Here is a 72,089-nt window from a genome sequence, read left to right as displayed (position 1 = left end):
TCTATTAGAAGGTTTTTTATCTTATTTATTAAGATTAAACATGTTTTGTCATGTAATTTAAAGAAATTCAAATTTCATCATTTTCATGAATCGATTTTTCAGATTTTTTGTAAAATTGATTGAAATATGAAATTGATGCTTAGTATATGTTTATTTGGACTAGTATTGATGTTTGGAAGTGATTAGGAGGGTTGGAGTGATCGATTTTGTGAGGAATCGAGTTTTCTACATAATGATACAAATCTGGTAAGGTAAATTTGAGTGAGAATTTCGTGTAGCCTAGTTGATGAAAATTTGTGTTTATTATATCTTTTGAAAGGTGGTAATATCTATTTTATCTCTATTGAAGCTTTGAGTCTTGAAGAGGATCGAGCTAATCGAAATTGAAGCTTGGATTTGCTTGTTGAGCACTTGGTTGTGGTTGAGTTGGTTGTGTGGTGAGTGTTATTAAAGGGCGATTTGGTAAATTGACCCTCACTTATGCTTAATTAGATGATTAATTATTGATTGAAAATATTTAATTGAGTTTTGGTTGGTTAATTTTTCAAGATTATTGATATATGTTTAAGTGATGAAATTTTTGTTAAGTGTTGGTAAGTGAGCATCTAGTGATTTTATGTGCTTGATTTGATTAATTATAATGGTGAACTAAGAAAGTATGTTGGATTTTCTTATTCATGGTATGTTGATATTTCAATTGATAAATGAACATTGATAATAGGTAATTGGTATGCTAGATTTAATTTGATGTTAAAATGGCTATGTTACATGATTTACATATGCATTTTCACACTTTAAATTGAGCACATTATTGACTGAAATTATGTTATGATTGATTGATTATATTGGCATTATATCAGGGTGGATCCACTGGATATAGTTGGCATGTCATAGGATTTGTGAGTACTCACCATATTAATATGTTATTTGTGAGCAATGAGGCTCTAGGTGGACTGACTTGGAGTAGATAAGAAAGTTTTGAGCTTGTGCCTCCACTCAGCGGGACTGATTCTGATTCTGATTGGGAGTAAGGAGATCCATTTATTCGGTGTATGATCTCCTGTTTAAAGCATGATTGTGTACACCAGTAGAAATGGATGAAATGTTATATGCTAAATTCATGATTATATGCCATGATTAATTATGATTTTTGATACATGGTTGAGCATATGACATTGAACTATTATGGATTGATATTGTGAATTAAAATTTGTATTTGATTGGTTGCGATTTAAGCATGATTTGGGTGATAATTTACTCGTCGTTTTGTTAACAGCCACTAAGCTTTTTAAGCTCACACCCTCACATTGATGCAGTTAACCGACGGGATTGAGGAGCTGAGGAGCTGAGCAAGAGAGTTCCAAGAGATTAAGGCTCGGTAGAGATTTAGTTACACGTATTAGAGATTTTAATCTTGTAACTTGATAAGTCTAATTAGAGCCTTAAATGATAAGGAAAATTGATAAAATTTTAGTATTAGACTTGTAATTGATAAAAGTTTTTAGAAACACACTCAATTTAATATTTGGATATAGTACTAGTAGTTTTAAATTGTTACGATTTAGTCCTTAGTGATAAAACTTTAATTAGACATAGAAAATAAACTCAAATTAAGTTGAAATTTTTAGGGCTTACATAAATTAACTAAAAGAGGGTTGGTAAATGTATAGATCTAAATTCGTGTTAGCTTAATCGTAGGTGGTAAAATGACAAAAATGCCCTTAGATTAAATTACTTATAAAAAGTTTAGAATTGATTCATAAATTGCTTCCGCATTAAGAAATAACTAATAAATTGATAAGATTAAGGTGTTATAAGGTCGGGGTGTGTCTTGGGAGGTCGTTAGTTGGAGAGTCACTTAGGTGGCTAATGTAACACTTTGAATTCGAGCCGGTCCGTCCCGGTCGAGTTTGGAGTGTCACAATAGTTAGTATCAGTTTTTATTAACATTTACCTTTAGATATAATCACTCAGATTAGTGATTTTGATTCCCACATTAATGGTCTCTCAAGTTGGTGTCGATCGCCCCTTCAATAAACATGACATACGAGATGTTAATACTTGAGAAATAATTCACTAGGACCTTAAAAATATTCAGTCAAGAGAAAATTAGGGAGATTTCTACTCAAGCCTTACACTTACACTAACTTGGTTGAAATGGGAAGATCGTCTTGAACACGAATCGAAGAGGAACATAAGATCTGAAGAGGAGGATTTTTTTTTAAAATAATTCCTTGAAAAAGTTTAGGATTAAGAACTAATTAAAAATAAATAATGTAGAATTTTTTATGACTAAAACGAATAACAAAAGTTGAAAATTGAAGAATAAATTAGGAAGAATCTCAATCGTCGACGGTGGTGCTACGAAGATGGTTCAGCAGGGGAGAAGAAAAGAATATGGGTTTTGTCACTCACTTAGAAGAGGAGAAAGGATAATAGAGAAAAATAAGAAAAAAAAAGGACATGTGCAATGGTGCACGGTGGTGGAGGGTGGTGCTAAGGGGGCAGTGGAACAAAAAGAAGAAGATAAGAAGAGGATGGGTGATGAAGTGTTGGTGTTTAGGTGGTGCAAAAAGTGAGGAGCAAATGAGGGGAATGGCAATGAAAAGATGGAACAAAAGGATGTTTTTCCTCTTGTCTAGGTTTAATGAACATCACACAAGGTAAGGGTGAAGAGAATGGTATGTTGAAGGGACAAAGGAGCAAAAAGGGGATCATGAGTGAAACTAGAGCTTAATGAGGGAAGGTTGACTCACATACAAGGGAAGAATCTTTTCCCATGCATGGTAACTAGGTTGGACGACAAGGAGTGTTCACATTAGCTAAAATTGTCAAAAAATAAATAAATAAAAATTTAAAAATGTGGGGAATTGAACATAGGAGCTTTAGAAAATTATCCAAGCACTTAACCACTTAACCATATTACTTTTTCTGATCATTTTAAGAGAAAATATTTAAAAACATGTGATGGCCTTAACTAAGGGTTTAAAACAAATTTGCACCAAAAAAATTTAATGTGAGGGAAGGTATTCAAACTCAAATCGTGAAGGATAGCTCCACCACTACTCAATCACTATAACTGATATTTATTTATTATCAAATGAGTATAAGATTATCTAAATAAAAATTCATACATGACCACTCTCGGTTCATTAACCCAATTTCTACTAACCTGAATTTTGGGATATGACATATACACTTCAGGCAACTTTGGTAATGACCAATCAATTCTAATTGCCAAAAGTGTGACTTCATTAATTGACCTATGAAAACACGGAAAATTACACATTTTTACATACCCTTTTAAACTTAAAATCATACAGTTTCGATAAAATTCTTGTCGAAAAATAATTAATTTTTAAAAAATAATTAAAGTGCACTTAAAATATGAACAAGTTGAATTTTAGTTAATTTTATAATTAATTTTGATGAATTTTGGTTATTTTCGACAGATTTGTACAAAAGGCGAAAAATGACTCGGCAGACACTACTAGAAGCACAAAACCGAGAAGCAATTTGAAGTATCGAGGTGAACTAAATTTCAGCCTAAGACGACCCAAAATTATATGTATTAATTCATAATATAATTAATTTTAGTTTATATCCAATTTAATTTGGGTTAATAAATTATTATTAATTAATTATTAAAAATTGGTCCAATTGAACTAAACCGAGTGAACCGAACTGACCAAGAAATGGACAGCCCAAAAACCATCCCAAGAGCTGACCCAAATCAGCTTATTAGTTGATTATTTAATCTTTCAAAGAGGCCCTTGAAGACTTGTTCAAGTTGCATTCAAACCCCTCCACAATTGGTGACTTTATAGATTTGCCCCAAGCTTAAATTAGCAAAGTTGAAACTATCAACCTTGCCACATGTGTGGCCGCCCAAGGGAGGGCTCTTTGGCTAATAATTTTCTATTTTTAGCAGCCCTCCTCAGCTATAAAAACCCCCTTAGGCTGGTCACTTTAAAACACACCTCAACCATTCACATCTTTTCTCTCTTCTCTCCACTTTCTCTCTTCTTTTCCATTCCAAAATCCCCTTGCTCTCTTGCTGATTTCTCCTCTTGGGAAAGGGGCATTCATCAGCTATTTGGAGCAGCAATTAAGTTTTCATAGCAGCCTTGGTCGACGAGGACAACGAAGAAGGAAGAATGGAGCAACTAGTCAAGCCACGAAAAAACACCAGATTTGATTCTTGTTCCCTATCTTTTTTATTTTTGTTGTTATACTGAACATATCTATGAATATTTATGTTGTTGAAATGGTTAATTTAATCAATTTAGCTTGAATTTAATTCATGTTAGTTTGACTGCATTTCGTTTGTTAAAATTATTAAAATTGTGTTATGTTGTTATAAGCCTCGGTAAGATGCTTGATTAAATAAAATCATGACTAAGTTATTCTTGTATTACAATTGTTACGTAACTAATGAATTAATTATTTAAACGGATTGAAATTGTAATTAATGGACACAGTACTTAATCAGTGCATGTTTAATCATCTATGGTAGCAGAGGGCTAGATTAGCAACGATATCTAATGATACATTTGCCTTGCATAACTTGCAAGATTATTGTATTAAACTGCTTCAAGGCAAGGATACTTTGTTACCTCACATAGTCTTTTATGTGCTTATTAAATCAAGTTAATTGTTTTAATTGACATAGGGATATGTACAAGAGATTATTTCGATTTAGTAAGTATGTATGTGCAATAACATATTTGCCTATTAATATTTGTTTAATTGGTTGAATTGACATAGATATAGTCAAGAGATAGATGGATTTTGGTAGGTGAGTATGTTCATAAGTTAGCAAATTACTGAGTTTCCGTGAACTTATTCGTAACAGTATAAACATGAGTTTAATAATTCTAAGTTAAGAAATGTAATTAATCTAACACAATAATGTCATCTTGATTAAAATCGTATTTTGAAATCGTGCATTTGAGATTTATTTATTTAGTTCACTTAGTTTAAAATCTTAGTTTTTAATCACCCTCTTCAAATAAAATAGTTTTCTTCACCAAAATGTTTTAAATAACAATCATAAATAATTCATTTCACAGCCCCTGTGGGTACAATAACTCGATATTTACTTGTCACTTTATTACTTGTTGCGATTGTGTACACTTGCACATTTTCGTCGTTCCAACCTACAGTCACCCAAATTGCATTTCTTTTGCTTAACGATGTTGGTGGACCAACTACAAAATCTATTGCAATTCGTTCCCATTTCTATTCTGGAATTGATATGGGCTAAAGCAACCCAGTGGGAACTTGGTGATAAGCTTTTACTCACTGACAGTTCAGGCACTTAGCGACATACTCAACAATCTCTATTTTCATTCCGGGCCACAATTATGATTCTCAAGAGTCACAGTACATTTTCGCACTACCAGGGTGCATAGAAAAAGAACCATCGTGAACCTCACGAAAAATCATTCTTTTCAGAACAACATTATTAGGAACACATATTCGATTGTGAAATCAAAGGCAATCACTTAAATTAATGCTGAAATTTCTACAACACCTTGTTGGGAAATCTTTAATTTCTCCACTGACTTAGCATTGGCTTATTGCGCCTCCCTGATTTGATCAAACAATACAGGCTTAATTTTCAACTGAGCTAATTGGCCTTCCATCATCACCAATACTGAGCTAAGCAAACATCACTCTCAATTCAATTACCAACTTTTGGCTCAAAGCATCTGTCACACTGTTCGCTTTCCTCAGATGTTAATCAATTACACTTTCATAATCTTTCAGTAACTCGATCTGACAATGATGTATCAGGTCAACTCCTTTTAGGAAAGGAGGTATTTGAGACTCTTCTGATCCTTATAAATATGACATATTTCACCATACAAGTAGTGGTTGTAGATCTTTAGAGTTAACACCATAGCGACCAGCTCTAAGTCATACGTCGAGTAATTGCATTCATGCAATTTCAACTATTGGGATGCATACACAATTACTTTACCATCTTGCTTTAGGACACAACCTAATCTACTCAGTGAAGCATCGTTGAATACCATAAATTCCTTTCTTGATTCGAGCAAGGTCAGGATCAGCACTTCTGTAAACATGACTTTCAACTTCTCAAAACTTTCCAAACACTGATTATCCCAAAAAAAACACTTTCCTTTCCAGATTCGGGCAAGGTCAGGATTAGCACTTCTATAAACATGACTTTCAACTTCTCAAAACTTTCCAGACACTGATTATCCCAAAAAAACACGTTCTTTTGTAGGAGCTTCATCAGGAAAAGATATTTTAGAAAATTCATTCACAAACCTCTTGTAATAACTAATCAAACCATAGAAGCTTCGAATCTACGATACATTTTTTGGCAACTTCCACTGAAGAATAGCTTTAATATTTTTGGGATCAACCCGACCTAATCTACTCAGTGAAGCATCGCTAAATACCAAAAATTCCTTTCCTGATTTAGGCAAGGTCAAGATTGGTTTCTTCTATCAACATGACTTTCAACTTCTCGAAAATTTTTTGTCACTAATTATCCCAAAAAACACGTTCTTTTGTGGGAGCTTCGTCAGGAAAAGCTATTTTTGAAAATTTATTCAAAAACCTCTTGTAATAACTAGTCAGGTCATGGAAGCTTCGAATCTCCGATACATTTTTCGTCGACTTCTACTGAAGAATAACTTCAATCTTTCTAGAATAAACCTAAATTCCCTTGGTTGAAATAACATGCCTTAGAAATACCACTTCAGGTTACCAGAAAACACACTTATTGTGCTTTCCAAAAAGTTGCTTCTCACGCAACACTTGCAATACAATTTTCAGATGCTTATCATGTTCAAACTTTGATCTTCAGTATATTAAGATATCATTGATGAACAAAACTACAAACTGGTCCAAATAGGGTTGGAAAATGTTGTTCATGAATGCCGAGGTGCATTCATCAACCCGAATGGCATCATAAGAAATTCGTAGTGACTATACTCTGTATGAAGCACTTTTTTGGTATGTCACTATCCTTCACCTTTAACTGATAATATATCGATCTCAATTTTTTCTTAGAGAATATCGATGCACCTGTCAATTGATAGAATAAATCGTCAATAAGCGACAATGGATATTGTCTCTTAATCGTTAGCTTATTTAACTATCAATAATCAATGCAGAGCTGCATCGACCCATCTTTATTTTGAACGAACAGTATTGGAACTCCCCAAGGAAATATACTAGAACATATAAAGCCGCGGTCTAAGAGATCTTGCAATTGAAATTTGAACTCTTTTAACTCTGTTGGTGCCATACGGTACGGGGCCATTGACACAGGATTTGTACCTAGGTAAACTTTAATTGCAAATTGAACCTCACAATTGGGAGGCAATCCAATCATAATTCCTCAAGAAACACATCTAGAAACTCACGTACTGTCTAAATCTTACTTATCTGGCTTTCATTTGAGTTCGAGCTAATAATATCGACTGAAAATTTTCACAACCTTGACTCAAGAGCTTATGAACTTGAACTGATAAAATGATACAAGTTGACCCACTCGATTTGATGTCATTCACTTCTACAACCTCACTATCCGGACTTTGGACCAAAAACTTCTTTTTCGACACTCAAAAATCAATTCACGCTTGGTTGACCAGTCTATTCCCAAAATCACATTGAAATCGCCAAACGACATAATTAACAAATCAATAGAAAAATAATCTACTTTGAATTTCCAACGGACACCCCTATACACTTGGTTAACGAGCACGGTTTGTCCCGAAGGACTTGATACAACCATTGCTACTTTCAAAAATTTAGATATGAAATTCCTTGATTTCATGAAACAAGAATTAATATGACAATACGATGAACCAGAGTCAATCAAAGAAATATACAGATGCTAAATATAAAAGAAATATACCTGCTACAGTATTAGTAGCGTCATCATTTTCACGGGTCCTAACCATATAGGCTCTAGCATCGAATTGGTGAACGACTGATTCGGTCCCCCTTCTCTGACTTCCCTTCAATACGGAACTACTGTGAGGATTTCCCTGACCCATAACAGCAGGAGCAAACATCTAAGTGGCAACATGAAAAGCATCACCTTTTTCCAGCACTCGCGCCTGTGCTTTCTTCCAAAAGAATCATAATTTAAAACATCAAAATCTCTTACAGGGCATTTAACACTACCTACAGACACTAATGGCTATCGGTCTCAATCTCTCTCTGACCTGATAATCCTTGAAGCTGATCTTTAGGGTCCCCGAGACACTCAAGCCTACTTTAGAACAAGGTGAAAACTAGATGGCCTGACTTGCTTTCTGAAGGCTTGGGAAGGTTTGGTCTTCTTATCAAGGCCCATAGCCTATTCAACCATTTAACTCACTCAATTAGATTGGCGAATTCTTTCAGCTTGTGTGACACTAACTGAACTCTGATCTCATTACACAATCCCCAAAGGAATCGCTTACAACTATCTACCTTGGATGGTATCAATTCTAGAGCAATCTTATTGAGCTGCAAGAATTCCCGCTCAGAATCAACTACTAAAATGTCACCTTGTCTCAATATCATAAACTTCTGCTCTTTGTGTTCTAGATACAACTTCTCGACATACTTCTTCTGGAATTCAGATTGGAAATAGGTCTAAGTGATTCGGTTAGCTCTCATGTGTTGAGTAACCATCGGCCACCATTAGTGCGCTTTTTTTTAGGTGGGGCACAACTCGTCCGAACAGCATTCAAGCTGTTACAGTACTCGATCCGTCGATTCAATCCAAGCCTCAGCTGACGAGGGATCCACACCTTTCAACCCCTTGAATTCAATTTCGCCATATTTACGCAACTCTTTTACCGAAGCTCGTAGCATTGTGATTACCAGTGCAACCTGTAGACCAGCTCATGCGCCTCGATGAAAAATATTCGACCTTCTTAATGAGGTCTATCGACCTTATTCTGTCGAGCACTGATTAGATATATTCTAGTACCTTGATTCTAATTTTGTTCTCATCCATAACAAAATGATTGTTGTTGTAATTATCATTATCAACAATGTTTCTCGATTCCCCAAACATCTTTAGCTACAAAATAAAAGAATTTTATAATCGGCATCCTAATATCGACTCAAAATTGACTCAACTTTGACATGTACCTCTAGACTCAATTCTGAGCTTGATTTAGTTCGAGAATCGGCTAAACCTATAGCTTTAATACACTAAATATAACACCTCATACCCGACCTAATCACCAGTTCCAAGCTACATGATGCCATATTCAGTACCGGAGTAACTATGATCAATTATATTCAATATTTGACAAAAAATCCATATATGAGCCTTTCATGCATAAAACATGTTATATAATCATTTCTAGGTCAAATACGTGTTGAAAAAAATACGGTTCATATTTTTCACAACGAAAAAGTAAAATTTTGAAAATCAAGTCGATTTGTAATATTTATAGCAACAAACTTTTCTTGAAATATACTTGTGCTTTGAATGAGACAGATCCTTGTCGTTTTTGGCTTTCAACCAAATGACCTCGATATTCTTATACCACGACCTGCTTCGAGTGTGGGCTCGAACAATTACGAATCAAAATAGAACTAGAAATAATTTTCTTACTTTAAGTAGGAAAGTAAATCTTTCTATCTTATAGAAACCAGTAGAATTGTTATTCTCGGAAAATAGAATTTATACTTAGAAATAAATTTTGACTATTTTTGGGTAAAATAATAATATCTCAAAAGTTGTAACTTATTGTATTTTTAACACTAATGGTGCCATCTATTTATAGGAAGAGGAAGTGAAACCCTAGTTGAATTAGTAGAAAGCATTTAATGCTTATTTCATAGAAAAAATTAATCCCCTAGTTGAACTAAGAGAGATAGGTTGCTATTGGGTGTGCCTCCCCTCATATGTATTATGATGGGGATTCGGGCCTCTCATGTATTAGGTCCAATTATATGTGCTTCCTGAATTTTTAATCCAACACTTTATAATTTAATCCAACCCAATACATGTTTTTCTATTTTCTCAAAATAGACATTATTTACTAAATTAATTTAAGGGTTAAATAGAAAATTCATACCCGAACTTGTCAACTTCTCCCATATTGGTACTTATGGTTTCTTTTGTCCCAAATTGGTACCTAAACATTTTTCCGTCAACTAAATTGGTATCGGAGTCTAACAGCATTAAATTCAATACACGTGGCACTCTGAAATGAAGACACGTGGCAATGGTAGTGTCATAATGAAATCATCAATTGAAAAAGAATTAAAAAAATTTAAAAATTGGAAAAATATAATAATATAAAAATATATAAAACTAAAAGAACTATTTTTTTCAAAAAAAAATTAAATCCAAAAAAGCCCTACTCATTATGTTCATTCGGATCATCTTCCTCTCACCTTTTCTCATATCTACAGTTGAACTCCCATTCACAAGCTCGATATAAAGGGTTGTTTTAGGAGAATATGAAAACTGCAATGAATCTTTATTTTCCAAAAACATTAAAGATAAAGATGTTTCCTTGGTTGAACTTACCATCATCAACTGGTTACATCTTTTCCCCTTATTAGGTCACTTTATATTTATTGGAGGAATCAAAATATGGGAACAAGACAAATCTTCTAATGGTGCTTTCGTCGAAGAAGATGCCACAATCTAGCCATGATGATAAAAGCGAAAAGTTAGGGGTTTTTTTTTTTTTTGCAGAAAGGAGGAAAATGAAAAAAATTGTCTACTTTTTCAATTTAAATAAATTAAAATTTTGTAAAATATTTATATATTTTCTCTCTTCCCCAATAATAAAAATTCCAATCTCAATAGTCTTTGGATAATAAAAGGTTAGTTTCCTTTTGGTAAAACTTACCTAACCTTGACTAATCAATCGATGTAATATCCCGTTTTTCAGTGATATCAGAAAAGAAAGTTTTGGGACCATTCTGATATGTGGGGTCGCGTTTTATTGTTTGGTTAATGTTTATGGAGTTACATCCAGGTCGTATTAAATTTTGGTAAAGAAATTTTAAGGTTTACTTAGTTAATTTAAGAAAAAGGATTAGATTGGAAAAGATGGAAAACTGTTGTTATAAGTGAATTGTATAGATTAAATGGCTTAAACATCATGAAAGGAAGGATTTAAATGGTAAATATCCATTTGTGTTTACGTGGGATGATTATTAGGTGAATTTCATTGTCTTTATACTGTATAATATTTATTATTAATGATAAATGATATAATAAAATAGAAAAATCATAAAAACAAAAGTGGTGTCATCTTTATTTCTCTTTTGGACAATCGACACCTCCATGGAAGTGGATTTTTGAGCTTCAGTCTTCTCCTTTAGGATTGCATGGTATGATTTTTAAACTCGTTTCTTGTGATTTTTATGTTTTTGAGATCGTTACAACTAGGTCCAACTAACCCATACCTTCGTTTTTGAAACTGTCAAAGATTTTAGATGTTGTCATTGATGAATCCTTGTTATATTGGATGTTAAATGATGAAATGGAGGTTTTAGTTGTTGATTAGAATTTGTTTAATAAGTAATTTTGTTACTTTTTGAGTTAGGATTAATTTGATAAAATATTAAAATTGACATGGTAATCTTGTGAATTTTGAACAGTTCTGGACTGTACAACTTTGGTAATACATTCGGCTCACATGGGTATTTGGCAAATTTTGCTAAATTTGGAGATTTAAGTTTAGGAATAGGGAAAATGTATAATTAATGAAAAATTTAGGGTCATATGCATTCAATTGAGTGTGAAGTGTATGTGATTTTAATAGATTGTATTTAATTATTATTTTAGATCAAGACTTGAATCAGAAAGACAATAATCGTGGAAAATAAAAAATTATGGAGTAGTCCTTGTTGAGAAATTGGGAGTGATCGTAGGTAAGTTCATAGTTATTTATTTTAGAAATTGTACTAACTTCTGTTAGATTACTGATTTCTAGATAATTGATGTATTGAACTGTGAAGTTACTTTGGTTATTTGTATAACAATGTATATTGCAAGTATGTATGTTTACATGAAATGAAGAAAGGATTGTTTTTGTTAGTAGTATTACTTGGATTTGTAATAAATTATATGTGAATGAAATGAGTTCTATCATGTATATGGAAATGAAAAAGTGCTCTTCTTTGAGCAACTGTGCCCCTGACTACACTTCGATGTCCCTGTTTGCACTTTGGTGCCCCTATTCACACATCTGTGCCCCTGTTTGCACTTCGGTGCTCCTGACTGCATGCATGTGCCCCTATTTTGCATCTATGGTGCCCCTAAAAATGGAGTAATGATAGAGTATGTGAACCGAGTATTGGTGAATTAGACTAAATGATATAGAGGGTTACATGGAATTGGTATATTCTTGTTATGATAATTTTTCTAAGGAGTTGTTCATTTGATTTGGTTGATTATGAGAACTTATGTACAATGCATTTGAGGATTTTATTTAGAATGTTATATCTTTAAGTGTTTATGTTAACTAAACAAGTCAAGTAGATATTATACTATGATCTTACTAAGCTATTTAAGCTTATTATTCTTCTCATGTTATTTTGTAGATAACAGTTGTGGACTGATCGAAAGGATGGACCTTAAAGCTCACACTATCTAGCTATTTTGGTAGCTTTTGTATCTCTTTTTAGGTTGTGGCATGTATATAGGTTTTGTTATGAATTTGTTAATGTTAATAGTCATGGATGTCGATGAAGATTAGCTAATTTCTTTTTAGTATGGTTTGTACTGTTGGAGTAGGTGATCTTTATGTATAGATGAATATCTCAATGTGTATTTGGTAAATTTTGTGGTATGTTTAAAATGTGTCAATATGGTTCGTTATAAATTGAGGTACCTATGAATGGTATGTTTGTTAGAAGTTTAGGATAGTTGTTTTGACATGTTTTAAGTATGTGTTTTGAGTGTTTTGGTCATGGGATGGTTTGTGTTATAGGTGCACCTTGTTGGGCAAGTTTTAGCATAGAATTAGCTTCTTTAGGGGGTAATTTAATAGCACACGGCCTGGGACACGGGCTGTCACATGGTCGTGTGCCACACACAATCACCTTACACGACCATGTATGCTTATTTGTTTTAGGTGCAGCTTTTACACGGTTTGAGACACGGCCATGTGTCTCAAATCAGTAGGTTACACGGGCTAGCACACGCCCTACAACATGGTCGTGTGAGCCAAGTTAGTGAGTTACACAGTTTGACACACAAGTTGGGACACGACCGTGTGTACTTACTTTGCATGTATAACACCCACAACCCGTATCTGTCACCGAATTAGGGTTACGAAGCATTACCATACAGATGGAACATTTAAAACTTAATTACATTCAATAACTTAAACATATCATAAGTCAATCATTCACATACATATCATTGCTAAATTGAGCTCCTTGAGGCCCTAGAAACATCATAGAAGAAATTTGGAATCAATTTGAAATCATAAAAATTTGTACCTTACAAGGCTGAGACACACGCCTGTACCTTAAGTCGTGTAACCTTCAAAATAGGGACACATGACCATGTCCCAACCCGTTTCCTCACCCGTGTAACTCTCTGAGTAAGGTCATGCAGCTATGTCACACGCCCGTGTGTCAGGCCTTGTGCTAGGCCATGTAACTCGCTGACTTGCATACAAAGGGACTCTCAGATGACACACAGTCGTGACGCCAAGCCGTGTGGACCCAAATTTACCTAAAATCAAGCCATTTCCAACTCCAATACATGGATAAACATTTGGACCATTTGTACACACTTTCAAGGCACTTAAACATCTTTCAAACATGCATAAATATGCCATTTCAAAGAACCTAATTAACCTAACCAGTATGCCATTCAAACGCACCTCAACCTGTATACAAACATTTCACATGCAATTTAACCATTTCACATTTGCCCAACCTAGTGCATTTTAAGCAACACATGCCAACATAAATGACTAATTCTATCCCATCACAATATCCTAATGGTTCGCTTACACTATTACTTAAAGGTACCAAAATGACATAGTTTAACATGCACTTCCAAGTCTATCAACCAAACATACTCTTCCAAACATAACATACCAAATTACTAAATACATAACTTCCTATACATATTAATAAGGCTATTTCCATCCATAATAACCTAGTTCAAATATGAATTAAAACATATCACAAGTAACCATTTTTATACCATCATCAACATGCCAAGAGAACCATATCAACAACCACTTTAAAGTATCCAAAATCACATAATTTGATAAGGCATCAAGGTGTACCAAACTAACATAGCTTTCCAAAGCTTATACATACCAAAACACCATTAACACATGCATCATAATACCATTACAAATCACCCTATACATGTCATTATAAACCTTAGTCAAATTACTCAAAAACTACCGAATTGTCCACTGGATAGTGTGATAGATCTCCAACGAACTTCCAACCGATCGAGCTTCCGATAATCTGTAAAGTAAAGGAAAATAACTACGTAAGCAATGATTGCTTAGTAAGCTCGTATAAACTTTAAACATAACTTACCACTTCAATATTATAATAAATAGATTAAGCATGATTCAACACCAATACTTTAAACTGGGTATAAGCCTATTGAACACCATTCAACTCACAAATGAGTAAGTTCATCAACATCACATATAATTTCATTCATAACATAATAGGATTTTATAAGACATGTTACATAATCATCAACCTTTTCATAAGATTATGAATCACTCCATTTACTTACCATTCTAATCCAAATGCTTAGAATAAGCCTAAACAACATCATCAATTCACGAGTTAGTGTATTTGTCCATGATATAAATGAATTCATCCATAGCATAAGAAGATTTCTCATATATAAATACATCATTTAACTCATCAATCTTTTTATAACATCATATTACATCCCAATTACGAACTTACCATTTCATTCCCTTTTCTTACCCGTTAAACCATCTAGAATTACATTAGATACTCGGGACAGCTCACACTAAGTGTGCCTTTACATAATTGTAACATTTCCTCTACATCATTGCTCACACAAGCTGTGAAATGGGTCTGCTCACACGAGCTGTGGGTCAGAATGTAAGCTACACGATGCTGCTCACATAAGTTGTGGAGTATCTGCAACAAATGCAAGACCTCAGCCATCGTTAGGACATTCAAGACCAGCACCCGAAACATGAAATCCCTAATGACATGTCATTTGTATCCTACGAATTCCTAAGGTTCAACCGGGACTCGATAAACGTCACAACATTAATTTTCATATACATCATTAAATTACATTATGGATACATAATAAAATACATTTGAATAACATTAATACAACAGCCATTATATGAACTTACCTGGCTACATTGCAGCAATGACTAAATATAGGGGTTCTTTGGTAATTTTCTCTTCTCCTCGATTTTCCACTCGTTCTTGATCTAAATTAATAACTACTTTCAATTCATTAATTCAAACAAAAAAACGCAATTCATTTTATGCAATTAAGTCTTTTTTAACATTTTTTACTAAATTATCCCTAATATTTTACTTTTATGCAATTTAGTCCCTAAGCCCAAAACATGCAAATTAACCATTTTTATTCAATTTTATGATTAGCCAAATTGTTTGGAACCGTACTACAGCCCATATTTTCTATTATTTCACAACAAGTCCTTGTACTTCTACTAATTTCACATTTTATTCCTCAAACACTAAAATCATTAAAAATTACTTAACAAAATACATATATTTAACAATAAAGCTTAATAATCTATCATAAAATCTCAAGAACACCTCAAATTCATCTATGTTAAAATTCTAAACATTTAACAATTTAACAAATTGCCCCGGGTTAGCTAGATTAAGCTAATACGATAACAAAAACATAAAAATCATTAAAAACGGGATCAACATGCTTGCCATGCACCCAAAACCAATTTGGCCAAAAGCTTCCCTAATCTATCCATGGAGGTTTTGATTGTATTTGAGAAAAACCAAAAAGATGATAGCATTTTAGGCCTTTTGTTTCTTTTAATTTCAATTAATTATAAAATAACAATTTTGTCCTTTTAGAAATCAATCAAATTTCAAGCATTTGATTACCCAAAACTATCCACCAACATTTCAATTGGTATAATTGCTATATTAGTCCTTCAATTTAAGATTCCATAGCCATTGGACCCCTTTAACTAATAGAACTCAACTTTTACACCTTTTTCGATTTAGTCCTTTTTACCTAATTAACCATTTAAACATTAAAATTTTTTAACAAAATTTTAATAGAACTTTAATGACACTCCGTAAATATTTAATAAAATATTTACAGCTCGGTTTATAGAAATGAGGTCCCGATACTTCATTTTCTAAAATCACTTAACTTTAGAGTCATACCACTTGAACCTATTTATTCTTTCAAATAACATAAATTACCATATCAAAATTTATTTTAATACCATATTTGACTCGTAAATATTAAATAATAATATTTACAAACTTACTCGTAGGATTTGTGGCCCCGAAGCCATTGTTTTCGACACCACTAAAAAACAGGTTGTTACAGAATGCCCTCACAGTCTGAGTTGTGTCACATGACCTGGCCACACGATCGTGTAACCCTTATTTTCTAAATTTTCAAGTTTTTCCAAAATTTTATGTTTTGATTCATATAGACTATTTTTAGGCCCCCCGTAAACTTGAATTAAGGCCCACATGATTATATATACCATGAATTATTGTCAATTGATATATGTTTATAAATCATTTGTGTAACAGCCTATTTTTCAATGGTCTCTAAAATAGTGGTTTTGGGGCCACAAATCTGACAAGTGAGCCCGTAAATTTATTTTTAATATTTACGAGTTAATTATAGTATTAAAATAAAGTTTGAATTGGAAAATTATGTTATTTGAATGAATAATTAAGTTCAAGTGGTAAGACCCTAAGGTTAAGTGGTTTTAGAAAATGAGGTATCGGGACTTCATTTCTATAAGCTGAGCTGTAAATATTTTAATAAATATTTACGGAGTATCATTAAGGTTTTATTAAAGTTTCGTTAAGAAATTTTAATTTTTAAATAGTTAATTAATTAAAAAAGACTAAATCGTAAAGGATGTAAAACTTGATCACCATTAGATTTGAATGATTAAATGGCTTAATTAGTAATGTGGGAGGACCAATAAGGAATTTAGTCCTTATTTTAGATAGTGGACAGTAATAGAGCTAATTTTAAAGAAAAAATTGAAAGAAATTAGTATAATGGCAATTTTGTAAATTTTATGAAATTAAAACAAAATTCAATGTTGTAAAATGTGTTTCTTCTTCATTTTGCTTTCTCCATAGCCGAAAAACATCTAAAAACCTAGCTTGAAGGTTTTCCTCCTAGTTCGATCATGGGAGCACGGTGATATAAATCTCAAATTATAGAAATTGTATTACTGCACTGGTTGTTATTAGGACTACATTCGGTTTTCCTCCTTTTTTTGGAGTACACTATTGATGGTTAAAGTATTGTTCTATCTATACATTTATAACACCGATTTTATTATAGAACTATCTTTTTTATTTCATCTGATGGTTATGGCCTCGGTATGGTTCAAAGCTCCAATGTTAACAATTGAAATACTTTCATTATATATCCCATTTTTAGCTTTCATGAAGGGGATAGGTAACAACAAAAGTATAGATGGTAGAAGGTTGAGCTTAACCTCACATATTAGTTCTCATTACTTAGGTAAATTCATATTATGTCAATAAGTCAAGGTGGGATGTCATATTTTGAGTGAGTTAATGCAATTTGTAGTAATCTTTGGTCGGTATTCTAAGGAAAGTACGATAGAAAGTATATCTGGATTATCTTGTCAACAAAAGGAAATAATTATTTTGAAATGTTATTATTTCATTGATAATATCAAGTTATATATATTCGAATTCACAGGTAAATTGACGGACAGTCAGAATAATGGATTCATATTCTAGAAGACATGCTACAGAAACATATCTATCAGATCAGTTATAATTGGGAAATGTCATTATGGGTTAAAATCGTCTTGATAGTAACAATTATCACACTTGTATTCAGATGATATTATTTGAATCTTTCCGTGAAATGGAACGTTCATCGATTAAAAGTTACAGATGTAGATGCGTCGAAAACATAAGTTAGAGTCTGTAGTGAAAATTCTAACTTTAGCTAAACGCTATGAATTGTCTAATGTGTCTGGAATCCGATAATCAAGGTTTTCTTTCGGTTATGTTCGACAGATGATTGTTCGAAATTTCTCGTTATTACTGATGATAAAGTTATGACAGGAGAACATCATAGTTGTTCAGTTAAGTTCAAGTATAGTATCAAGTTCTAATGTAAGTTCTGATATAAGTTCTGAATCAGGATGAGTTATGATTGATTTATTTATGGACTTCGATTTAAAAGGTGGAAGAACAACTCGACTTGATGGCTATTATCAGGTGAGAAATTTTGAGGACGAAATTTTCATAAAGAGGGGAGAGTTGTAACAACCTATTTTTTAGTAGTGTCAGAAACAGTGGTTTTGGGGCCACAAATCTAACGAGTAAGTTCGTAAATATTATTATTTAATATTTACGAGTCCAACATGATTTTAAAAAGGTTTTTGACATAGTGGTTTTTGTTATAAAAATGATTTATTAAGTTCAAGTGGTAAGACCTAAAGTCAAGTGGTTTTAGAAAATGGGATATTGGGACCTCATTTCTACAAATCGAGTCGTAAATATTTTTATAAATATTTACGTAGTGTTATAAAGGTCTTATTAAAGTTTCATTGAAAAATTTTAACGTTTCGATAGTTAATTAATTAAAAAGGTTTAAATCGTAAAAGTTGAAAAAGTCAATCGCTATTAGTTTAAAGGTGTTAATTGATTAAAGAAACATAATTAGATGACCTTATTGGATAAGTTATCCATTTTTAAAATGATGGTCGATTAAAGCTTTAAATTCTTTTAATTTTATATGTTTATATGTTATTTTTATTATTAAAATAAAGAAAAGTAAATATTAAAATAGGAAAACATAATGTTTCTTCTTCATTTTACTTTGTTCTTCACCGAACCTCCATGGAAGTTTATTCAAGGTTCGGTTATGCTTAAATCCTTGCATGGTAAGCTCTTTTTCACCTGTTTCTAATAAATTTTATGTTTTTGAGATCGTTGCAACTAGGTCTAGTTAACTCATACCTACGATTTTGAAACTGTTAAAGATTTTGAATGTTGCCATTGATGAATCTAGTGATTTTTTATGTTAAATCATGAATTTGAAATATTGGTTTCTATTTAAAAGTATTTTGTTAAGTGATTTTTTTATGAATTTATTGATTAAGATCTAAATTGTTAAAATAATAAAAGTACAAGGATTTGATGTGAATTTTTTATAAAGATGGGCTGCATTGGGAGCTATGAACATTCAGCTAAGCTCAAATTTGGGTAAAAAATGGTTAATTTGCATGTTTTAGGCTCAAGGACTAAATTGAATAAAAGTAAAATGTTAGGGGTAATTTTGTAAAAAATGTAAAAATGACTAAATTGCATAAAAATAAATTTTTTACTATCTAAATTAATAAATTGAATGAAATTATTAATTTAGATCAAGATAAAGTGGAAAATCAAAGAGAAAGGAAAATTACCAAAATGCCCCTATACTTTGACATTTCTGTAATTCAGTCCAGTTAAGTTCATACAGTTAGAATTTAACATCAATATTAATTATTAAGTATATTAACATGGTAGAACTTATATATTTATTTTTAATTGTTGATAATTAATGGTAATTTGAGATTTTGAGATATAATATTGAATTTGATGCTCGGTTTGGATTGAATGTGGGATAGAGTAAAATCGTGATTTGGTGTGTTATGGGGTGATGCGATCTCGGTTTAGTGGATGAAATCGAGTCATTTATTTGCCCGATCGTTAAACGAAGAAGTATGTATTGGTATAAAGTTTTAACGAAAAGAAAATAAGTTTGGGGTTTAAAAAAGTCAAGTTGGTTCGAAACAAAGGTGGTTAATGAATTTAGTTTAAGCTAGAAAGATGTGAATTAAATTTGGTCAATTTCGATTTATGTTTAGTTATGGAAAGGTTTTTGGTTTTGGTACGAATTGGGTTTGGATGTAGGTACAAAATGGTATGGGTTTTTGGTACGAAATGGTTCAAAATGGCTCAAAAAGGTCAAGGATGAACCAACACTAAAAAAGAGTGTTAACCCAAAAATTTAGGACCTAAAAGAGTTTGAAATGGTAGTTTGGAACCTTGACCCGATACTTAGGTAAGTATGAACCAAAGGAATTAAGGGTGAACGCCACACTCGGTTTAAGGGAGTGATAAGTTCAAGAAAGACTCGAAAAGATGCCACTAGAAGCTAAATATGTCTTACGGGTCTCGAATGAAATTTGAGAGAAAGTGACTCACAAATTCGGTAGCAATTCATTAACAATATCCAAAAGTCCATTTACAACAATGATTTAACAACTATTTATAGGCAAACTTCAGCTAGCCGAATAGCCACATACATTCTTAAGAATTAAGCAATTAAACTCATTCAATGGTCCAAACTAGGTTCAGCTGAATAAGGAGCTTCAATGGACAGTTTCTAGATGGAAAGATGAATCTTGGATAACTTGGATGGTGCATGTAGCAGCTAGATTCGGCCAATGAGCTTAAATAAGCTCATTCAATTTGCAACATTTGCTGAAAAGGTACCAGCAATTAAGGAGGTAATGAGCAGTCATTTTAGGTGTGAAACCTCAGCTTTGAAGAGTCCTTAAGTGTGAACATCCCAAACCGAATAGTCATTGGTGTGAACTTCTTGTGTGAACGGCTTTATGTTGATTCTTGGAGCAATGAAATAAGCTGAACATTCACTTGTAAAAATATGCATGTATCACCAAGTTCATTGTATCTCTGGTGCATGCATCTTGCTTAAATACTCTCCCACATTCGGCCAACCTACAAAAGTGATAAATCAATTTAAATTACTTTCACATTCAGCTAAACATAACTAATAACATAATCTGGACAAATTAAATTCACATAATTAAAACTAGACACAATTAATTAAGTTAAGACACAATTAATTTGGTTAGGACAAGACACATTAAAAACATGCAATGAAAACATATTTATAAGCTGTAAGATTTAAGACAACTTAACAACATGTAATAAAACACAATTAACATGCATACTTAAATTCGTCCAGATTTTAGACCAATTAAACAACCATTATTAATTGAGCTGTGTATAACTAATTAAACTAACTCAAATAATTTTTCCAGCAACTATATTAATGTCTAAATGAAATTGAGCTGAATTAAAATTTATTGAGCTGAACTTGACCTAAGTTCAGCTCGCAACAAGGTGCATGGAAGACTCGAAGGGCTGGTCCAAGTCTCCTCAATATGTCCCGCTAGGGTATCATCCCACACTTTGTCTACTAAAGCCGATAGTGCCCCTTTGAAGTGCTTGGCTCGCGATCGGGTGATAAAACCTCGGGGTAGCTCCAATGGATCCTTGCTAGAACTAGTTGTGACTTGGGGCGTGGCCGTATCACGAGGGTTTGGAGTGGAGATAGTATTGAAGGGAGATATCTGTATATTACCCGAGTAAATCAAGGTTTAACATTTGTTACGAACTTTCGTGTTATACTCTCTTTTGGCGTGTTTCGATTGGATAAGCTCTTATGAGCTTCTATTTGGCGTGTTTCGATTGGATAAGCTCTTATGAGCTTCTGTTTGACGTGTTTCAGCTGGATCAGCTCTTATGAGCTTTTGTTTGGTGTGTTTCGATTGGATCAGCTCTTGTGAGCTTCTGTGTGGCGTGTTTCGACTGGATCAGCGATTATGAGCTTCTATTTGGCGTGTTTTGGTTGGATCAGCTCTTATGAGCTTCTATTTGGTCTGTTTCGATTGGATCAACTCTTATGAGCTTCTATTTGGCATGTTTCAGTTGGATCAGCTCTTATGAGCTTTTGTTTGGCGTGTTTCGATTGGATTAGCTCTTATGAGCTTTTGTCTGTGTGTTCAGTTGATCTGACGATGTACTCTTATTCATAAGTCGTTCTTCGAATGAAAAGTCTCGGTAAGGTAATCTGTTTAATAAATTTGAAAGATTTGTTATTTATTGAATATTGATCTAAACATAGATGAATTCATCTGACTATAAATCTCGGTAAGGTAACTTATTTATTGATTTTGATGGAACTGTCATATATTTAAGCTTGAATTGAATGTTTTAATTCTCCGGTTGAGATTTTGGATGACAGGAACACATATGGTTAATTTTTGTGTTTATACTTTGTACTATGCAAATGAAAAGATCTAATTTCTTATGAAATGATTTATCATTCACTTGATCCCAAAAGAGTTATGTATAAATGCACTAATTTGTGTATTGATGATGACTATTAGGCTTGTATCAAGCTTGTGGTTATGGTTGATGTTTATGTTTATGTCTTGTGTTGTGTTGAGTAAATGAAATGGGTGAGAAAAGGTAATAAAATGATTATCGAAAGCTTAGTCGGCTTGGAAGCTTTTCAGAGATCTATCACACTATCCAACGACTATATCGGTAGTTTTTGATGTCTTGATCAAGGTTATAATGGCATATATAGGTGGACTTATGTTTGATGAACTAGTTGTTATGTTTGGCTTGTAAATATGGTAATATGGTTTGTGTGCTTTTGGCATTTGATGCCTTAATGGTTGGTGTTTTTATTGCTAAATTGATGCATGGGTTAAATGGCCAAAGTTGGTATGTGTTGGCATGGTTAAAAAGTGGTCAATTAGGTTATGTGTTGATATGGAATTTAGTTAAGGTTGTTTGGATGAAACACTATCATTTTGATGCAAATGTACGTATGAATGCTTGGTTGTGATTGAGGTGCCTAAAGGGCATATTGGTTTAATGGACTTATGGTATATTGAAATGGTCTTATTATGCATATTTTGGCATGTTTTGGTGCCTTAATCATAGGTTCATTTGATGTGTTGGTACTTGTTGAAATTAGGTGAAAGAAAAGGCTTGATTTTGGTCTATTTCTTGTCCACACGGCCTAAGACACGGGCGTGTGTCTCTTGTAGGTTGTTAATGGTTGCTTTTCAAAAGTTGCACAGCCTAGCACACGACCTGGCACACGGGCATGTGAGGCCATTTTGAGAGTTACACGGCCTGGCACACGGGCGTGTGACTTGGCCGTGTAACTCAAGTCAGTGAGTTATACGGGCACGGACATGGGCTGGGACACGGCCGTGTGTCCTTGTTTTGAATGTTACACAGCCTGAAACACGGACGTGTGTCTCAGCCGTGTGACCCCTACAATGTAAGTTTTTTTCTAACTTTTTTCTAAACTTTCTAAATGTTTCCGATTTAGTCCTATACTGTTTCTATTGTATTTTCAGGGCTTTGAGGGCTCGATTAAGGGACATTATGAATGTATTTGAATGAAATTAGAATATGTATTGCATTGATATATGTATTGAATGGTTTATTATTTTATTTGTTTGATAATGCTCCGTAACCCTACTCCTGTGACGAATACGGGTTAGGGGTGTTACAGCATGTTGGTAAGATTCGAAACTAGTACTTGATGATTGAAATGTGATAAAATATGCATGTTTAGATAAGTGTTGTTGTATGTATTTGCGGTGCCTTATAAGGCATTTTGGTTAAATTATCTTAGACTAGCAAATTGGTCATTTTATATATATTTATCATGTTTTGAGGTCTTGATGATATGCACAAATTGCTTTTAAGTACATACTTGATTTTGATGATGGAAATGGGTTGTTTTGGGAAATTTCATGTTCACACGGCCTGAGACACAGGCGTGTCACTCAGCCGTGTGTAATACACAGCTAGGTGACACGACCGTGTGTCCCTTGTAGGTTTTAATGCATGCAAGTCAGGCTGTTGCATGGCCTAACACATGGCCTAGCACACGGGCGTGTGTGGTTATTTCGAGAGTTACACAGCCTGACACACGGGTGTGTGGCTTGGCCGTGTGACCCAACTCAAAAAGTTACACAGGCTGGGACATGACCGTGTGTCCTTATTTTGATTATTACATTACCTGAGGCACGGGGTGTGTTTCAGCCATGTGAGGCACACGGCCATGTGACCTCTGTAATCAAAATTTTGTAACTTTTCCTATACTTTTCGTATGTCTCTAATTTAGTCCCGAATTCTTTCTAATGTATTTCTAGGGCCTCGAGAGCTCGATTTAGGGACTATATATATGTGAATGGTTGATTCATGTTATGCTTATGACTATGTATGAAAGGTATATTTAAGTGTTCTGTTTGTTTAGTAATGCTCCGTAACCCTAATCCAGCGACGGATACGGGTTAGGGGTATTACAATTTGCATAATTATTCTAAATCTAAATAAAATGTTTTGTTTTGATCTGTGACACTCTGATCCTTAATTCAACAATAGAGACGAGATATGAGTGTTGCATTTAATGGTATCAAAGCTACGATTTAGTCGATTCTAGGACTAACGTAGCGTGTATAGGGTCTAGAATATACATGTCACATATACCTTGTGATAGTGTGATGCTTTTGATCCGTTCTAACATTATATTTTCTTATAGATTCAAGATGTTGGCCGAGTCAAATCGGGCTGTAGCTAATGAAGTTGAAAGCAATGTCCAAGCTTCAAATCCAGAAGCAAGTAATAGTGCGTTTGTTCTACAGTCCTTTGGTGATGAAATGAGAAATGTATTTTTCAGTATGATGAATCAATGGTTTAATGAATTTAAAAAAGCGAACCCTGTAACTCTGTAGCCTCCACCCCCTACCGTCCCTCCTCCGACACCCATGTGTCCTCAAAATCCTGTACCTTTGACAGTTACACAACTGTCAGTAAATAAAGTTAAAAAATGTGGAGCTGAATAATTTAGAGGCAAAGTTGACGATGATCCTGTTAAAACTGAGTACTGGTTAGTGAATACGAAGAGAGTCCTTGTGAAATTTATGTGTACCCCTGAAGATTATCTTAGATGTGTTGTTTTGTTGCTAAAAGATGAAGCATACTCATGGTGGGACACTTTAAGCACAATGACATCCAGTGATCATATCAATTAAGATTTCTTTCAAATAGAATTAAAAAAAATATGATAGCAGATTGTTTCTTGACAAGAAAAATAAAGAATTTCTTAAGCTAAAATAAGGAAATCGATTGGTAGTTGAGTATGAAAGGGAATTTTTGCAGTTAAGCAAGTATGTTCGTAATATAGTGTCAAATGAAGAAGAAATGCGCGTAAGATTTGAAGATGGCATGAATGATGACATTCGGATGTCTGTGGCAGCGTTAAAGTTGCATGAATTTGTAAAACTTTTGGAACGTGCCCAGAAAATCGAATAAATTTGCAAAAGTAAAAGGCAGTCTGATGTGAGATCTCAAGAGTTTAACAAAAGGGGTCATTTAAGTCAACTTAAACATTTCTATCGAAGAAGTTCAGAAGTGAAGCCAATCAATCAATTGCCCCTTCAAAATTCACTAGCAGAGATAAATCAAAGCAAAATAATTTGAAGTCTATTAATTCTCCAGCGGCTAGTGTTGGAAGTGTAAGGAATGTTGAGAAAATTGTTCCTATTTGTGATGATTGTGGCAAAAGACATTTTGGGGAATGTCAATTTAAGTTATGAACTTGTTTTTGTTATGGATCTATTGGTCATTTTCTTCTTGATTGTCCAAAACGGAAAAATGAATCAAGCAATAAAATTAGCAAGACTGAAGCAACTTCACAGAGAGGTAGATGACTTGGAAATGGTAGAAATGCTACTTCTAGTCGGGGAAATACTGGTGATACGAATGAATGATCTGGAGTAAGAGCACCAGCCAAAGCATATGCAATTTGAGTTCATAAAGAAGCTACTGCCCCAGATGTTATTGCCGATACTTTTTCTCTTTTTGATATTAATTTATATGCCTTGATTGATCTTGGATCAACTGACTCTTATATATTGTAACGAAAAATATGCGCAAGTGTACACAGTCGTTCAAGTAATAAGTAAGTAAAATGAATTATTGTCTCCACAGGGACTGTATAAGCTTAATCAATTAATTGTAAAATTATAAATTCACAATTTAATGTAAAAACTCAATAATTTGGATAGTGATGATTAAACTAAGTAAAATTAATTAGATGCAAAGATTGATCCCTATGCAATTCTAATCTAAATGCAAATTACCTAAATGTATGAATGAATGGCTTTAGCAACAAAAACAATCAGCATTAAATGGGCTAGGATAATTATATTAATCAATTCAATTTACTTTATCATGCTTAACAATGTTCAGAATTACTTCCACGGTAACTCAATCTTTCATGAGTTTGGAAACCAAATTAAGTCCTTTCGTAGTATTTTACTTAGTTAAATATGCATTTTACTGATCATATTAACTAAGGATTTCTTAACATTTATGTAAGGTCACAGGACATAATTACATAAACCTAAAAACTATGCAAGGCAATGGAGCTAACTAAAGATATTATGAACCTCAACTTAGTCGAGTTTATGGATCTAAATTGAGCATTGCACTTTTCAATTATGTGTCTACTAGCCGTAGTCTAGTAGGATCGCTCAACTAATCTGAGTGCACCCAATCACGTATGAATAAAATGCATCATGATATTAATTGAAAACATGATTAACTAAGGTCTAAACATGAATAAAATATATCTTTTTGAATTAACATAATCATCCTAGCAAATAGGATTTAAAATATCATTGTTGATGTCAATAACAATAAACTCAAAGCAAACATGATTAAAATAAATAACAAGAGGAAAGAGTAAACTCTATTTAGTTCAGCAGCCTTTCAGATCTATTCTGACTGATGTGCTCATCCATTCTGCTTGATGCTTCTTTTTCTAAGGAGTTCCTAAGGTGGCCGGCTAAAGAATGCTTTTGACGAAGCTTTTGTGGCTAAAGGATGGAAAGGAGATGGGTGGCTATGCTAGGGAAGGAAAAGGGAAATAGAATGAGAGAAGAGAAATAAGTGTTGAGGGATGATTTGAGAAGTGATAGGTGCATGGTATTTATAGGTGAAAGTAAAGGGTAGAGTTTGCTAAAAATAGCATTTGAATTCCTTCTTTTTCTATCACACATGGCCGGCCACATTTCAAGGAGAAGGGGATGACTAAGTCTCCTTATTTTGTATTCAAACCAAGGCTATTAATAGTCATAGGGTGGACGGTTTCAATAGCAAAGTAGTTGGGCTGATTTCTGATTATTTTCCAACTGTAAGGACCTTTAATTAAATACCCCAAAGCTTGCTTTTGGGCTGCCATCTACTTGTGCCAAAATTGAGCTTTAGTTCCCCCTTGTTGGATCGTTCCTCAGTCCAATAATGCAGCTGACATGTCCATCTTTTAACACATCTTTTACTGGGTAAAATTATCAACCTTATGACCCAAATTGCATGGTCCTATCGTCCACATGAATTAATTTGTGCATGTCCATGTTTCATTCAGATTAATCACATCTTCAATGGTCCTCCTACATAATGAAAAATACATATTAATAAATTAACATGAAATAATATAAAATACGTACAAAAAATCATGTAATTGAGCACAATTTCATATACTTCATTAATTCATGCCCAATATTACTAATTAAGTAAAATTCACGTATTTTAATAGCAATTACTCAAGATTATCATATTTATTAAGTAAAAAGGTGGTAAACATATATAGAAAAACCCTATATAATTTTGAGTTTACATATATGCACTACATTAGTAGAAAAAAAGAATTTGCTTGTTGTGTCCATTGATTACACTGTTAAGGTAACGAATCCACTGGGTCAATATGTTTTAGTTAACCAGATCTGTAAATCGTGTCCACTAAAAGTCTAAGGTTATGACTTTCTTGCTACTTTGATGTTGTTACCTTTTAATGATTTTAATATCATTTTGGGAATGGATTAGTTGTTTGAGCATGATGCAATAGTAAGTTGCCAAAGACAGCAAGTTAGTTTGAAACGTTCGAGTGGTGAATTTATTTTCGTTAAAGTAGATTAGATTGATTGTACTACAAATGTGATTTCGGAGCTGTCAGCTCAAAAATTGATTAAAAAAGGGTGTGAAGTGTATTTAGCTTATATTCTTGATTCAAAAGTGGCAGAATTGAGAATCAATCAAGTACCAGTAATTAAAAAATATGCTGATGTTTTCCCTTAAGAATTGCCTAAGTTACCACCGACTCGAGAAGTTGAATTCGTAATTGAACTTGTACTAGGAACAGCTCCAATTTCGATAGCTCCAAATATAATGACTTATACTGGACTGAAAGAGTTGAAAGCACGATTGCAAGAGTTGTTAGATCGCAGATTTATTCGACTGAGACCTAGTTAACCTCTAGACCGAAAAGTGGAGTTCGCCATTGAGTTGTATCCTTATAGTTTGCCTATGTCCATTACACCGTATCATATGGCACCAAAGGTACTTAAGGAAGTAAAGATACAACTTCAGAAGTTGCTTGACAAAGGTTTCATTCGACCAAGCATATCACCATGGGGATCGCTAGTTTTGTTTGTGAAGAAAAAGGATGGAAGCTTAAGAATGTGCATTGACTACAGGCAGTTAAACAAATTGACTGTAAAAAACAAGTACCCTTTGCTAAGAATTGATTACTTGTTTGACCAGTTGCAGGGAGCCACAGTGTTTTTGAAGATAGATTTGTGATTTGGTTACTGCCAACTTAAAGTGAATGACTCAGATGTGTTAAAGACAACATTTAGAACGAGGTATGGGCATTATGAGTTTTTGGTTGACAAAAATTGTACGTTGGGTATAACCTCAGTTGTATTTCTATAATCCGAACATTAAAGCATAACATATGTCATTTTAAATGCATAAGTAAAAATGAATGATGATATGCAATTAACATGTCATCTATACCATTTCTCACAATCTTTGATCAAAACTAACACAATTTACTAATATTAAAACATGCCAAACCACTTAACATATCTCTTGATATTTCAATTCATAAGGTGGCACATTTCATTACAATTTTCAAATTCATGTAGTCAATGAACATATCTGTCATTGACTCAACCCATTTCACAAATGTATGTTCCTTTTCACATATCACTTCCATTTCATATCGATTTGTCATCTCAGTATCAAATTTCACATCTCTTATAGAATATTCAATCACTTAGGTTTTGAGGACTTATTCAACATCATCATTTCAATTATAAACATTTCATTTTTATCATTTATTTTCCTATTAACACGACTCAGACTTGGACAAATACATAGATCCAACCAACACACTAATTTGGCACCTAGTGCCTCATTGGGTAAATCTGAAGTAAATAGTTGCGCCCAATGCTAATCAATAAGTCTCATTGGTATAACCGAAGCAATTTGGCACCCAGTGCTTCATCGACTCGTAATCAAAGTAACCTTAAACTCTTCATATCCTATGGCATGCCAACTATATTTGATTCTACCCGAACAGTTAATAGGGTATTCATTACATATTTAATTATCAACCAATACTTGATTCAAATGAATTTTCCTAACAAATTCATTTATCCAAATATATGGCAGCATAAATCATCTCAATATGTACTCAATTTCACATTTATATAAACATACACAATTTTTACATATATTCAATTTAGTCCTCAGAAACATCAATAAGTTCAAATCACTCCAATACACCTCATTTTAGCAAAGTATCTCACCTTATGTTCTTACCATGCACAAACAAGTCATTATGCAACAATTACAAGATAGTTCGGATTATAGAAACACGAATCGTAAGCTTTGAGCTATTCGTCGACAACTTTGTCTTTTCCTTTCTTTTTCAAGGAATTTGGATCAATGTTAGCTACCGATTAAAACAAACATATAAAATTATCAATACACAACCATTTCCAAATTCAATTGCTAATTTATATAACTTTTGCATTTTATTCAATTTAGTCCCTAAAACTGATACTAACTTAACTTTCAAATTTAGCCCCCAATTTTTAATCTAATTCAATTTAGGCCTAATTGAACTTCATATTTCTCATTTCTACCACAAATTTCAAAAAAATTTTAATTTAGTCCCTATTGCACAAAACCATCAATTGACTTTACAATTTAGTCCCTTTTCAATTTTAAACTTAAAATCTATCAAACACCTAAAAATTCAACTATTAAAAAATGTTAACATCATCAATTGACTTAAGCTCCCAGGATTCCGAAAATATAAAAATTACAAGAAAGAGATCATAGGCTTACTTGAAATTTGAGGTTAAAGCTTCCAAACCCTTAGTGCCATTTAGCTTCTCTTCTTTCTTAATGTTTCGGGTAGGGAGGAAGAAGATAATATGTTTCTTTCTTCCTCCACTAACTTAAAAATAACATATAATATGCATTTTCTTTTTATTTTAAAATTTAACTAAACAATTATTTTTTTATTAAAACAAAACAATTAACCTTGTTACAATCGTCCACTATACTTTTCATAGTGGTATAATTGCTATTTAAGGCCCCCTTCCTAAGTTCTAATTGAAGTTTCTTTAGTAAATTACACTTTTATCATTTTTATGATTTAGTCCATATACCTTATTTAATCCCTAATTCGATAAAATTACTCGACTGAATTTCAATTCACTTATAATATAACTCTGTAAACATTTAACAATTTCTGGTTTATGGAAACAGGGTTTCGAAACCACACTTTTCGACACCATTGACTTTTGGGTTGTTACAAAGTATAGATAACGACAACCTTAGTTAATATTTCTAGAGTTTGCCGTCCACCTCTTTTAACATGAAGGGGTTTTGGGCCTCTCCAATATCGGGTCCAATTATATGTAATTCCTAGGATTTTAACCCAATTCTTTATAATTTCATCTAACCCAATATTTGTTTTTCTATTTCCCAAAATAAACTTCTCAATATATTTCCAATTAAACGATCTTCTCAACCCAATTCTAATCCCATTAAAATCATGACAACTTTACTGTAAAAGAATCTATGAAAAAATATATTTACTATTTCTACATTCAACAGTTCACAATAACTAAATGATTTATTTCCATTTTCGAACTTCATTTAATTCGAAAAACATAAATTCATTTCCAGGTCATTTTTCATTTTCATTTAGGAGAAAATCACATTCATTTCTAAATGTTTCCCATTTCTCCATTTTCATCATTTTAATTCATTTCTGTTCATTTGATTCAACATGCAATTCATTTCTAGTTTCAGTGAGTTAATGAAATGATCGATTAGACATATGTGATCGAGGCTTAAATGATTTATAATTAAGTTTCATCTTTTCGCCTATTAATTAGAAACTCATTTAGTCACAAAGTCATTTCACTATAATATTGTGACTGAGCTCTCCCCAACATCATATCATTACAAAAGAACCTCAATCAGTGGTTGTCCAATGACCTTGTTATAAGTGTGTTATCCTCATAGAATGAGGAATACTTACCTATTTTTGCTAGGTTTTCACTTCCTTTGCTTAACTTTTCTTCCTTTTGACTCTTTTGCACTTCTTTTCCTTTGTCCATAACACTTTTATCATTTTCTTTCTCTTTCTCTTCATGAACACAACATAAACATAATCAATATTCATGCTATAAATCATTATCTCTTTGTTTCTACTTCAATAAACACAATATTCACAAGAGAATACTTGGTCTTTTACCTTATCACCTTGATTTCTCACATTTTCTTAACTTCCTCTCACGTTCACCCATGAGCTCATGAATTCCATACTGAAAACTAAAATTTTGATGTTGTTAGGGACTTGATTTCATTTAAAAATTTCCTTAGAAATCAAAGATTTTGGGTGGAGACTTATAGTTCTCATGGAGGAGGACCAAATTGTAAGAAAACGAAACTTTCCTATTTACTTTAATAATTATTTAATACAATAATATAAAATATCTTATAATAATTTCAATCAATTGGCCCTTTGACTCATGTTGAATGTTAATTTTTTAACGAATTTGCTAACATGGCTGTTAACGGTTGTTGAGTTAGCCAATGGGTGCTAGTGTGGTAATTTGCATCAACATCGATTGCTATCATGGCATTGCCACCCTAGCAAAAAATAAAAAAAAATCAAAATTTTTTGAAAAATAAAAAAAATATTTTGACATTCTAAAAAATTAAAAATTTATAAAAAGTCAAAAATTTATAATAAAAAATAAAATTATTATAAAATATAAATAATTTAAAATTTTAAAAATTATAAAAGGAGTACAGCGATATTTTTAATTTATACTTTAAAAATATTGAATTTAATTGAAGAGAGTTTCATTAGATTGAAAATTTCGAGTTGTAGCCTTTATGAAAGGGATTGAACTTTCATTACTTGAATTTTTTTTTTAAATTTCTTAGTTGTTTTACTTAGTTTGAATTCTTGCGATTTCCATGGTCTTTCACAACTTTTTATTTTTTATTTTTTTAACATTAATTTTAGTATAGGTTCTTATCATATATATACTTTTATACAATGTTTACAGCCTCTGCCAACCCTTAAATAGGAAGATAATGTATTTCAGCGCACTTTAACCCACGTTCTCTTTTATTGACAATAATACCGATGCCAATCGAATTAAAACTTGATTAACATAAGATAACAATTTTAAATTTTTTATTTTGAAACAAATAAATTTATTTTTTTTAGTTTAGACTTAAAACTTAATATATATTTATTAAAAGTAAAAAATTAAGCCGATTGAGTCTTAACTCGATTGGCATAGGCATTGTTGTTAATATAGATGTGAGTTTGAGTGCGCTAAAACGTATTATAATCCTATTTATGAGTTAGGGAGGGGCTATGCCTAGTTTAAGACATTGTGTAAAAAAGAACAAATATGATCAAAACCTATAATAAAACTGTTCAATATATATATCAATGACAATTTGTAAATATCTCGAGACGGGGTGGGATTGATTGACCTCAAACCCAATCCCTACTCGACCTGACTATTTTTCTAATTTCAACCGACATGACTCGTGTTCAACCTGATTTTTTCAAAAAAAAAAAATTCTAACTCTAACGAATCAAAAACTCATCGAATTCAGTTTTTTTGTTTTTTGTTTTGCTATCCTATGGATGATAGTATGTAACTTTTAAAATATTAGAATTTAAATTCGGTCATTATATTGTAATTTTCATTATATGATTATTATTCTAATATCATTACTCCAATCTTCATATAATATTTAATAGATAGATGCAACCTATTAAATACTTCAAAGTATTTGATAATTTTCATTATACCATTTTTATAATTTTTATATGTTTTCTTATAATTTTTAATTACTTTTATTTTTAAGGGAATTTTTAATAATTTTGAAATTTTAAAATAATTTTTACTTTTTTCTAATAATTTCTATAAATTTTCTTAGGCTTATGGTAGAAAAGGGCTTTGAAGAATTAAAAAAAAATCAATTAACCCTTTTAAGTTTTTGCATTCAATTGAGTTCCTAAACTTACAAACTTGATTAAATTGACCTTTTGACTAACTTTGACTGTTAATTTCTAACGGAGTCTTTACGTGACCATTTATGGCTGCTAAGCTAGCCAACATGTACTAACGTGATGGTCCACTTTAGTATCAATGCCACATCAGTAAAAAAAATCAAAATTTTCAAAAAAAAATATTAAATTTCAAGTTCAGAAAGAATCTAGACAAATGATTGTCAGATAAATTTGGATACCCATTTATCCATATTCATTTTGAAATTATAAAAAATCATAAAAATTATAAAAATTCAATATTGATAATATTTATAAAAATAATTATAAAAATGATAAAAATATAAAATTTTATAAAAATCGTATAATGATTTTTTTTATAAATTTTAAAATTTTATAAACGTATATTTTTTTTCTATTTTTATAATTTTTAATTATTTTTATTTTAAGGAAATTTTTTTACAAAATTTGGATTTTTTTATAATTTACTAATTGATCAATATTTTTTAATAGTTTTTTAAAATTTTGGTTTTTGTAATTTTTATAACATCAATGAAAGAGCTGAATTTGTCAATTTTGTAAGTTTAGGGGTTCAATTGGATGTAAAAAGTTAGGAGGGACTTTTTTGATTTTTTGAAATTCTTCGAGTCCCTTTTATACCATTAAGCCATTCTTATGGGTTTTTTTTTTTTAATTTTAGAATGAACATGGACAACCATTTGTTTTTACTTGAATTTTCAAAATATTTTTTTTTTAAATTTTATTTTTTTTGTATTTTTTGTTGATGTGGTACTACCACATCATCAATGGTGTTAATGTGGATCAATTTTATAAGTTTAGGGTTCAATTGAGTGCATAAAATTGAAATGATTGGTTTTTAAATAGAATTTTTGGACTATTCCATATATTTTTATAGTTGAATAGTAAAAAAACAAAGTTACTTTTACCGAATGCTTTTTATCTTACTCGAGTTTGAATATAAAATGTCGATTCCAAATTATATTGTTTTTCATTTAGATATTTAAAGTTTTTTTATTCAAAAGTAGAATTTAAAATGTTAATTTTATCTCAAAAAGTGTATAATGTCTAAGAGCATGTTACCCTATCATGTTTTTATTGAATGATATCCTATTTTGATGAAATTAATAGCTTATGTATGACTTTTTTTTTTGTTTTTTTAAATAGTTTTAATTTAAGTGAATACGAAAATAAAAGAATTCTAAGATAAAAATCCAAATAAATCGTCACAGTATATAATACGCAAAGCTGACAATGCTAATCCCTCCCTAAACCTACATCCTTCTTTCCTTTCAAGATGCGCGGTCGCCATAACGGCCACCGTCCCTTCCGCCCCCCTGGCGGCCATCCTCCATCTCAACCACCATTCGAACCTTCAAATCCAAACTTCGCTCTCCAAGACCCCAACGTTCTCCAATTCCTCCAGGCCCTTATAACTCCAGTCCAACCAAACTTTGCTCTGCAACAAAGCCCTAACAATTTCTTCTTCCAAAACTCTAATGCTTATTCCCTTCCTCAAAACTCTATTATCCCCCAACCACAACCACAACAGGTCAATAACCCCAGCAGCAGCCAAAGTCAGCTCCACAACCATAGAGGCAGCGCCGCCTCTGGCCAAGTCCCGAAGGAAGTCCAGGAAAGAGCAAACCAGGCTGTGAACCAGGCGTGGCGTGAGCTTATTGCTACCGGAAATAGTGTTACGGCATGGAAAGTTTCGGAGGCAGCCTTGGTAGCCCTGCAGGCTGACTCATGGAGCTCGTTAGGATTGGACATGCAGGGGATTCCGTCTCTTCAAAGGCTTATGGCCATTGAAGGAAGGGTAATTACAATACACAGATGATATATCTTTTATATACATACATGCTTAATACATGTATTTTGCAATTTTAGTGGCTATAAGAATGTTGAAATCCTTTGATGGAATAGGGACATTTGGATGCTTTGCTTATTGTTGCTGGTAATGATTTTTATAAGATTAGGGTTCAAATCATACTTCTCAAAGAGATATAGAAAGCATGTTTGAACCAGAAAGCAAAGAATACTTCTGAAGAGTCAAAAGATATGATGCCAATAATCTTTGCAGAATGAAATGCATGTTTTTCTTTGGATTAGAATAGTTATGCCAGAAGGGGTATAGCATTTTAATATTTTGATCCTTTTTTTATTATTTTTAATCAGTTAAAATCTTGCATTTTTACAATTTTCTTTTGTTTAATTACAAGCAAGCAACTGTGGAAACGTAAGTAGCAGACACGCTAAACAAAGCCTTAAGGCTGGTTTTTTTTTTTTTGTATTCTGAGAGTTGAAGACATTCATTAGAAAGTTGGAATTACTGACTTAAATAACTGGTGTTTCTTAGTTTTTCCTTTCAAGGGGACAGGCAGGGCATATTTCGCTATCTACATGGAAAGGAGCTTTTCATGTGTAGTAGACAAATTGAAATTTTCTACTGCCCATTTTTTATCGGTGCAAGATGCCAAATGAAGGCTAAATTATATATTATTTGAAACATAATGGTTATTTTTCTTTCTTTTTTTATTCTTTTTCTAATTTCTTGCTTTCTTCATCTATTTTCTAGGTAAATGCATTTATCCAATGTTTTGCTGGAGTACGAAGAATTACTACATTGTATGAGTTGGAGCTGGCAATATGTGAGAATGAGGGTGTTAGGACATATGAGAAGCTGGAGCTTGGCCCTTTGCTTCGTCATCCACTTATCTTGCGTTATTTTTCAGTTAAAAATTGTACAGAAGTGTTTAAAATAACAAGTGAGGACATAATTGCTCACATCCATGAATTCATTGACGGCCACAAAAATCAAGAAATTCTTATTGATGAATTTCTGGAGTTTGTTGCTGATAAGCAAGCTGCCACAAGCAAGGAAAAGCTTGGTGTGCGTATTCGGAGCTTGGCGTATGTATTCCATATCTCTGTACTTCCTTTAACTAGAAAGAAAGAAGTAGGAAAAGTCTGATGCACTGATAGAAACCAGTGCCTTGAGAACTTCATAGAACAGTTTCGAACAAACATGGCTAATTTTGATTTTGGTATTTGCTTTTAGGGATGTGGCGTTGTTTTCTCAAAAATTAGTTTATAATGCTTATAGATTACAACCTCCAATGTCTTGGTTGTTGCTTCAAAGGCACATTTTAGATAATTATGACCTGATAAAATTTTCATTAATACAGTAATAAAATAATTTATCGTTATCCTTAACAGAAGCGGAGTTGGCTTTTTTTTCTTCATAGCTTACAAATCTATTACACTTTAAGAACTTTCTTCTTAAATTAAAAACCTAATGTTACTTTCATGGTTTGTTTCTTTTTTCTTTCTATATGACATCCTATAATTTGTTTATTGCATGATTAATTTTATGTTACTCTCTGTATGATATCCTTTTGGTGAATTGTTACATGTTTTGTTTCTTTCCAGTTTCTATCTGATATCCTATAATCTTTTTCTAAGGCTTAATTGGGCATTAACATCATTCATTTGAATACATTACCTTATGAAGTCAACTTCTGATAGCCTACCACATCTTATAGTGTCATATTCACTGACCACATCCTAATTTGACAGCAAATCTGATATTATAGTATATTGAAATTGTTACTGTTGTGATCATAGGATGTATACTAGTTTTATCAAGAAGGCTGAGGGAAAGAGAGACTTTGAGGTAAAGAAATGCCAAAAGGGGCTGAAGCTAAGAAAACATTGCAAGGGTCTTAAGCTAAAAGAACGATATATGAACATATCACAGCAAGTTGAGTCATTTATGTCAGTACACAAGGATTTTTGTGGCAAGCATATACGATTTGATTCCTCAAGCACAGAGGAGGAAGATGCCAGTGACAGTGCTCATGAACATGAAAGGAATGACAATGATGAAGGCAGTGACTCAGAGTTGCCATCAGAAGTTATTAGTAGCTCTGATCGGGTTAGTAGTTGTCCTTACCCTTCTGCAGCAGAAGAGTTGATAAGGCTTGGCTTGAAAGATAGAATGCCTAAACCTTCTCCTGCTACTGCTAGCTCAAAGCGCAATGACTGTACAGGGCCATACAAAAGGAAAAGAAAAATTGATAGTCCCAGTCCTTCCATCTCTAGACCACCTAAGCTAAGCAGAAGAGATGGACTCAAGCAAGCTACTATTCCAAATGAAAATGGAAATCAATCCAAAGACCTTAGTAGTTTAGATGAAGCTGATATTTTGCTCTCTAATAACTTGATGAAGACATTCATCACAACCTGGAAGGAGGCATGTAGGGAGCACACAATGGAAGAGGTTAGTTCACTCTTTAAAATAGTTTAGTGGTTTATTTTTGTTTCTCCATCCCAATACAATTAGTTGTCTCTTCCTGAGGAATCTGCAATATTTCAAAAGAATCTGCCTAGACATATGGTGCACTAGGATTGTGAAATCATGGATTGTAGGTTTAGGGACATGGAAGGATTAAAACTTAAACAGTGTCTATTCACTTGAGAGAGGATATTAAAGGAGTGCTAAAAAGTTTGCACCTCAACTTGCACCACTATGTGATGTTAAAGAATGAGCAATGTGATTATTTGAAGAGGGCCCCTAGTCCACTGTATGACCTGTCTATTGTGTTTGCTTGTCTTGTGTCGTAGTAGTCATTTTATCCATGGAACTTTTAATTAGAGATCTCATCTAGTGTTTCCTCTGTTTTGTCTCTTTTCAATTTGATAAGCGTTTTGAACTTGCTGTGTCTATTCTTCTATGTTCATGCTTCTCTGCTGCAAATATTTAAATTGCAAGTTATGGTTGTAATTAGTCATGGCAATTTTCTTGTCTTCTAAATGTAATGTGCTTGTTGGATTCTCTTTTAATGAAACTTTAGATGTTCCTTATTAGTTTTGTCTCTTAAAATTAGAAAAATTACCCATCACTCAAGTTGTATCTCAGAAATCATTAAAAATGAAGTTATACCCCTTGTAGAATATTTACATACGTTGCACTTGCACTTCAATTCAGAGGAGTGCACCATTTTCAGCTTTGTTACTTATTTGCAGTTCCTCACTTCTTTTACTTAACTTTATAATATTAGGATCTCAACTATATATTCAAATACATGAATCCAGGATGAAGAATTTTAATAATTTCAATTTATAATCCTAGGATTTTAACAATTGCACTGAGCTCCAAGCCTTTCCAATTCTCATGAGTACTTGTATAATTCTGAATGTTAACTACATGATATTGGACATTGAATATTTTTCGTTTGTTTTATTCACTCTTTAATATGATGTTCATTTTCAATTCTGATTTATTCATAGGTTCTACAAAGAATGCTTTGCTTTTACAGCTCAACAGCAAAGAAGAGGAAGAAAATGAAGTCAATGCTTTCTTCTTATCCATTTATTGGATTACTAAATGTTGCTGTAAGTCTAATTTGCTTAGCTGATTGCAGTAAGCTGTGCTAATTGCTGCAAAACTAGTAAAAGCTCCTCTCATCCTCACTGTTACTTTTTCTTTTTTGTTTTTTCTTTTTTTTTTTGGGGACTTGAAGAGCATCTGCATATTGCATAATATTTTTTTTCTTACAATCGCATAGTAAATCATACTCCTGTTTTTACCTTGTCCTGGAAAAATCTATTTTCATATGATTGAGGCTTTTACCTAGGTGCCAAGTTTCATCCCTACTTAGTAAAAGCTTCTTCAACCCCTTCAGTTGAGGCACCTTTTATTGAGACACTTAACTTTGATGCCTAGGGTTTATGCCTTAAAAGGTAGTTGGCATAAGAAAGCTCGAAAGGTAAGGTCTTGGTGCAATCACTGGTGACATTAAATCTTTGTGTTTGATATTGCCTAGAAACGATTTAACACAAAATAACCTCACTACCATTAATAAGATTAATTAAAAGGAAGCAGAATTTTCAATTTTTATTGAATGAACAATTTTAAAAACAAGAGTTCATTGTTCTGTGAAAATTTTAAGGTATTAACCAGTTCCAATGAGTATAATTCAAAGTTATTGACTTGTTCACAGTTAAGAGCTACAATAGTTGTCTTGTATAAAATGATTAAAAAGTGGAAATTTGCTTTAAAAAACTAAAATTAGGAGAGAACTGCATTTTGGTTGGCACCACTTTGATGGTAAATTTTCCCTAAATTGATTTTGAAGATTACTTTTCCCCATGATAGAACATCTCCACCCTTTTGTATGGGATCTAAAATTAACTTGCAAGGTAGCAATCTAATCACTCTAGGTGATCTATGCTTACTGCCATTTAGGATTCCCTAGTTACTACCAAACATAGTGATCTAGTCATGGTGATTAGATCACTCTCTATTCTAGATCACCCCATTCCAAGTGCCAACTTGGCTGAATCTCTTCTTTGTGCCTTGCTTCTTAGGTGGTACAACAGTCCTAGCACCTTTGGGGTGCCAGTGACTGCACTGATGCTTCTAGTCCACTTACGAATTCGTATCTGCTAGGTATGCTTATTGTGACAAGTTATTTTGAGATCCAGGATTGTGGTAAAAAAATTTTTTTTCAATATTACAGGTGACATCTATCAAAAAAGGAATGTGGGATAGTATGTATGATACTATTCAAGGAGTCAGAAAATTGGAATTGACTACCACATCTGATAATTGTTCTGAATATGAGAGCATCGATGTTGAACCAAGTGAGAAGGATGCATTGATCCCCACAAGTATAGATTGTAAGTAGTCTTTGCTTTATTGATTTCTATTGCCAAAAGAAAAAGAAAAAGGTTCTAGTATGATTTCATGGTTTTGTTTCTTCATTATTTATTAAATATGGTTAAATACTTACAGGAAATATATTTTTCCCCTTGTTATTTCTACTAAAAGGGAATCCTTTTCATTTGTGGTTTGTATGAATTTGGTTTAACATTTTTTTGTAGCAGCATTTTAATGATTTCTGTTTTTTCTTTTTCTCTAGAAATGGGCCTAATTGATTGTTGGGTTGCATTTGAAAGTAGTAGTTATTTTTTATATTTCAGGGTGTTGGATCATTTTCCAAAAAGCTAATTTAAGTTTCTCCCTCCGTTGAACTTCTCACTTGACCTGCCAAGGCTTAGATTTTTGTGTCTGAGTAGTAATGCAATGATGCAAGAACTATTTGGCAGTTAAAGATTTATCTTTTTTTTACAGCCACCTGTTTTTGTACAAAAATAGTTTGTTGCTTTCATTATTCCCCAGTCCTTTGATTCTTCTCTTCAGAGATATCAGTGCTCATTTGATATAACTGTCTCAGTTTACACTACGTGCAGGTGTGACAGTGGAAGATGTTATCAAGAAAATTAATGCTTATTTTAAGCATAATCAAGAAATTGGTAAATCACTTAAAGAGCAAAAGTTAGTTTTGCTGAGGAAGCTGTTTAACTGTGAGTCTTGGCTGGCTGAGCAATTTTATGTTAAGGACTTTAGGTCCCTTGGTCTTGGAGAGTTCTTCATGTTTCTAGAAAGACATGCTTCATTATTACCTATTGAATTGCATAAACTCTTGGCTGCTGAAATATGTGAAAAGTCTCCTTTAGAGGTTTGCATTCTCCAGCATCTGTTGATTGCTTTCATATCACAGGCTTCATATAATTTACAGGACAATCAAATTATTACCAAGGAGGTTATTAATAAACTGCTCATGAAGCAATGTCCATTGTTCAATTTCAAAGTTAAGGAAAATGGTTCGATGGAAGATTTTCTGGAATTTGTGGAGAAATCCAAGAATGATATAAGTTCCAAATGTGTTATATTTTCAGCGTCATTGTTGGGAATGTGCCATGATGGTCATTCATTGGCCTATGATGAGAACTATTCATCAGAAACTTCTGTCCAGAATCTTAGGAAGGTTAAATCAGCTGCTTCCAAGGATGCAATGGCTGTTTTGCTTAGGGCCCCAATGCTGTCAGATCTATATTCATGGTTACACTGGGATGTTTTATTTGCTCCTTCTCTTGGTTCTCTTATATTGTGGTTGTTTAATGAAGTCCGTGCGAAAGAGTTATTGTGCTTGGTGACAAAAGATGGGAAAGTTGTCCGTATTGATCAATCAGCGACTATTGATTCATTTTTGGAAGCTGCTCTTAAGGGATCTGCCTTTGAAACAGCTTTGATGCTGCTGTCTTTGTGTTCTATAACTGGGGGAATAAAGCACCTCCCCTTAGCCCTCCTTAAACACCATGCACAGATGGCTTTTGAAGTCCTTTTGAAAAACCAAATGGAGAACATTGAAGCAGATGATTACCAGAATTCTATTATGAATGGAAAAGCACCATTTAGGCCAAAATTTCAGGAAGATGTTTCTGTTGGCAATTCGGCTAATGGATTACTCATTAACTTGATCGAAATGAAAAAAGCTGCATCTCATGCTTCAAGGTTTTTCCTTGATTGTCTATGTTATCTACCTTCAGAATTTCATGGTTGTGCAGCTGATATATTACTTCATGGGATGCGGGCTGTAATTAAAAATTGCCCCTCAGCTATTTTGAGTGCATGCAACGAACTGAATCAGCGTGTTATGCTACATGAATTAGGCTTTTCTCTTGGCATAGTGGAGTGGATACAGGATTACCACGTATTTTGTTCCACTGATATGAGTAACTTGTTTCTTTCCTCTGAGGGATTAGGGATGAAAACCAGTATGTCTGAGTTGAAAACAAGGTCAAACTTTTTGCAAAATGCAATAGATAGGCCATCCTATACTGAGAAAGAAATGATAGTGTCTGATCGGACAGACAAGAAAGCTGCAGTTTGTGACACAATTAGTTGTGAAGAAGTTTCTGCTGAGAGAATGGGTTATAAGAACAGAGAACGATCTTCTGAAGTTGATGAACAGACAGATGCGGCCCTGGTTATTGAATCGATCAGGCGAGATGAGTTTGGTCTGGATCCAAGTCTTTCAAGTGTGGAGAGTAGCTTGTTGAAGAAGCAACATGCTCGCTTGGGGAGAGCACTCCATTGTCTTTCTCAGGAGTTGTACTCTCAGGACTCACATTTTCTTCTTGAGCTTGTAAGTTTGTTTTTCATTTGTGCAAAGTAGGACTGCTCAAATAATGTTTAAATGGATTAAGTGTCTGTCCACACAGTTGATTATGGAACTTAAATTTCTATACTAGAAAGAAGGAACAATTCTACTCCATATATGCTTAGAAATATGTTTAGAGGACAAATTTATCTTCAGATATTCCACCTGGTGTATCTGTATTCTTGAACGTCTTTATTATTTTCCATGCTACCTACCAATGAGATTGTTTTCTTCTTGTTTTAGATGGAAAGGATATGTTATTCTTTTCGGCTAACCGTTGTACATTCTCCTGTGATCTTCCTTGCTGTTACTATGGGTCCTCTGTAGCATCATCATGTTGTATTTGTTAGTTGAAATGTTTTCAATACTTACAGTTGAATTTGCAAAATTTGCTTGGATATCGCTCTCCCTCTATGTGTGTGTGTGTGTGCATCTTTTTTTTTTTTTGTACTCCATCTCACAATAGCTGTTGAAAAGGCATAGGAAGCAATATAGCACTTACTGATTAATGTTTTTGTTTTCCTCTCATAATAGAGTAGTTTCTGGTTTTCTTTGCTCTAAGTTAAAATTATTGAAGGGTGTTGTTGGATGCTAGATAATCAGCCTTTCCCTTTTTATGGTGGAAAATACTTTTTGGACATCTGAAAAATAGAAATATGTGTTCTCATTATGGGTAGAGGGAGTATTGAGATTTCCTGACAGCTGCTCTTTAATGGTGAAGTGTTAATTGGATCTAGTTAAGCTTTCTGTTGCTAGAAGTTGGGACTCTTTCTATGAGATAGTGGAAATACTGAATTTTTCTGAACCACTTCTGCTAAATGGTAAAATGTTTAGCTGCATCTAACTAAGTCTCATGTTGCTTCAGGTTCAAAATGCGGATGACAATGTCTACTCTGAAAACGAGGAACCAACTCTAGCTTTTATTGTTCAAGAGCCAGGTATAATTGTTTTAAATAATGAACAAGGCTTTTCTGCTCAGAACATCAGAGCACTTTGTGATGTTGGAAGCTCAACAAAAAAAGGATGTTCTGGCTACATAGGGAAGAAAGGCATTGGTTTCAAATCTGTTTTTCGGGTACAATAACTTATTTTTCAGTGCTATTTCATATTATCTCATTCTCTGATTTGTCCTGTTCAAGTAATGTCAGACGTTACCTCGTTTCAATATCTAGACTAGAAGGCATAAATGTAAGAAGAAAAGTTGGGTGACTACTATAGATAGCAATAGGAGTTAAACAAGACAAATATTGTGGTTCCAGTCATTCTGCTCAAATCAATCTATATAGCGTCTAGCTTCTTTAAATAGGAAAACTTTAATTTTTCAGAATTAAGTTTGTCCGTCTTTGCCTTTCATACCCGGAAGAAGAATGAAATTTCCTTTACAACCCAAATTTCAGTACTCTATTCTTTAGAATCTAAAAATTGGCTATAAATTGTAAGTAGATAGTTACAAACGTCGTGATTTTCTTCTCATTAAGGTAGAACGTACCATTCATTGCTCTGATTAATTACTTTTGGAAGCATGGTAGGAAACCCCATACCATTGCACTTTTAAAAGTAACCCTTCATAATTACATTTCTTAAAGGTAGATTTTCTTTTTTTTGAGTGTTGTTTTCTTCATTAGATGAGTTTACAGTCACCACTTATGGTGAAGATTTTAATTTCCTATGAGTAATAGTTTTATTTTGGACCTGTACTTTCTACAAGAATTCGATTGCATTTTATTTTCCATTAAATCATTCAGTTGTTCATTGTGCCAATCTACAACTGAATTGAAAATATTTTTCCTGAAATGTTTGCTACATAAATCTAAACTGATAGGTACTTACTATTTGTGTTGTTTAAATTGTGGCTTCGATGAGTTATGTTCTCTTGTAATTTGCAGGTTACAGATGCCCCTGAGATTCACTCCAATGGGTTTCATGTAAAGTTTGATATAAGTGATGGTCAGATAGGTTTTGTTTTGCCTACTCTAGTACCTCCTTGTAATGTTGACTCTTTTAAAATGCTGTTGGGTGGAGACACTAGTCAGCTGGTTAATAAGTGTTGGAACACTTGCATTGTACTTCCTTTCAGATCAGTTACATCTAAAGGAAATGATATGAACAATATTGTCTCCATGTTTTCGGATCTCAATCCTTCTTTGTTACTCTTTCTCCACAGGCTCCAGTGTATTGTGTTTCGGAACATGCTCAATGATTCATTTGTTATTATGAGAAAAGAAATTGTGGGAAATGGTATTGTAAAGGTTTCATGTGGGGTGGAAAACATGACATGGTTTTTAGCATCCCAAAAATTGCAGGCTGATTTCATTCATCGTGATGTGCAAATAACAGAAATTTCAATAGCATTTACACTGCTGGAGACTGATTGTGGATGTTACAGACCATTTCTGGACCAACAACCTGTTTTTGCTTTTCTTCCTTTAAGGACATATGGCCTGAAATTTATTCTTCAAGGTGATTTTGTTCTTCCTTCATCTAGAGAAGAAGTTGATGTAGATAGTCCGTGGAACCAGTGGTTATTGTCAGAGTATCCTAGTTTGTTTGTTTCTGCAGAGAGATCATTTTGTTCTCTCCCCTGTTTCCGGGAAAATCCAGGAAAAGCTGTTTCAGTTTACATGAGCTTTGTTCCACTTGTTGGGGAAGTGCATGGATTTTTTTCCTCCCTTCCTCGGATGATCATATCTAAGTTACGAATGTCAAATTGCTTAATTTTGGAAGGAGACAAAAGCAAATGGGTACCATCCTGCAAAGTTCTAAGAGGCTGGACTGAATCAGCTCGTAAGCTTTTTCCTGATTCCTTGCTCCATGATCACCTTGGTCTTGGTTATTTGGACAAGGATATAATTTTGTCTGATGCATTGGCAAGGGCATTAGGTATCCAAGACTATGGTCCTGAAGTTCTGGTCCAAATTATATCTTCTTTGTGTAAAAGAGGAAATGGACTTAAACCAATGGGCCTAGCTTGGATATCCTCTTGGCTGAATGAGTTCTATGCAATCTCATTCCAGTCTTCTGGACAGGCATCAATGAATTGTGAAATAGAAACTGTTCTCGTAGAAACTCTTAGACAAACTCCATTTATTCCTCTTTCAGATGGCACCTTTACCTCTGTTGATGAAGGGACAATTTGGTTACATTCTGATGTTATGAACACTGTGTTTGAAGGTGATCTTGGACTTGAAGCTTTTCCTACATTGTATGCTAAACTTCGGTTTGTCAGTCCTGCCCTTTTTTCTGAAACAGCTGTCAGTATCTCATGCATAGGAAACATTACTAGTGTGCTTCATAATATTGGTGTCCAGCAGCTCTCTGCACATGAAATAATTAAGGTACATATTTTGCCAGATATGTCTGATGAAAGAGTCAAAACTAGTGACAAAAATTTGATGATAGATTACCTCTGCTTTGTGATGATTCACTTACAATCTAGCTGCCCCAGTTGTCGTGTTGAGAGGGATTACATTATCTCAGAGTTGCGAAATAAAGCTTTTATATTAACAAATTATGGCTTCAAAAGACCAGTTGATGTATCAGTACATTTCAGCAAAGAATTCGAGAACCCTGTGAACATAAATAGGTTGATTAATGGTGTGGATCTGAAATGGCATGAGGTTGATAAGACATATCTGAAGCATCCAGCTTCTAGATTGCTCTCTTCTGGATTGAAGAAGTGGAGGGAATTTTTCCTGGAAATTGGTGTCACTGATTTTGTGCAAGTGGTTCAACTTGATAAAAGTTTTGTGGATATGTCTCATACTGTTCTTCAGAGCTTGTCATCAGATTGGGACTTAATTTCTCATGGATCAGTTGTTAAGGATTGGGAGTCTTATGAGCTAGTTCAGTTGTTATCCCTGTTGTCTGGAAGTGGCAATCGTGAAGGCTGTAAGTACTTGTTGGAGGTTCTTGATGAATTTTGGGATGTTCATTTTAGTGAAAAAGCTATTGGTTGCTGCAATTTCAAATCTGGCACTGACATTAAAACCTTCAGATCTTCTTTTTTGTGCAAGATTTGTGAGATCCCATGGGTGGTTTCTAGCATGGATGATAAGCTTCACTATCCTAAAGAGTTGTTCCATGACTGTGATGCAGTGCATGCAATCCTAGGTGCATGTGCTCCATATGCTGTTCCAAAGGTTGGTTTAATATTGATTTGATGTCATGAATTGTTTCAACTAATTGACCTGTTTTCTGATGTATAAAGAGTTACCAGAGTTATCTGCCAAAAAAAGTGAGAAACTTAAGCAGTCACTTAAAAATTTTATTCTACCTTTTTTTGTGAATTGATATTTAATGTGAAAATTTTAATAAAATGAGCCAAGAGAATAAAAGGCAACTGACTGAATTCTTTTTCCTCCCGCTTCTATGAAATAACAATTAAAATGTGATCTCTTCATAAATGTAACCAGTTGACCCAAATTTGAAAAATTTTCAAATTAGTGCTTAGAGTTCTAACAGTTTGAAATTTTACTTAGCTCCAACATAATAATTTTGCTAACGTTGAGTATAATGTTTTGTCTTTTTAGGTGAGGAATGGAAAGTTAGTAAAGGAAATTGGTTTTAGAACTGAAGTTACCATTGATGATGCCCTCAAGATTCTTAAATTATGGAGATCCAACAGCTCTTTCAAGGCCAGGTATTACTGCCATTCTGCTATGTTTTTTAGTCTTTGGCGTGACCGCATATTGTTTGATGAAAAAAGTTTGGCTTGTTCCTATAATTCTAAATTGTCATGGAGCTCCTTAGTTTTTTAAAATTTATATGCAATTTGTGATTGGATGGTGATGTCTCACCCTGCACATCTAACCAGTTGTTACTACAGAGCTGAATGTTATACTACAACTAATGGTTGGGAAGATAGTCTGTCGTCTCTTAATTGTAGCACAAGTGAAAGATATCCATTGGTTTTCTTTTAATTGAAGTACTAAATTTATCAGTACGACACCTAACTTTGGCAATACCTGTAAAGCTTAAAAATGGGGGAGGAAAACCTTGGCTTGTACATCTGCCTTTACACTTGAGTACTTAAATCTTGGGAAAGGATAAAGAAGTTTCTTTTGCGAAAAGTGTGACTTTGTTTCTGGTACTTGGGTGGGAAGCTCTGCAGTTGTTTCTAAGTGAATATTTTGTTGTGTATATTTGTGTTTCTTTCTGGAAAAGAAACTAACTTCATTCTGTTTCTCTTTGGGTTCAGTAATTTGTTGCTGAATGTTGTGATATGATTTATTGTTGTGAAGATTTTATTTATAGATAAAGCACATTTTTCATGATAAGAGGGCTCTACTTTAAGAGAAAAATGTAGGGCTCTGAACATCTGATGTATTTTCATTTACCTTTTGTTGTTCTTTGTCTCCAGCTGTTTGAGTTTTTTATATGCCACCCCTCATTTGAATTAAATGTTCTTATTTGCATGCAGTGTAGCACAAATGTCCAGATTATACACTTTTATTTGGAGTGAAGTACGTAATTCAAGGAAGGAAATTGCTGAGGAGTTCCATGCAGCGTCTTCTATATTTGTTCCATACAAGTTGGCTTCAAGGCCCGATGATGTGGTATCTGGCTTATTCTTGTCTTCTAAAGAAGTGTATTGGCACGATTCAACTGGAGCCATGGACGAAACATATAATCATTCTCAGTCGGGCTCATCTGAGAACCAATGCCCCTTAAACAGAACACTGTCCAATATTTATCCAGGTCTCCGTGATTTTTTTGTTAATGAATGCAAAGTGCCTGAGAAACCTTCTTTCTGTAATTACCTGGATATTTTGCTACAGTTATCAGCAGTTACTTTACCGTCACAAGCTGCTCATGCCGTAAGTGACTAAACTTAACCGAGTTCATATTGTCCCTTATTAGAGCCATGATCATATATATGGTTTTCATTATTAGGTCTTCCAAGTCTTTCTGAAGTGGGCTGATGCACTGAAGTCGGGTTTACTGAGTACTGAAGATATCCATCACATGAAAGAATGTCTTAATAAATCAGAGTATACCGTGCTGCCCACTGTCTTAGATAAGTGGGTTTCCCTGCACCCTTCTTTTGGTTTAGTGTGCTGGTGTGATGATGAGAAACTAAAGAAGAGATTTAAGCATTTGGATAATATTGATTTTCTCTACTTTGGCACTCTCAATGATATTGAGAGAGAGTTACTTCAGACTAAAGTGTCAATTCTAATCCGCACCTTTGGGATTCCTGTTCTTTCAGAGGTAAGACATGTTTGAGTGTGTGCTTGTGTCTGATTGAAATCAAGTAGTTCAATTGAATTTTTTACCATTTAGGTGTCCGGAAACTCAATCATATGGCTTAAGCATTTTTTTTTGTTTCACTTTTATATTTAATAACAAGTCATCTGTTTTTCGTCTTCATATATTTTTCATCCTTGTGATTTAGTTCCTAATATTGTTAGGAACTTTTACCCTTTTGGATACAGTTGTTTATAGGTGTCTGATTGAACCCATGGAAGCTTTGCCATGGTTCAACATTGTTTTCATGGTGATAATGATGATGTTCATTCAATTTGCAGTGCATGCACCATATGCATTGTCGCCATTTTGCTTCTTAAGTTTTTAAAAGTTTTAAACTTACAAATTTCCCCAACTCCTTTTTTAAGTTTTACTGTGATCTATTATGGTTTTTTTGCTTATTTGTCCGTCTTTTCTCTTATCTTCAATGTGTTCTTATTGTGCAGAGGATTATTCTTGGTCACTTATAAACTTTTAGATTGCTAAATTTGCTTCAATAAGCCTACATATGACCATGGATACATGGAGTTAGTTAAAAATATCCTTAATTGGAAATAAAGGGTTAGCTCAGGTTATTACTAGAAAGAAGTCAGTATGTAGCAGTAATCTCACTTGGCTGAAATTGACCTACTGTATGTTTACTAGCCCTGTCTGCTCCTCATGCTTTTTCTGTTACATAGGTTGTTACTCGTGAAGCAATTTACAGCAAACGAGCAGATGGTAGATTCAAAGCTTCCCTTGTGAATTGGGCTCTACCTTTTGCACAACGCTACTTATACAGTGTTCATCTTGATAAATATATTCAACTCAAGCAATCTGGATTCAGCAATATAAGTGATTTACAAATTGTCGTCGTTGATGAGCTGTACTACAGGAATGTTATAAAGAGCTGTGGCATTGTGTCCAAGAAGAAGTTTCAATGCACCTGTCTTCTTCAGGTATGGCCTGGAATTTTTTTTATTAATGTGATCTATACTATAGAGCCTACTGAAATCGAATTCCTTGAATTAATTGAAATTTGTTTGTAGGATAGCTGCACCCTCCATGGTATGTTTTTTTGTTTTATTCTCTTGGACCGTTTCATTTGGTAAATTATCTTATTTTGCAAAATGTATAAGAATAGCATTGACTCTAACTGTAATTCTAAACAGATGACATTAATGTTCTTTTATGAGTTTTATGCATGGTATTCTGTGTTGCTCGGACTACTCATTTCTTTTGAAACACTAGTGTCCAAAATTTCTTCAGGCATGAGTATGGAGATAAGACTCTCCAAGCCAATAAAGGAAAAACTTGGAAAGTTTGACATATCCATGTCAGATGTGTACTCCTTCCCCAGTTATAAAATAGCTTATCGGTACTCTATAGTTCTTTTCTGAAATGTTGTCTCCAGTTATAAAATAAATCTGTAAAATTCCAGTGTCAAACATAGTGGAATTTCTGTATACATTAGGATCAGGATACATATGTTATCTTTATTTTATGTGTTAATTATTAAAACCTTTTATTTTATTTTTCAGGATAATATTTTGTACACCACTCCTGAATCAGATTCTCATGCTGTGTATATGGAGCTTTCTTGTTTGTTATTTGATGGAGCTCCGGATTTGCACTTGGCAAATTTCCTTCACATGGTCACAACTATGGCAATATCTGGTTCTAATGAAGAACAGACTGAGTTTTTCATCTTGAACAGCCAAAGGATGCCAAAACTTCCTAATGAAGAACCTGTTTGGTCCCTTTCTTCTGTGACTTCTGAAGCTGAGAGTAATGAATTTCTTGAAAGTTCTGCCACAACAGAAGAAAAAGAGCAACCCACTTCGAAGTCCAAGAAAATTTCAGGGATCTACTCAAACTGGCCACCTGTGGATTGGAAAACTGCACCTGGTCTCAGTAAGAGACCGGCACCTATTTCACAACCAATTAATGGTTCCAAGCACATTGATTCACACACTAGCAGTGATGGTCCAGTTGCAATAGACACTGATATGTTCATGGAAGACAATACAGAAACAACTTCACCAGTTCCAATTTTGCCAGACTCTGAAAGTTTGGATCATCAGTATGGCAACACTACCAATCCAACTGGTTCTGGTGTGAGAACTGCATTTGGCACAGTTGATTCCGGTGTGAGAATCGCATTTGATCCTGTTGATTTAGGTCTAGTATCGGAAAACCCTCAGGTGGTTTCACTTGAATTTACCAAGAGAAATCAGCTTAATACTGGATTCGTTTCATCTGAATTTAGCCAGAGAGATCAGCTTCTTACTGGCACACCCAATACAGCTCAAGCTTTGCTAACTGGGAAACTGGGTGAGCTTGCAGCTTTCAAATACTTTACCGGCACCTCGGGTAAAAAAGTGAAGTGGGTGAATAAAGATAATGAAACTGGATTACCCTATGATCTCGTGGTAGAAGATGAGAGAGGCAATATCGAATACGTTGAAGTTAAAGCCACCAAATCTGCAAGGAAAGACTGGTTCAATATATCAACAAGAGAATGGCAATTTGCTGCTGAAAAAGGTGATTCTTTCAGCATTGCACATGTATTCTTATTAAGCGAGAAGGATGCTAAGATTGCAGTATATACGAATCCTATTAAACTTTGCCAGCTTGGCAAGCTGCAACTGGTGGTTTTGATGCCAAGGCAGCGGAAGGATTCAACAATCGTATCATAACTGGCACCATTTTTATGCGATTATGTGGATTAAATTAACAATATGATCTGAAATTACCTGCTGGAACGACCCTTGGTTGGCTACTTTCGATGCTGGAGAACCTGTTGCTTTAATGCTGGAATCACTGTATTATCAGCTAGTATTCAGCTGGATCGGGAGACAAACTCAAGACCCCTGCTATGAAATAATCCGGCCAAGCTGAGTTGTTACACCAAGGTACATTTTTGTTTGCTGAGTAGGATTTTTCAAGAGAATATGGTATCTGAAGTTTATAAATACACCATTTCCAGAATCTGTAACATGATAATTTATACGATAGTTTCATGTACTTTCTAAGGTTGTACCATAAAAAAAATTTAAGTGGTGTATACGTGAGCTTTACATTCATGGAATAGAAATTCTTTTATTGTAAACCTATTCTCTCATATAGTTTCCTATAAGATGTATATAGACTTTAACCTTAAACTCGGATGTGAGTGTGAGATAAGATATCTGTTTATCTCGAATATATTTAATTTTCTTAAAAGCCTTTTCATGTATTTGGAGTCTTTAAAGCGTTACGTTCTTGGATCTTGAATATAAGTACTTTAGATGCTCTGGCACTATATTTGTCTTAAGGTAGTGAACACCGGATTGATGGATGCATATTTTTTGATGTTTTTTGTTCTTGTCTTGATATTGGTTAGTATCGGTACTTGTGTGTTAAGTGCATCATTTTCTGTTGTGCCAAAAAAACGTTTTCGAACAAGGTTTTATACAACATACAATCCAGTCAATTAAATTTAACGTTTTAAAAAGTATAATCCAATCAAATAAATTTGACATACTAAAAATTAATCCTTAAAAGGATACAAACCAGTCAAATATATTTTATTTGCTTAAAAAGTAATCCCTCAAGGGATATAATTTAGTTATGTAACCCCCGAAATTGGGGTTAGAATTGTGGGGTTAGAAAGCTTAGTTGGTTGGGGTCTATGGTTCGGTTGGATTGTTAAGTTTATTTTTGCGCTTTAGGAGGAAAATAAGTCTGTTGCTCAGTGGCTAGCTCTTTGGTAACTTACATTTAGGGTCTGTTTGATTGACGAAATTGATTTTCCGGAAAATCATTTCCAACTTTTCCAGCGTTTGATTGGTGGAAAACATTTTCCATTTGGAAAATGAACTCCAAAACAAGGGAAAATGGGTTACATTTTAGGGAAAATGTCTTACCCTTTCAATTTCCGTAAGACATTTTCCGTGCTCTCCTCTCTATCGCGTCCTTCATTCCTTCATTCATTTTCGGTAGAAAACTGCTGTTTATAAATTTTCCAGTAACTTGTTTTTTTAACACAATTACAAATAATTTATTTGATATTAGTTTTTTTTCAATTTATAATGATTAATATTGTAGCTTAATAATTGAGTATTATTATAAATAAATCATTGCAATATATGTAAAAATAATTTAAAATATAAAAATTTATTAATATATATTAATATATGTAAAAATAACTTTTTCGAAAAATATTTTCAAAAAATCTGCCAAGCAGCAGAAAATATTTTACACAGATTCAATCAAACACCAGAAAATATTTTCCAGTAAATCATTTTACAAAAAAGCAAAACATTTTCCAGAAAGCATTTTACGGAAAATATTTTACTGGCAATCAAACAGACCCTTTTAGTCTCGGATTGGAGTCCACGTGTATGCAATATGGGAATTGCTTTTTTTTAGAAATTAATTTTGAACGGTTTTGATAAAATCTAATATTGTTATATTATTTTGAAAAATAATTTTATAATAATAATAAGTAAAACCTGATTTGTCTTAAATGATTAATAATAAAAAACTATTGGAGTTTGTAATTTTAATTAAAAGAAAAAAAGGATTCAGGTTATTCTATTTTTCCTCTCTTCTCTCGCATGTTGGCTTCTTTTTCTTCCTCTTTCAGTTTCATCTTTTTTGTTCTTTTTGACTATTGTGCTTCTTTTTATATCTGTTTGATTATGCATTAAAGCTCTGGTTTCAGTCATTCAATAGAGGAATTGCGTGATTAGTTTGTTTAAATGTTGAAAAGTGTAAGTGCCTTTGAATTTTAATTTGGTTTTCTAGATTCTTTGTTATTGTTGATTAAGGTTTTAAAATTGTTTTTTTGATCTTATAATTGAGTTTCAGTTTAGTTCAAACAGTGGTAAGTGATCGTTCTTTGGTTCTTGTGAACGTAATAAGATGTGATTTCCTAAACATTTGTATTTGGAGTGATTTTTCTGTATATTTTTGTGGTTGTGCCATTTACTTATGTTTCAAACTCACACTGAGCTCGTGTAGCTCATCCCTTTATTTTTTCCCTTTCAGGTAATTCGCGAGTTTAAGCTTCGGACTCAACACACCAGAGGTATCGGAAAGTTTTTGGTGTTGGTTCGGTTTACATAAGATTTCGTTAAGTTTAGTATGACTTATTTACAAATTATTTTTAAAGCGATTATAATAACTGTAGTATGGGTTTGAGTTTGGATTTTTCGTTAAATTATGTGTTTTCAGTTTTGAACAATATTTTGGAAGTTACGTTCGCGGTTTTTAACTAAGCTCTTTGTTACTGTTCCAAAGTTCATACGCTTTTGAGAAATGACCTATGGGCTTCTATTAAAAAGTACACAACATATTTTTCACTATAACACTAGTTTGAAATTTTGGGTTATGATTAGCAAAATCTGACGCATTTTGGAATTGTTCAAGGAATACTAATTTGATTTATTTTTGACTTGTTTTTAATGCCAATTAAACACTAATTGCAAAGCGTAGGTTTAGTTTTTACTAAATTTTGTTAAACATACAAAGAGATTGACTTTTTTAAGAGAAATTTGGAATTCAATAATGTGACCTCCGAAATTCGGTCAAAACTTTTGGGCCAGGTTCTCGGGTGTTACATTTAATGATATCAGAGTCAGGTTTGCAAAAACTCGGCCGGTATTTTTATATGTTCACATGCGTGTGTATTAAAAATATTTTTGACAAAACATACCACAGTGTATAGAAAATGTTTTGTGTTTTGAAAATGTTTGTAAAAATAAAATGTCTGAGACCCCGATGCCAGTCCATGTGAAATTTTGAGATTGTAAGATTATTTCTGTAAGATTCGAACTGTAGTGTTTAGATTTTTATTTTTGTGTTCAGGTTTGGTATTGTAGATCTCTTAAGATTAGTTACGAGGTTCGATATGGATTCTTGTGACAAGCTAAGTTGTGAGGATCAACCTGGTGTGACTCTTGAGGAGTCATCTAGTTCTCTGGGACATGTGTCACTCAAGAGTTGAAGACCGCTGTGGTTACGCCAGCTACGGGTGGTGGTAATCCGGAGGTAGGTATTGAGGCATTGATTCGGTTAGTAAGAGAAGTTTTAGAGAGTTTTCGAGGCTAATTTAGAGAGAACCAGGGTAATGGTTCAAGGTAGGTGTGTGGAGTATGGGAAGAAAAGGGATCGTAGTCCTTAAGTTCGGAGCCTCAATCTACGAAGCGTGTGAGATCTCAACTGAATGTTAGCAAATGTAATGTCGAAGGTTTTGCTAGTGGCATGGATGTTTCGGTTTGTAGGCATTGTAAGAAGTGTCATCCGGGTGAATGTCGAAAAAAGTCAAGAGCATGTTTCAGATGCGGGTCCACGGAGCATTAAATTAGGGAGTGCTCTTGACGACAGTGAGTCAAGTATGGTTGTGGGATATCTCGGCTTATGTGTAGTGTTGTTTGTGTATGAGTTGACTTTCTGATTGTTGGATAATATGTTGTGTGTGTGATAGTAAGTGAATTGATTTGGTTTAGTGGTTAAGTGTTAAAGTGGTGTGTGTGATTTTAAGGTTAAGTATGGTATGGTAGCGCGTTGGGAGTAGAGTGCACAATGGAAGCGTAGTGGTGAGTCTTGTGCTTAGGCGATAGTACGGTTAGTAGGAAATTTCGGGGACAAAATTTCTTTAGGTAGGGGTGAGTTGTAACGCCCCAAAATCAGGGTTAAAATTGTTCAGGTTAGTTGGTTGGGGTTTGTGGTTCAGTTGGATTGTTAAGTTTGTCTTTGAGCTTTAGGAGAAAAATGAGTTTGTTGTTTGGTAGCTTACATTTGGTCTCGGGTTCGAGTCCACCTGTATGCAATGTGGGAATTATTTTTTTTTTTGAATTTTTGGTTTTAATTCTTTAAAATTTTTGTAATTAAATTTGAAGGGTTTTGATAAAATATGATATTGTTATATTATTTTGAAATATATTTTTATAATAATAAGTAAAATCTGACTGGTTTTAAATGATTAATAAAAAAAACTATTGGAGTTTTTAATTTTAATTAAAAAAAAGAAAGGAAAGGAATCCCCAAAATTTTCTGTTCATGTTATTTTATTTTTCCTCTTATTCTCTCGCACATTGGCTTCTTTTTCTTCCTCTTTCAGTTCTATCTTTTTTGTTCTTTTTGGCTATTGTGCTTCTTTTTGTATCTATTTGGTCGTGCATTAAAGCTTTTGTTTCGGTCATTCAATAGAGGAATTGCGTGATTAGTTTGTTTAAGTGCTAAAACATGTAAGTGCCTTTGAATTTTAATTTGGTTTTCTAGATTCTTTATTATTGTTAATTAAGGTTTTAAAATAGTTTGTGTGATCTTGTAATTGAGTTTCAGTTTGGTTCAACAGTGGGAAGTGATTGTTTATTGGTGTTTGTGAACGTAATAAGGTGTGATTTCCTAAACATTTGTATTTGGAGTTATTTTTTCGTGTATTTTGTGGTTGTGCATCAGGTTTAGGGGTAGTTTTGAGGCACGCAGGCGTGTGCCACGCACGAGCGGTTCACATGGTCGTGCACCATTTGGAAATTAGGTGTTTTTTGTGACACACGGTCTAAGGTGGGTCACACGGCTGTGTGACCCCTGTTGGGAAAACTTTGTCGATTACATATGGGTGTGTCGTTTAGTCACACGGTCGTGTATCTCAGCCACATGGGCATGTGAATTAGCCACACAGCCGTGTCTTCTCTACTTAAAAAATTATGCTAATTTTGGTTACAAATGCATAGTGAGTTACACGGGAAACTTACATGGTCGTGCAACTCAATCACACAAGCATGTGTCGTAGCCACACGATCGTGTGCCTTTTCCACACGACTGTGTTGACCCTCACACGGGCTGGACCCTCCCATACGACCTGGTCACACGGTCGTGTGACCTTATTTTTTTACTATTTCTGTATTTTTTTTCCTTTTTACAAATCGATACGATTTAGACCCTGAATGATCCTATGTTAGTTTAAGTTCTATAGGAGTGTGTGAGATCTTGATTTTGTTGAAACTAATTATGAAATGTTATTTATATGTGTAATGTTGTATTTGCGAGCACGTATTTGATATTGGGCTTTTAATTATGTTATTTATATAAGTTTGGATGCAATAAATGTGTTTTGCTGCGTTTAGTTGAATGTAGGCATGTGAATTCTGGTTTTGTTACTTTGGTTATGAGGAAGTTCGTTTCTATATGTCTGTTTGTATATTATGTACATATTTTCGCATTTGCATAAAACTAGGGTTTTGGTTGTGAAGAGAAAGAAGTCGGTTCTAAGCAGTCAAACTGCAAAATTATTTTGAAAGTGGTACATCCGCAATGCATATATATATGTCAACTAAGTGACTGAAACCCGCTACCTTGGTGTGTAGGGTGGACGAGCCTATAATAGCCCTTTGTGGTGTGTAGGGTGCCCTACTATAGCCCAATTGTGGTGTGCAGGGTGGTCGGAGTGGTGTTTTGGTTGGTTGGGTGGGTTTTTGATCTTTGCATTCATTACACATCTAAAAATATGATTGACAAAGTTAATGCTGAATAATATGTTTGCGTACCATTTTTTAGTAGAAATAAAATTCGTAAATGGAATACTAATTTGAGAATTTCGTATGTTTTTGGTATAGGTATGTTTCTTAAATATTTTTTGTGTTGTTCTGTTTCTGCCATTTACTTATGTTTCAAACTCACACTGAGCTCGTATAGCTCATCCCTTTATTTTTTCCCTTTCAAGTAATTCATGAGTTTAAGCTTCGGACTCGGCACATCAGAGGTATCAGAAAGTTTTTGGTGTTGGTTCGGTTTTCATAAGATTTCATTAAGTTTAGTATGGCTTATTTAAAAATTATTTTTAAGGTGATTATAATAACTGTGGTATGGGTTTGAGTTTGGATTTTTCGTTAAATTATGTGTTTTCGGTTTAGAACAACATTTTGGAAGTTACGCGCACGGTTTTTAACTAAGCTCTTTGCTACTATTTCAAAGTTCATATGCTTTTGAGAAATGACCTATGGTCTTCTATTAAAAAGTAGACAACATATTTTTCACTATAACACTAGTTTGAAATTTTGGGTTACGATTAGCAAAATCTGACGCATTTTGGAACTATCCAGGGAATACTAATTTGATTTTTTCTGACTTGTTTTTAACGCCAATTAAACACTAATTACAAAGCGTAGGTTTAGTTTTTATTAAATTTTGTTAAACATACAAAGAGAGTGACTTTTTTAAGAGAAATTTGGAATTCAATAATGCAACCTCCGAAATTCGATCAAAACTTTTGAGTTGGGTTCTCGGGTGTTACATTTAGTGGTATTAGAGCCAGGTTTATAAAAACTCAGCCTGTATTTTTCTTGAAGTAAGTATGACAATTGTGTTTATCTATAATGTCTTGATAATGGTTATTTTATATATTTGTTGCTTTATGTTGATGATATGTTAATTGTGGCTAAGAATTCATCTGAAATTGGTCGTCTTAAAACCATGCTTAACTCTAAGTTTGAGATGAAAGATTTAGGTGCAGCAAAGAGAATTTTGGGGATAGAAATTTTTAGAGATAGACATTCCGGGAAATTTTTTTATCGCAACAAAGATACATCAAAAAGATCCTTACGCGATTTGAGATGCAAGATGCAAAACTGGTAAGTACTCATTTACAACACATTTTAAACTTTAAATTTTAGTCTCCCCACAGAATGAAGAAGATGAAATGTACATGTCAAAAGTATCTTTTATTCAAGCGCAAATAAAAGCTTGATGTATGCAATGTTATGCACTCGTCCCGATATTTCACATGTTGTTAGTGTTGTTAGCTGATATATGGCAAATCCTGGTAAGTTACACATGCATGCAATTAAGTGGATTTTTAGGTATTTGCAATGTACTTCTAACATGTGCTTAGAGTTTGGAAGCACTCAAAAGAGATTCTAATTATGTAGGAGGCTTAGATTGAAGAAGGTCTCTCAAAAGTTACCTATTTGCTTTTTGGAATTGTGCCATTAGTTTGAAAGCGACACTTCAAGCTACAGTGGCTTTGTCGACTCTTGAAGCAGAATACATGAGAATTACAGAAATAGTAAAAGAAACAATTTGGTTAAGGGGCCTGTTCAGTGAACTGATAAGTGAAAAGGGGGCAACTGTCGTATATTGTGATAGTCAAAGTGTCATACATCTCACCAAAGATCAAATGTATCACAAGAGAACGAAGCACATAGACATTCGTTATCATTTTGTTCAAGAGGTGATCATTCAAGGGGATGTTCAGATTCTTAAAATTGACACAGAACACAATTTGACCGACGTGTTGACAAAGAGCCTTCCAGTTTCAAAGTTTGAGCATTGCTTGGAGTTGGTAAGTATCCAACGAAGAATTAGTTAAGCCCGTAACAAGGCTCAGTAAGGGAGTTGGTCCACATGCGAGTCAAGGTGGAGATTTGTGAGAGAATGTCTCTTATTTTGACCAAAGTTTATTTTGGCTTTTCTTCTCTTAATTAAACTCTGTTTTTAGTTTCCCACTTAAAATCTAATTAATCTAGAGTTATTGTAGTCATATATGCTAAGAATTTCAGCCTATAAATAGACCTTAGTTGCTTTAGGTTTTACATAATAAAAAAATTTATATTGAGAGAATTTTGTTCTTTGTTTTCGAAGGGTTTTTTTTGTGGAGCTTCGAGTTTTTCTTTTAATTCTCTCCATCTTTTGTACTCTCCTTTATTATAGTGAAATCTCCTTTAACCCGTGGTTTTTTATCCTCTTTTGAGGAGTTTTTCCATATAAAATTTATGTGTTCGATCTTTTTGATTTTTATTTTCTTCACTTTGTTCGTTATTTAATCGGGTTTATCCCCTATAGAAAGCATCAAGAACAGAAATTTTGATGCTATGTAATTTTTATTCTATGTTGCAGGCCTAAACATCTTCACCAATAAAAAATAGTGTCCAACCCATCTTTGTCCCAAATAAATATATTTGAATTCAACTCAATAGAATTAGTATCTTTTTGAACCTAACATGGCACTCGGCAATTTCCATGTGACATGTAATCTTAGAAAGAAATTTTTGGAACACTCGGATCTAATCATGTTCGCTACTACCATCATCATTATTATTTTAGAAAGAAATGTGGATCATCTTATCTTTAGAAATATAAAGGCGACAAACCATTAACAAAGTCGAGTATTAATCTATTAGTTTATATCTTTGATGGGTCGTTTGAAAATTCATTACCTAAACTTATTATGTCCAGGCAGTTCAAAAATATATTAAAAATTATTTTATAATTAAATAGTTATTTGAGCCAAATCAATTTTAATCACTAAGTTTTACTTAATTCGGATAATCATGGTTATTCCATTTATATGGCTAACCCTGATTAGATATATAAGGTTAGTGAAGTGATTTTTTTCTTATTGCACTAATCTTTTTGATTTTATCTTCCACTAACCATATAATTATCTTGTCTTATATATCACCAAATTGTTCTCAATGATGTTTATGCCTAAATAAAGCATCTACCAAACTTTTAATTTTAAAAGAATAAAAAACTCCAAAATACTTAAATTCGAGTCATAGTTTTTTAAGAATATGTTAAATTTTCAGATTATTTTACAGTTTAATTTTATCCACGATTACGAGATCACCAAGTGTTTAAGTTTTAAAAACTATTATCAGAGAAATTTTAAAAATAAATGAAATATGTCAAAAATTAATTCAAATCTAAATTTGATATTATGTTGGTGTATTTTATCACATCATAATTATATTTAAAAATTTTTATACTTTTTTTTTCTAAATTGGATATATTTTTATTTTTAATTCCTTTAAAAATATAACCCTTTCAATTGTATATTACTGATACCTATTCAGTATTTACCTTGTTACTAACATGAAAACTTTTCAAGGATAATTGGATTTTTTTAAGAATAAAAGAAGATTGTGGGCCAATGATTATGGCTATAGCTTTAAGAACTCACAAGACTGAATTCTACCTCATTGAGAATTTGATTTTTTCTTTTTGAGTGATTAACGGTGAGGTTTGCTAATTTTCCTTTTTTAGTGTTGAGTGTTTGTTTTGCAGGTTTTTGAAAAAAAAAATGTCGAGAGTTGGTCAAGTTGATGATGACCATAATGATGCCTATGACTTATTTACGAAATTCCAACAACAGTTAGACGAACAGGCTGCCTTACTTCGAACATTGAGTGCTACTATCAATGAGGTGTGATTGAATCAAGAACCTCAGTATCGAGATCCAATTAAAGATGATGTGTATAACCAGCCTCGTGCTCATAGGCACGCTCCTAGACGTGTCCCTAGAACTGACTATGATGTTCATGATCGCGGACAACCCTCTTTGGCAAAACCAAAGAGCATGCAGCAACGAGAACATCTCTTTCATACTCGCTGCCATGTACAAGGTAAGCTTTGTAGAGTTATTATTGATGGTGAAAGTTGCTCGAACGTAGCCAGCACGAAGATGGTGGAAAAGCTTTGCTTAACCACTACCAAGCATCCACGACCTTATCAACTACAAGAGCTTAGCAACGAAGGCCAATTTAAGGTCACTCAACAAGTGCGCATCACCTTTTCTATCGGAAAGTATCAAGACGAAGTCGTGTGTGATGTAGTACCTATTCAAGCCTGCCATTTGTTGCTAGGAGAACCATGGCAAAGGGATCGAAAGGTCACCCACGATGGTCGTACCAATAGGTATTCTTTCAAGCATCAAGGAAGGAAAGTCACCTTAGTCCACTCACTCCGGAACAAGTCCATGAGGACCAAATCAAACTGAAAAATTCTGTTGTTAAAACAAGTGAGGAAAAAGAAAAAGGAGAAAATGAAAATGAAAAAGGCGAAAAGGAAAGCGAGAGAGAAACAAAAGAAAATGTGAATGAAGTGAGTGAAAAAAGAGAGAGAGCTTAAACAAGGAATGAGTGAAGAAGAAGAGAGTGCTCAAACACAAGGGAGGAATATTTTTGCTAACCCCCATTCAAAATCGCCTTGTGATTTCTCTTTGTTTCAGGTTTGCAAGATTCCACCCATGGATAGGTTCCAGCTTTGTTACCCTTCTACCGAGAGACGTTTTCAATTCATTGAACAAGGTAAAACTGATCATCGTTTTTCCACCTCTAATGGTAAGCAAGGTGAAGTTTCTCTATTCTCTAAACAACTTCATTCAACTCGTATTGATGACTTTGCTCATGACTTGAATTTTGAAAAGGTACTGTATGTTATTGTCGATAATTTCCATTCTTGGATTGATGAAATTTTAATTTACTCAACAACATTAAATGATCATGTTTTCCATGTTAGAACGGTTTTAGACATTCTAAGAGCTGAAAAATTGTTTGCCAACCTTGATAAATGCACATTTTGTTGTGATAAGCTAATATTTATAGGTTTTATAATTAGTGCTCAAGGTATTCATGTCGATAAGGACAAAGTTAAGGCAATCAAGGAGTGGCCAACTCCTAAATCGATAACTGATGTGAGATCTTTCCATGGTTTAGCTAGTTTTTATAGACGATTTGTGAAAGATTTCTCCACTATTGCTGAGTTGGTGAAATCCTTACACGAGAAGGCTAGGCAGCGAATAGCCAAAACAGATGACATCAACACCAACAAAGCAAACAAGAGGCGCAAACGGGTTGTCTTTGAAGCCGGAGATTGGGTTTGGGTCCATATGAGGAAAGAATGATTTCCTACAAAAAGAAAGACCAAGTTAGACCCAAGGGGCGATGGGCCTTTCCAAGTACTCGAACGGATCAACGACAATGCCTATAAAATTGATCTACCTGGTGAGTACAATGTAAGTTCTACTTTTAGTATGGCTGACTTGTCCCCATTTGATTTTTCAGATTTGAGGACGAATCTCTTTTAGGAAGGGGGAATGATACGAGTCACAAAGGCCCAACCCAAGCTCAAGAACGTGATGGGCTCAAATTACCACAAGGCCCAATAACGAGGTTAAAGGCCCGACAAATGCATTCCAAACTAAATGGGTGTTGGATCGCCGGCACCCCTATGGCGCAGTAAAAAATAAAAATCTGGCGATCCTAACCAGGGATCCATGTGTGAGGAACAAATCGGGGTGAAAGAGGTGGCGAAATTACCTAATGTTTATTCAGAGTAGACAGCAACACCTCAACAACGAGTAGTTTGATCTGCTGTCGAACCAAACCGCAATCTATCGTGATTCCGGCCTCTACATAATCCACCCAGTTGACTACGAACGGAAGGAATCCCCAAAACAGTTTTGAGAGTTATTTTTCTTTGACGGCTGCTAGACTCAAACAAAGAAAAACGGGATTATATATATCCTTTTGTTTTAGGGTTTTTTAAGAATTAAATAAATATAATAATATTTTAATCCAAAAATTATAATTACATGAATTATAATATAAGTTCGGTAAACCATATATTTATTTGAATTCTTATGCTAACCAAATTCATGTCCTCACTATACGTACAACAACCTTGTACATAATGTGTTGGAAATTTGATTACCGAATTAAATTAATTCTATAATTAATTTAATTCAAGCAACCCCAAAAACAATACCAACTATGGTTTATTCCGTTCATTTCAACTATAGGGTGTGACCCTGTAGGTTCTTGTAACGTTAGCAGTAACACTAGAACGATTCTAATGCTACGAACAATGAGTGACATCTAGCAATGCATCATTGCTACCTAAGTCACAAGAGATCATGATTCGACATAACCTTTTTATAATTAACCTTTTATGCAATAATCCTTAAGTCCTTTATCTCTCAATTGGACACAAGTCATGGAATAGTCACACTTGCATTGTCCATTCCATGTTCCTTGATATCTTAAGCAGACTACGATATACAAATAAGTATGACATCTAATATCAACTTATTTGAGCATGGCCATGCATTTCTAGTCTCACTTAATCAAGTGGCCTAAGATATTACTCTCATTATGTAGGAGGGACTTATCCTATAACGACCAACCATATCCCTCTACATAGATTATGGTATATCCAACATCAGTCTTTATAGAACAACCAGTTACGGTGTACGTTTGACTGTATCAAAATATACAACTCACAATGTTGGGATTATGATGATCTTAAGTCTGAGGATCATATAAATATTAATCATTATGAGTAATGTCGTGACAATTACATAATAATCCAAGAAACATACTCATAACGGGTCAGTCCAATATGTTGTTCTCTAACACACATATTCATGTAATGATTCTGACATTCCATATCAATGACAACTCTTTATCATCAATCAACTACACGTTAGTCTTAATGCATTATCGTTGTCCTATCCAACAATAATACTTGACTAAGGAACTTTTAAGAATAATCATATTATTCTCAGGACATTATTATAAAACAATTTATTTATATACACAGAAAAGAAACTGAAATAATAATGGTAACGCCTTATATTAATAAACATGATAAATCAAGTATGTTATTACAACCATCTCATGATTGATCTTTGGGCATACTCTAACAATGGGACCATTCAGGAATTTGTTAGCAAGGCCTTAGATGCGTACACGAAAGAAAGAGAAAATCAAGATTCACTTTCTTGTTTTCAAGAAAATCAAGAAACCGAATCTTGGCCCAATCTTGCTATTTGGAGCGATTTCAAGAATCAAGAAAATCAAGATTTCAAATCTTGGAAATCTTGGTCCAAGAAAATGAATCTTGCAGCCAAAGCGCATTGGATCTCCGTTACGAGCATCAACGAACCAATTTCAATAGGAGATGGACTACAAGCCCAAGTTCTTGAAGGCAAGGCCCAATAAGAGGATTCCAAGCCCAACCAAGAAGTCAAACCATACTTAGTTGAAAATCAGGCCAAATTGTTAAAATGGCCCAATTTGTAAAAAATTTTAATTGTTTAATTTAATTTTTAGACTTTAGGAGTATTATATGTAAAAATTCGGCCCAAGCAGCCCATTAAAATAACTTGGCCGAATTTCCCTCTTAAATTTGTTAATTAGGTTTTTTTTAAGTTTTCCTAATGAGATTAGGAAATAGTTATAAGGCCTATTTATAGGCATGGCTGGCCACCCTTGTTACACACATTAGAAATACATTAAAAATTTCAGATTTGCTTTGAGTGAAAATTCTCTTTGAGTTCTCCAAGAATTTTCTCTTGAGTTTTCTTTAGAAGTTGTTTTAACAATCTTTTTTATTGTGGGAGCCATCTTCAGACTTCTTCTTGCAATTGTTCTTCATTGGAGGGGAGATTAGAGCCGTTTGAAGGGAGTTGTGAAATCTTTATCGATTTCAAGGCTTCTTAGGACTTTATCTTATTTCTTGATGTCATTCTTTCTTTTAAATTCTGCTTGTGCCATTTTCTTTATCTAACTTATTTCAATTCTTTTATTGTGTTTCCAGCCAACTTCAACCTTAAAGAAATCGTTCAGCACTCTTCTTGGCAGCCAAGATCGATCCAATCCATCTTTTTCCCAATTGTTTTTGCCGAATCTTTCCTTCTCATTCTGGTGAAATCGGTTGCTGGAATTTTAATTAGATTGTTGTTTGGGATCTTAATAACTTTTCAGATTCGATTTGAAGGGCTTATAGGTTTTCTTGATTACCGAAAGTTCCATCAAATTCCAGATTTTCCCCTTTTTCTTGCTGCCCAAATTACTTTGTTCAATTTTTCCTTTCGTCGAATTAACTCTCTATTTTATTGTAATTGACAGATTCGGCTGGTTTAGGAACCTCTTGGAAGTTTATTCCCGTGATCTTGATTTCCGATTCTCCCTGAAAATAAGTGTTTTGGTTCTTGATTTACTCTTGCTGATTTTAGGGTTTTAAATTTCCAGATCTGATTGGTTCTAACTTTAATTCTCTGTTCAGTTTCAGATCTGATCGTTTAGAGTTTTCTTAGAAGTTTTTCGTGACTTGGCAACTCGATCTTGGTCTGCGCGCAACCCTCTATCATTATGGCTATAGCTTTAAGGAAAATCCAATTGTGACATCAAATTTCAATGAATCATTTGGCTCATCTCTTCTCTCTCACAAATTAACTAGTGTATTTCCACCCCATTAATTATCTTTAATTATTTATTTTACTCTGATGCAACTCCATTTTACTTCAATTAATTCATACACTTATCTTTAAACATAAATTTGAACTTGAATGTAACTTTTTCTTTATAACATATATTTTATAATCATTTTCTACCAACTTAAAAAATATCTTATGTTTTGAAGTAAATGGCTACATTATCTTTTGAAATCTACGAAGAGGTGGATTAGCCATCTATACCAATTCAATTGTGTATTACGAAAGCTTTTTTTTTCTTTGATGAAAAATAATTAGTCTGCAAATATGATCTATTAACTTTTATCATGTTGTTTAGAAGGGATAAGATAGAATATTGCATTATTAACAAGAGGAGTTATAGCTTGTGGAACAACAATAGTTTTTTCCCACAACACCTAAATGACATTTCTCCAATCCTCGATAAAATCTTTAACATGGTTATCATGAGTTGCAACCTAATGTTTCACACAAGCATCAATCAAATGTTGATCTTCATTACTCAAATGGCGCATACCATTTTTCATAACACTGGGGTACACTTATATCATTTCCTTTACATAGCACTATAACTTCATCAGAGCTGATGCTTCTCCATTAGCACAGTCTTTTCTCATAAGTACCTTCTATATAACAACCTCTCTTCAGGCGAACTCAAACTTGCTTTCAAAACATACTAGGGCGGATTCAATATACCAATTATCATCTCTTGACGAATTCATTACGATCTCAACACATGAACAGGAATCAGAACATACTTTCTTAATCATTAATCTTTCTTTTCATCTCAACTGATATATGTATTACACAAAAATACACAGTATCATATTAGCTTATCCTTTCAATACATAACATATCATATAACACATATAGATACATATTGACTTACTCTTTCACAACCTTCTTTGGGTTGAACCTCAAATTTCACATATCAAAACATATCTTTTGTATCATATCATTTCGAACACCTACGTGTTCCTGTGAGTACAGGGCTCTTTGCCATGGTTAACAACTAGCATGCCCTACCAAACCTAACACTCACGCCAACTGGTTAGTAACTAACATACCCTACCAGTGGCCGCAAAACTAATTAACAACTAACATGTCTTACTAATGGCCCATCATATATCCCCATCTGGTTAGTAACTAGCATGCCCTACTAGTAGTCACACATATTTGCCATTCTGGTTTGCAATTAACATGCCCTACCAGTGGCTCATCTTATCCGGATACCAAGTCCATATCCCCAAGAAAGTCATTTCTATTTCCTTCCATGATCATGCACACATACACATAGAGAGACAATTACACATAATAGATTTCCAAAGTTTGAAGTTCATGTTTTCACTTGGACTTTATCTACAACATCCATACTTTAATGCTATAAACAAAATAGAACACAACATAGAGAAGAATCACATGATCTGGATACTCACAGATGATTTCAAGGAAGTTGTTATTCTATCACTACTATTGTATGTACAACTCTTTCTTTCAAATTGATCAATTTTTGCTTCTTCTCCAACAACGAACTCTTAATAGGATTAGTATAACAAAGCAAAAGAAAATAGAAAGAAAAACCCTCACTACAAAAGTTTTAACCAATATTAATATCTCACAACTTCCTCACTCAAGGTTAACACGTGGCTAACATGCAAAGCTAACTTGATTTTATCATGGCCGACATAATCATTACAGGCTATAAAACATCAAGAATAATCATAACACTTTGGTATATTTCTAACTAGATCTTAGTTAATGCACAACTAAAACTAAACAAAATTCACACATGCACAAACGAATAACATTCAAATCCAAAATCCCACAATCTTTTACGGCGTATATAAAAAAAAGTCTTAACATACAGACTTTCCAAAAGAAACATTGATTAGTGGGTTCCTCACTAAGACCACGCCAAACCATAAAAATTACAACTTAGACTTCTCCCAAAAGCAAATCATAACAGACTTATAAATCATAAAGCTCGCCACTAATGGCACATAACTAATACAAATACCACACTAGTGTATACAACATAAACCAATCTTACCTTAACATAAATCATAGCTTAACTTTATCTCATACGAATCATCAACAAGACTACGTCGGGTGGGGTATTACAAAGTAAGTCTCATATGAACTTACTTGGAAATACAGTAGTAAACAAGGTGTCAAGGGCTAATCCGTAATTTCTTCTTTTTCTTGATTATTTATTAATTTTTTTCAAATCCTAATCTATAATAATTTCTTACAATTTACCAATTCCAATAGCTTGATATCATCCTATTATAGGTATAATTCAGTTCAATTTCACTTTTTAGAAGTTCCCTATAACAGAAACTATCGTAACTTAACAATTTAGTTCTTTTGTCATCTCTAAATTTAAAAGCTAAAATTTAAACATCAAAAGGTTCAAAAATCATCAATGGAAACTTTTATAGACTTTAAAAGTTTTGAAAACTAATATACGGATTAGCAAAATTGAGTTACAACAATATTAAAAATATAAATTTTACAAAAAAAAGGACCTCGAATTAACTTACATGCAACGGTCGATTACTTGAGAGAGTTTGAAGCTCCCTTTTCTCCTTCAATGGTGTTCAAACGGTGGGAGGAAAATGAGAATATAATTCTCTTTCCATCCACTTATGTTTTTTTAAGTTTTATTTTTACAATAATTTAATTTTAATTAAAACAAAATTAATAAAACCAAACCAAATTCATGCACTAACCGTCCAAGCTAATTTATGAGGGTCCAATTACCATTTAAATCCATTCAATAATACCATTTGACCCATTTAGCTATTAAAATTTAATAGCGATTAAATTTTTATCACTTTTATGATTTAGTCCTTAGGCCCTAATTAACCATTCAATCACTATAATTTTCAGACCAAAATTCAATTCACCTATATGATATCTATGTAAATATTTAATAAAAATATTTGTGGGCTTAGTTTATTTAAACGAGGTCTCAATACCTCATTTTTTCAAAACTACTGATTTTAGGGTCGAACCACTTTTACTTTGACTAATTGTCTAATTAGCAAATTTATCATATCAAAATTCAATATAAATTTACAATAGACTCATAAATATTAAATAATATTTAGTAACTTGATTATCAGAATACGAGGTTATGAAACCGTCATTTCTAATACCATTGAAAAACAAGATGTTACAAAAATAACATTAATAATAAGACTTGTATGCTTATCCAGTCTACCCAAGAAATTCGGTTGGGAGTCTTAGCACCCTAGCCGACCCATGTTTCTAGTTTTGTCAAATATGTCACATTCAAGTGGACCAAACTCAACACAAATGAAACCTATTCAAGGCCTAAGTCAATGGTCCAAGTAGAGGAACAATTTCATTATAACAGGACATGGAATGGAAAGAAACGTCTTTCCCAACATCGTTTACGAAAGAATAAATATTATTTTGGATGTAGCTATATTTTGATAAATTTATAAAAAAATATATGTAACAACCCATTTCAGTGATGTCGGAAACTGTGGTTTCAGGACCACGATTTTGATGAGTGAGTTAGTATTTTAATATTTACAAGTATTTATTAGAGTCGTATTAAAATTTGGTTAGGAAATTTTAATGTTTAAATAGTTAATTAATTAAAAAGGATTAAATTGTAATAAATGCAAAAGTTGATTTCTATTACAAAAAGAGGGCTATGGAATATTTAATTAATTAACTTAGATGATAATTATATCATACAAATATATAATGGAAATTTATGGACTAATGTTTGTTATTTGTAATTAAAACAATTAAGGGTAAAATAGTAATATGATAATTAAATCTAAAACAAAACAAACAAACAAAAAAAGGAAGTTGTCATCTTCTTAGGCCATCATCGAAATTTTAAAGGAGAAAAATTAAACACCATTGTAGAAGTTTGGTTCGGCTAGGTGTTTTCACTTTGCATGGTAAGTAATTTTCACTTGTTCTTAGTGATTTTTATGTTTTTGAGTTCGTATTAGTTTAATTTAGTTAATCCGGGGGTCAAATTCTAAAATTGTTAAATGTTATAAATTATGCCATGGATGAGATTGATGTATTTTTTGAAGTTTTATGGTAGATTGTTAAGCTTGGTTGTTAAATAGACATATTTTGTTAAATGATTTTGATGATTTTAAGGTTTAGTGACTTAATTATGAAAATGGTAAAATTTAAGGAAAATATTGTGAAATCATGAAAATATGGTTGTATCGGACCCTAGAAAGAATCGGCTAACTTGGTATTTCATTGATTGTGGTTAAATTGTGAGTTTCGTGTTTAGAGACTAAGTTGCACAAAAGTTAAAATGGGTTATAGGCTTGAATTAATTATTTTAAGCTATTTGAATGGTTTAATCGTTTTATGTTCAGTAAGTTTAAGTTTCCTTTATACGAGCTTACTAAGCACTAGTTGCTTACGTAGTTGTTTTTCTCTATCTTGTAGATCATCGGAAAGCTCGATTGGTTGGAATTGTGTTGAAGCACGATCACACTATCCAATCATCATTTTGGTAGTTTTTGGTTACTTTGGTTTAAGGTTATAAATGGCATGTAATAGGGCTTGAATGTTAACTTGGCAATTTGGTATGTTTGAGTGGTGTCAAGCTTATGTATGCATTAATTTTTTTAAGTGATGGTTTGTAAATAATATTGTAAAGAGGTGTGTTGTTGAACACTTATGCATGCCCATGTGATGATAGGTACATCATGGTTGAATGATATGTATGTGTGAAATGGTTTTGGTATGTTTGATTTTTGCTTAATGAATGAACTTGAGATGTTGGTTGGATTGATTTTGATGTATGAATTGTGGTGCTTTTTGATGACATATTGGTTAGGTTTATAGGATGGTTGATTTGGTATGTGATACGGAATGAGTGTGGATGAATGCGGAAGTGAATTGTAAAGTTTGTCAATGTCACAGATTTGACTTAGGGCTCTAGACATTCAAAAAGAAACTTATGTTTTTGACCCAACTTGAAACGCAATCAAATCCAAGTTAGATAAAAAAATTTAAAATAAATAAATAAGATAATTAAATAGAATAATAAATCAAAGACTAGAATTATAAATAATAAAATAAAGAAGATAGATGGAAAAGATAGAACGTGGCGTATAGAAGTCCTAAGAAGCCTTGGAAACACGAAGAATCCACAACCCCCTTCAAGTGGCTCTAATTTTCCTTCCAAGAAAGAAAACTTGGCAAGAAAAAGTTTGAAGATGATCCCCACAATCTAAAAGATTGTTAAAACTCTTCTAAAAGAAACTCAAGAGAAATTCTTGAAAAGAAAAACTCAAAGATAATTTATTAACTCAAAAGAGAAGTTGAATAATAATGAATTGAATGATTTGTGTACAATGCAAAGGCCTATATATAGGCTAGCTAAATAAATCTAAATAAAACTCTTAAGTATATTAGAACTCTAATTAATCTAAACAAGAAGTAGTTTTAAACTAAACTTTCTTATTGACATAAAACTCCTAAATAACTTAAACTACTTAATAATTATTAAAATTTCGGAATAATAAAATAATTGGAGCTGATAAATACAATATTGAGCTTATATATAATAAAAATTAAGCCCAAAACCCAAACCCAATATGATTTAAACTCAAATTAAAAGCCTGAAGCTCGTAATTCCCGTCATAATCACGTCCATAAATTTTGCTCGTGTAGTCTTTATTGAAACGGTCATAACTTGAGCTCCTAAACATGAAATCAAGTGATTCAAAGTGCGTTTCGAAGCTAAGAGATAGATATTTGAACGCCATGAAGACATCTCAACCTAGAAATGTCTGGATCCCATCCAAAAAGTCGTTGCAAGTCTGCTGATTTCCCAAACTTAAAAATTTCACCCCATCCGTGCATGTATCAGTATGTTTTGGAGTGAGTTTGAATGTGTTTTGGTCATAGGAATGCATGTGGGAATGATGTGTCTTGGTGTGTAAGAATTGGTGCTTGATTTGGTTTGTTTTAGGGGCAACTTATGAAGCACACGGCTTGGGACACGAGCTGTCACACGGTCGTTTGCCACACACAGCCACCCCACATGGTTGCGTGTCAATATTATTTTAGGTGCAGGTTTTACATGGCCGTGTGACCATATTTCGAATACCCACACAAGCAGACACATGAGTTACGACACAACTGTTTGACCATATTTCGAATAGACACACGAGCTGCGACACAATCGTGCGACCCTATTTCAAATACCCACATTGGCAGACACACGGGCTGCAACACAGCCATGTGTCCTATACTTCGAATGCTCACAAGGTTTGGGCTATGTCACACGACCTGGCCATACAGCCGTGTGACCCTATTTCGA

At 33.4% G+C, this 72,089-nt stretch overlaps 1 protein-coding gene across 1 annotated transcript; it reads left to right on the top strand.

The window, feature by feature from the left end:
• Positions 1-34,724: 34,724 nt before the first annotated feature.
• LOC107910596 (protein NO VEIN) lies at positions 34,725-51,961 on the top strand. Its single transcript, XM_016838482.2, has 13 exons — positions 34,725-35,306; positions 36,066-36,400; positions 37,115-37,769; positions 38,780-38,884; positions 40,012-40,171; positions 40,745-42,483; positions 43,364-43,573; positions 44,385-46,637; positions 47,028-47,137; positions 47,918-48,314; positions 48,391-48,708; positions 49,425-49,682; positions 50,265-51,961. The coding sequence occupies exons 1-13, from the start codon at positions 34,785-34,787 to the stop codon at positions 51,420-51,422; spliced, it is 8,220 nt and encodes a 2,739-aa protein (XP_016693971.2). The 5' UTR covers positions 34,725-34,784; the 3' UTR covers positions 51,423-51,961.
• The last annotated feature ends 20,128 nt before the right edge of the window (positions 51,962-72,089 follow it).

Source organism: Gossypium hirsutum, chromosome D02, assembly GCF_007990345.1.
Source record: "Gossypium hirsutum isolate 1008001.06 chromosome D02, Gossypium_hirsutum_v2.1, whole genome shotgun sequence".
Lineage (NCBI taxonomy): Eukaryota > Viridiplantae > Streptophyta > Magnoliopsida > Malvales > Malvaceae > Gossypium > Gossypium hirsutum.
This window is presented reverse-complemented; position numbering and strand designations above follow the sequence as displayed.

Bases quoted from the DNA above. Each gene is read 5' to 3' on its own strand.
- LOC107910596 (XM_016838482.2), top strand. From the start codon at position 34,785: ATGCGCGGTCGCCATAACGGCCACCGTCCCTTCCGCCCCCCTGGCGGC. The intron at 35,307-36,065 runs GTAATTACAATA...TCTATTTTCTAG, and splicing joins TTATGGCCATTGAAGGAAGG to GTAAATGCATTTATCCAATG. The intron at 47,138-47,917 runs GTATTACTGCCA...ATTTGCATGCAG, and splicing joins AACAGCTCTTTCAAGGCCAG to TGTAGCACAAATGTCCAGAT.